Source organism: Triticum urartu, chromosome 5, assembly GCF_003073215.2.
Source record: "Triticum urartu cultivar G1812 chromosome 5, Tu2.1, whole genome shotgun sequence".
NCBI classification, from domain to species: Eukaryota; Viridiplantae; Streptophyta; class Magnoliopsida; order Poales; family Poaceae; genus Triticum; species Triticum urartu.
This window is the reverse complement of record NC_053026.1, coordinates 482,192,773-482,264,861: the sequence shown is the minus strand read 5'-3', so window position 1 is coordinate 482,264,861 and position 72,089 is coordinate 482,192,773.

The window sequence follows — 72,089 nt, the reverse complement described above, 5'->3', positions numbered from 1 at the left end:
ATAGGGATAAGTGTGCTTGCGTATGTAATGCGTTAAAAAATAAAAATAAAATAGAAAACGAAGGAATTATATATCAGTGAAACATGCTATATGCAATGGGTGCCACCTGCTAAGAGCATCTCCAGCCGTTGGTCCCCCAGGCGGCGATTTTACGCGTGTTTTTTTATTTAAAAAAAACTGAATTCGGTAAAGTTCGGCTAAAATTCGGCAAATTTGATATTCATATTCAACATGTTCGGCGTTTTACATAAATTATTTTAAAAAAAATCTACGGGGCGAAGAACTCGATCAGCGCAGCGAAGTCGCCGACGTCGCCGCCGTCCTCCTCGTCGTCATCGGCCTTCTCCTTCCTGATGGCGCGGCCGCCCCTGCTGGACCCCTGCCCGACGTCTCCATGGCGGACAGGCGGTGGCGGCGCGTCATCGTCGTCGTCGCTGTCGTCGAGGACGACAATGCCTCCCTCGTCCCGACCACGGCGACGAGCTTCGAACCACGCGAAGGCGGCGCGCTGGCGCTCCCTCTCCGTCTGCACCTAGTCGTCGCGCGCCCATTTGAGGGCCGCTTCGTCGTCGAGCGCCTCCTCCTTGACGGGCTCCATCTTCACGACGGGGAGCCTCGGCTCCGGCTTGACGTGTGATGCCCGGATAATTAAGCTACAGTAACCCTCCACTAATGATGTCACGTCATCTCAATTACTGTTGCTAATCTCGCGTTACTTCGAAACCCTGTCAAAATTCAAATTTAAAATAAAGTCAAGCGGTAAAAGTTTTCAAATGTAAAAACTAAAATGTTCAATGGGTTGAAAATAATCACTAGCTAATTGTCATGTATGAAGTGACATCTTTTTCAAAATATAAAATGCTCCTGGATATTAAAACAGTGGACCAACAGCGTTAAGTAAGCCCATTTAAATTCAAAACTAATTTGAACTGTTCCAATTGACCCCAAACTTTTTGTTCCATCTCAAGATTTTGTGTTAGAACTATGTGTGAAGCTATGTTCAGAAAAAAACTCATTTGGTACTAAAAGGAAATGCAAAACAATGACTCAAATATTTGACAGAAAAGAAAAAGAGATAAGAGAAAAGGCCTAAAAAGCTATTATGCACTTGGCCTACTCCTACAGTACAAGGCCCAACCCACAACCAGCCATCCCCTACCTTGCTACAGAGAAGAGATCATGGCGGCCATCGGCCAACGATGGCGCCGTGTCCACCATCCCCCGGCTCCCTTGGGTTATAAGACCGACCCCCGTGACCCCGGGACAAACCCTAGCCCTTTTTCCTCCCCTTCCCCGTGCCGTTGCTCTCTCCCCCACACCCACCCGACGCCACCATCGTCGCGTCGATCCCGCGGCCACCAGCCTCCCTTCGTCGCGCCAAGATGTCCAGAAGCATCCTCGTTGTCGTATCCTTCGTCCTCGACCAGTGAATCAAGCCGGGAAGGCCCGTACGCTCGCCATCGAGCTCGTCGTCACTGCGTACATCATCGTCGCCGCCGTCGATTGCCGCCACTTCGACCGTCCCCGGCCCCACCGACCACTCCGTCGTGACCGTTGTGAGCACCCGCATCGAACCCCTCTTGCCTTGTACCCAAATTCGAGCTCGAGCGTGTTCCTCTGCAACCACCGTAGCTTGCCGTCCATCATGTTAATTGAACCCGATGTTGCCGTGCTGCTCAGACCTCGGCAATGATGCGCACGACATCCTGGAGCTCGCAGGAGGCCGTAGCGCTCTTTTTCCCTCCCGCTAGTGCACCGTAGCGCCGCTGCCGCTTGCATCCGAGCGCCGCCGCCGCTCAACTTACTTTCGCCGTGCACCGCACTTGCCCACCGCTACCGGCCGCGGCACTGCTCTCCCGCGCTCCCGGCTCTCTGCATTTGGCCGCGCCCACGCGCACGCCGTGCAGCGCCGCGCCCCGCGTCCATCTTGTGTGCATGCCGCTGCGCTGATGCTTGCTGCTACTGCTGCCCGTTGCCCGCGTGCCTGTCGTTGCATGCTGTCTGCTTGCTGCTTGCTACCGCTGCTCTGCTGCTGCCTAGAGCCGCTGCCGCTATCACCCCCGCATGCCCCGTACTGCTACTGCTTCTTGCTATGCCGGCTGCTGCCTGGCCATGGCCATGTGTGGCGTGTGATGTGTGTGTGAGTGTGTCCAGTGTGTGTGTGTGCGCCGTGTGTGGCCGGCTGTGGCACGGCTGTGTGCCTCTGGCCGGCCCTGTGTAGTGTGTCCGTGCAGTGTGTGTAGTGTGTGCGCGCCCACTGCTGCTGTGCTACAGTAACTGAATGTTACTGTAGCAGTAGCTAGCTTTTCTAATTCTACATTGACTAACCCCCTAGGCAGCCCCTAATCTGCTGCTAAACAAGTGTTAACATGGGTAAGAATAATATGGGCAGTTAGTACACTTGACAAGCTCAAAGTTACCCCATTGGACCTTTTTTTCTTTCTTTTCTTTTTGCACTAGCCTTTCGCTGTGCTTTCCTTCTCGGAGGGTTCTTGTAACGCTTCTTCTGATCAATGAATTTGGCAGCTCTACTGCCAACGCTCAAAAAAAAAATCATGTGAAAATCACAAAATCCTATGTTCGTATATTTTAACAGTTTCTGGAATTAACAACAAGTGGCACTTTTCAAGCAAAGTTTTGATTAAGCAAATGAACTCTAACAGTGATGCAATTGTTACCTTCTTATAGATATCAGGAAGGTGGTCAATATTGATATAAGGCACTAATCTATAGGATGGGCAGATCGATATTTATAGCCTTTGAAAGAGGTAAATACACTAGGAGTCATAAAACTTGCGCGTGACGGTCAGTTTAGTGCACAAACTTGTAAAATACGTGTTTCTGGTCCCCGAACTTGCAAAGAGGTGCAAATACGGTCACATTTTGCGTATGCCGACGTATCTGTTGCCTGTATGGCATGCCAGCGTGTCCGGGGCCCGCGGTCAGCCATTGTGACAGTTCCCGCATCATAGATTTGCAGAAAAGCCCTTGCCTTTTTTCATTCATGTATTGGCCCCCTCAAATATAAAATTTAAAAACAATGGCTTTGGTTAATTTTAGTTTCTGATAATAACCTTTCTTATCCTTTTTAGCAACATCGTGCCAGCTTTACAGTGCGCCCTACATGTGATTGTCAGCCAATGTACTAACCAACATAGTTATAATACTCCCTCCGTTCCTAAATATAGGGTGTACAGTTTTTGGCATGGAAATTAAAGAACGCACATGGAAGGAAAATTTCATAAGTTTTGGGCGAGATTACACCTGATTAATTGGCATGAGAAAATAAAGGAGCTTGCCTAATATAAGGAAATGTAATCAAATTCCTAAAAAATTTATCCATACGAGTGGTGCAACGCAATACACCTTATATTTCGGGTTTTTCTCAAAAATCTATACACCTTATATCAAGAAATGAAGGGTATATACTTACATTTCTAAGTATATAATGATGGCGACGTACTTAATTACGTAAGTATATATACGGGCCCAGTCCACCAGTACGTACTACTACCTCCGTCCTGATTTATTGGTCCTCTTAGTATTTTGTGCTAAAATTTGATTATAAATTAATGAAATGTTAATGCATGTCACAAAAAATAGTATCATTGGAAACTATGTTCAAATATGAATCCAACGATACAATTCATAATGACATGTATTAGCATTTTATCAGTTAAATCTATGGCCAAATTTTGCCACAAAATACAAAAAGACCAATAAACTAGGGCGGAGGTAGTACAATACTATATAGCCAAACATTATTCCTATAGATGTTTAGCATTTTTCAAATACATAATTAATTTTTTTCATATATGTTTTGATGTCTACTTTTACATACACATTCTACATCTTTTGTATACAGCAGAAACAATTTTATTCACCTTTCACATTTCCCAAATACATGATTGACAGTTTTAAAAATATATGTTTTGATGTATTTTTTCATGCACATTATCCGTTTTAGGTATATATCTAAAAACATTTTTATACATGTTTAATATTTTTTAAACATATTATTAACTTTTTTTCAAATACAGGTTAAAAAAGTCCAAATACATGTTAAACATTTTTGGGATGGTAGGAAGTATTTTGTAAACTACACGAGCATTATTTTACATTTTATAAATATTTAAAAAAATTCATGAAAATTGTTTTGAAATGTGTAAACATTTTAAAATTCAATGTATGTTTTTTAACAATGTTTAAATATTATTTTAAATGTCACATGTTTTTTTCTAACACATGAACTTTTTTTTAAATGTCAGAAACACTATTATATAAGTTGTTTTCTTATACATAGAACTACAGAAGTAACAACATAAATAATGTTTATCCCTTTATTAGGAGGTCATAGGTTCGGATTGATTGTTCTTTTCTAAAAAAAAATTGGTCTGTCTTAATAGAATATAAGTTATAGTCATGCTATCTAGTCTTGTTGTATCATTACCTTTCTGGTGGCTGTCCACACCAGAGCCAATGTTGTATCATTACCTTTCTAGTTATTTAGCCGAAGGTCTTGTGTTCGAAACCCATCAGAGCCAATGTGTTTTAATTTTATTTGAGGAGCTCAGTACGTGAATAAAAAGCCCATGCCTTTTGTGCAAATCTACCATGCGAAAACTATCACAGTGGTTGACAGCAGGTCCTGACCAAGCTGACATGCCATGCAGGCAACGGATACATGTGCGTACGTGAAACATGACCATATTTGCACTTTCATGCAAGTTCACGGACTAAAAACACGTATTTTGCAAGTTTATATACCAAACTGACCGCCACGCGCAAGTTATGTGACTTCTAGTGTATTTACCTCCCTTTGAAAAACAGCTAAGTGATGTTTAAAACTGTCGAATTCTCAAACTTAGCAAAATTTCAGAGAATTTCTGAAAATGTTTAAAGCTTTAAAAATTAATATAAAATAATCTATAACTCGGATGAAAATACTTTGTACATGAAAGTTGCTCAGAATTTCGAGGCGAATCCGAATACGCAGTCCGTTCGTTCGCCACGCGTCCCTATCATAGCAAACCTGAAAGTGCGTTATATCGACTAGAGGGGGGGGTGTGAATAGGCGATTTTTATGAAAGTCTTCAGAACATGGGAGTTCTGAAGAAAAACGATAAAATTAAACCTATTACCATGTAGCGGAAGGTAGACTACACTAGGCAAACCATAGTCAAGTATTCAATGAAGTGAAAGCACAAAGACTAATAGCAGCTAGGTAGTAAGGATCAGGTAGGAAGATATTGTGAAGCCAAACAGAACACACAGTCACTCAGTGAAGACAAATGATAGAGCAAATATACAATGACTTCACAAGGAGGAACAGTAAGTAAAGTGAAGTGAAGATGAAACTAGTGACTCGTTGAAGACAATGATTTGTTGAACCAGTTCCAGTTGCTGTGACAACTGTACGTCTGTTTGGAGCGGCTAGGTATTTAAACCTTAGGACACACAGTCCCGGACACCCAGTCCTGAACACGCAGCTCAGGACACCCAGTCCTCACCGTATTCTCCTTGAGCTAAGGTCACATAGACCTTGCCCAATCACTCTGGTAAGTCTTCAAGGTAGACTCCCAAACCTTCACAGACTTCGTTCACCGGCAATCCACAATGTCTCTTGGATGCTCAGAACGCGACGCCTAACCGGCTGGAGGATGCACAGTCCTCAAGTGTAATAAGTCTTCCAGATCACACAGACAAGAAGACTTAAGTGATGCCCAATTCTCTCTGGCTCTGGTGGTTAGGGCTTTATCCTCGCAAGGAATTCTCTCTCAAAGGCTTCGAGGTGGGTTGCTCTCAAACGACAAAAGCCGTACTTTCAATCTGAGCAGCCAACCGTTTATGGTTGTAGGGGGTGGGCTATTTATAGCCACTTGGCAACCCGACCTGATTTGTCCGAAATGACCCTGGGTCACTAAGGAACTGACACGTGTTCCAACGGTTAGATTTCAAACTCACACGGCAACTTTACTTGGGCTACAAGCAAAGCTGACTTGTCCGACTCTGGACAAGATTCGCTCTCATAGTCTTCACTCGAAGACATAGGTTTTTGGTTTAGGCATCACTTCAGTCATTCTGACTGGTTCTCTTGGACCCCACTTAACAGTACGGTGGTTCCTATGACTCAACACAAAAGAAAAAGACCTACGAAAGATCTAAGTCTTCGAGCTCCATAGGCTTCATATCGTGTCTTCTCTTGTCATAGTCTTCAATGTGAATATCTTCATATACCACCTTTGACTTCAATGTCTTCATACATTTTTAGGGGTCATCTCTGGTAGTAAAACCGAATCATGAGGGACTTCTACCTGTGTTATCCTGCAATTCTCACAAACACATTAGTCCCTCAACTAGGTTTGTCGTCAATACTCCAAAACCAACTAGGGGTGGCACTAGATGCACTTACAATCTCCCCCTTTTTGGTGATTGATGACAAACTAGTTGAAGTTTTCAACGGGGAATGTAATTTGTGAAATTGTAAAGGATAAGGAATTGTCTTCATAAGTTGCAAGGGCTCCCCCTAAAGATGTGCATATAAGTTAATTTGCTTTTGGAATGCAAATGCACATGGCAGGTGGTACTTGTGGAGATCCACTTCAACTTATGATGACAATCCACTATGCATGTGAAAGTATATGAAGATAATGCCATGCATAATGGAAAATGGACGTCTGCAGAATGAGCTAAGTGCGGAATTTATCGTCACACATGCGGAATTTATATTCGCAAAACAAGGTGGCAAATAAGTAGCAGACGGCCATCTAGTTTAAGTGTTACAACTCATAAGAACCAAATGTATCAAAAAACGAGAGTTTTAAGCACGAAGCAAAATATAAGGCACCCGCCCATATGGACCCGCTTGAAGACTATCAATCTCATATGCTTCTCCCCCTTTTGTCAGTAATGACCAAAAAGGTTTGAAGACATGGAGCCTCTACTCGTTCCCATGAGGAGTAGGTGAAGTAGCAGGGTTGTTGGTGTTGTTTGGCGGTGCAAAAGAGCTCGGAGGTGCTGAAGGAGGTGGCGGTGAAGTAGCATCGTCTTTCTTCCTCAATAATTCTGGCAGTCACTGTGGCAGCAGAGGAAGAGAACTCAGAGTCTTCAAGGGATGGAGTTCCTAGCAGCACAGCCCTTCGAGGAGGTGTGGAGTCAAACTTGAATCTCTTAGTGAAGCCATCCTCTTGAAGATCAGCTTCAGAAAGCATCATCGTTAGCCCTTTCCATGTGCGGCGACAGGTTTCATGGGCAACGAAAGCATTCTTGGTGGCAAGATTTCGAGTGCGATTAACATCCACCAAGAGGCTTTTCATCTGACGCTTCAGCCAGTTATGATGCCTATCTTGTTTCTGATGTAGAGCCACAAGAAGCTCTTGGTCGTTGAGAACACGAGCGCGCTTCTTGGGTCTTGGAGCAGTGGCACTGTCAGTGGCTTCAGTGGAAGCAGGGTGTGGTGCACGTGTAGTGCCAGCCAAAGGATACACCCGAGAAACTGCTTCAACGCCTTCAACGTTCTGTGTAAAACTCTGATATTATGCATTCTGAAGACTTAGAGGTTGCTTGGCAAGCTCAGAATATATGGCTTCAGTAGACATGTCCACGTCAGGCAAGAAGATCCGATGGTTGCGAGCTGAGGGCTGATAAGAGATGGCGGAGTGTAGCTTGATAAGCCGCATGACCCAAGGGGCGTAGAACTTCAAACCAAACAGATCAATGCCTGATGCAGCAAGTTGGCGTATGAAGAAGTCATGTGCATTGAAGCATTTGCCATGAAGTATATAGAAGACCAAAGTCTTCATTGCACCCTGAAGCTTGGCATTTGGAGAGTACCCTTTGATAGGCCAGAGAGTTCGCCTGATGATGTGATAGATGATTCTGGGAAGGTACTCAAGGTCTTCAACGAAGAACTCTGTGGGATACGCAGCATCTTGGGGCAATGGCTTCATCATGCTGAGCATTTGACTCATATCAGGTTCTGGCCGCTGAAAGATGCTCTCAATAGCTTCAGCATGCAGCTGACAGCCTTGCTCGAAGAGATCGCCAGGAGTGGGCAAGCTAGTGAGCTCAATGATGTCAAATGCATTGGCTTCGTGATGAATGTTGCCAGTCATCCACTCCAGGACCCAAGTCTTCAGATTTCTGATGTACCCTTTGATGTGAAGTGTGGCATAAAATTGTAGCAACAGCTCTTCATTCCAATGCTCTTCATCTGTAACAAACTGCAGCAGACCCACTTGCTTGAAGCAATCCAACGCTTCTTCTAGACAGGGCAGACCAGCTATAGCTTCAACGTCAAGGCGCTTGTGTGGGAAGATGCGACCTTGGTTGTAAAGAATGCAAGAGTAATAGCTTCGCTGAGGATAGCTCCATAACCGATCAGATGATATCCTTTCCCTTGAGTAGGGGTTCCTGGAGCTATTGAAGAACGTGTTGTCTGCCCTGAAGCCATTGATGTTGAAGGAGCCAGGTGCTGATGCAGGACCTGAAAACCTTGGCAGTCTTGGGATTGGCTTCTGGACCTGAGGCCTATGCTCAACATGATAGTTGAATTGGGGACCGGCAGCAGACTCAGGAACAGAAGTGGCGGGATCAGTGGCTGCGCTGTCTTCTGAAGCTTTTGCTGGGGAGGGCTCCACATTAGCTTCGTTGTTGGTTGTGGCAGCCTCAAGATTTTCATCCTCCACTTGACTAGCTGGAGGGTTGGTCACGGGCACGTTCTCCTGGAGAACTGCTTCTTGGTGGAGCAGGGGAGTGGGATCTTGTGGTACTTCTTCTTCTGTGGCTGATGCAGCCGGAATGTCTTCAGCAGAGACTTGAGGCCTTGGACCTTTGCGAAGCCTGCGAAACGCAGACGACGCCTGTGGAGTTGGAGTGGGCTGGGCCTCATAGTCTTCTTCCTCTTGTGGGCGATTCGCCCATGAAGCATCCTGTGCAATTGGCGTCAGTGGATGACCAATTCTGATGAGTTCGCTGTTTTCTAACTGAGGAAGAACTGCATCATCTTCTACATTGTCATGATGACCAATGTCTTCAGCAGCGATGGGATCAGCTGCTGAAATGTCTTCAGCTTCAGGAGCCTCTGTGGAAGCAGGCTCATGAACTGTCAGTTGACGTTCTGCGTCAGGATGAACCATAGAAATTCGTTCAACTATCAAGGGCTCTGTGGGAGCAGCCCGAGCTTTCTTGGTCTTTTGCTTTTTCTTGGTGGGGGCAGTAGGAGAGTCTTCAGAGTGTTTCCTCTTCCTGGCTTCAGACTCAGCAGTTCTTGTCTTCTTGAGCTCTGAAGCTATTGACCGGCTCCTTGGCTTCGAGCCAGTCATTCTTATTGGGAAGACAATCGGAACTGCTTCTTGCCTTGGTGCATCAGATTCAGCCGTAGCAGGCTTCTTCTTCTTCTTTGCGGCCATCCTGGGGTCGATGCCAGGATGCCCAAGTGCCTTGCGCTTCTCAGCCTCATTATAGGCTTGCACACATCTGTCAGCCAGAGTCTTCATGCGCTCACGCGAACCCTGAGCTTCTGCACGCTTCTTCACAAAGGCTTCCTTAAGCTCGTGCATCATTGTCTTGAAGTTCTTCACTTCTTGCACGCTGAGCTTGGCCATATGCTTCTTGAACTGAGCCTTTTCATAGTCAATCTTCTGCTTCAGTTCAACAATGCGCTGGGCAATTGCAAGTTTTGAAGCAATGATGCCTTGGAAGGCGACATTGAGGCCAATGGGTAGCTGCAGATCTTCAAAGCTAATGTTTGGTGTGTCAAACCACTCGTCAATGAAGTTGTGGATGATAGTGACATCAAAGAGAGGCAGATCATTGAAGATTTCTGCTTCTTCTTTGCTCTTGATGAGTTGCTCAAGAGCGTCATCTGCAAGATCTTCATCACTTGACAGATCAATGTCGTCATTGCGCAGAATGGCAGCAGCTGTTAGCTCTTTGCCAGTGTGAGACAGAGGCATCTTGGCCTTCTGGGGCTTGGAGACGCGTGATAAGTCTTCAGACTGCACACTGTCTTCAGGAGGTGCAGTTGCCAATGGCTTCGCCCTTGAGATTTTTGGTGAAGGGGCCGACTTTGAAGCTTTTGGCTTCTTCAACTGCTTTGGCTTCGGCACTGCAGGCGCGTCATCAGACTCAGTGTCAGCTGCAGGCTCATTCACTGCAGTCCCTTGAACCAAGATGTAGGTGATGAGGCCTTCAAGGTTGGCGAAAGGACCGATGACATTGGGTTCTGCATGTCGTGTGCCATCTGCCCTTGGAGATGAGGGACCAGGGTTGAAGTCTAACCCAAAAGTCTTCTTGTTCTGCTTCGCTGAGTTCTGAGCAAACTGGAAGTTGCGCTTGAACAGATTGTCGTCACGACACCATAGCAGTGACGACGAGTGTGCATCAGCAGCCTGTGGTCCACGGACCATGCATGGATAGAAGCCTTGAGCAATGGCTTCATCTCTGGACCTGGGTAGAAGATTCTTGAATAGGATGTCTCCCACGGTCTCTTGATGGCGTTTTTCTCAGCATACTCCTGGGTCACAAATCTGTATTTGAACCATTGTTCTGCCCAATATCTTCGAATCCATTGGATTCGGGTCTTGCGCTGACTGTAATCCTCTTCAGGATCTGTCTTGTACATTTCTGAGAGTTCATCTGGCAGATCTCTGGAGGTCTCACCACGACGCTTTCTGCCACCCTTCCTTGCTGCTTTCTCTGAAGCCATAAACTTTAACTTGAAAGGCTTCAAGACGTTCAAAGGCTTCAAAGGTTTTCGTTTGCTGGACCAACAGGAACTGGTTTCGGAAGAATTTATGTGATGCTGTAAGAATTCTGCAAATGAATGCAGACTATGAGAACCAAAGGATTCTCCCACGGACATGTACCTGTGACAGCATTAAGGTGCGAGGGAAGGGGAAGAGGTCATATGCATTCTCAGAAGATTTTGAAGATAAATCAGTTTAGAAGACATTGACCTCATCGTGCGAAGACATTCACTCATAGATAATAAGTTGGTTCCAGATTTGTACGAATCCACAGATCAGTACAAGTGAGGAATCTAACTACTTTGTGAAGCACAAGTGAATATACTAGGCATGTTATGAGATGCAGTATGAGAGAGATCTAGCTTGTGTGAACAGAAACTGCTTCTGATAGAAAGTGACAGATCAATAGGATCAACGGTGTTGTAAAAAGGGAGTTTTATTTACCACACTGAGAACTGCTAGATGGAGTGGGAGATGAGGCCGAGCAGTTCACTCTTCCGTGCCCTAACTTGGCGACGAAGGACACCTACGGCGACGGCGGAGAGGACGATGTCCGCGGTCGGCGTGAAGACGGCGTGGGAGAGGTTGCAGCAGCAAAGCGCTTCGTCGTCGGCGTCGTCGAGAGCTAGCGGTGGTGCTAGGGTTCGTGCGAGGGTGGAAGAAGAGATAATGACCGCTGTGAGTGTGTATTTATAGGTACAGAGGCGGCACTGTGCTATTACACAGGTGCCCCTGGCGATTCGCATCTGAGGAACACGTGGCCATTATGCGGAATTTTGCGGTTTGTTCCACGTCCCACGCACACCTGGATTGTTGGGTGGTCGTTCCTACTTCTCCGGATTTCATGTGGAGGAATGAGCATTGAAAACGGACTTAATGGTTGTCTCTGTATCTTCTGCTGACAAGGACGCAGAGAAGACATTCGACAGTTTCAATAGAATGCATATGACTTGGAGAGATAGAGTTTGAGATAGAAAGCATAGAGAGATTAGGGTCCGATCACATTCACTTAGTTCAAAAGATTCAACACGAAGACATAGCTATAAGTGAATGCTGTAGAGGACAGAACACTAGTATATATATATATATATATCTATAATCAACATAGTGAAGATAATCATGAAAATATGTTGAGATTGAAGCCAAACCAAATGTGCAGACATTGCAAGGTAACGCCGTGAGTGAAACACTTCAAAATAGAATGTTTGGTGGTGGCGTTACCCACCATATAGGAAGTATTAGACCCAGACACGGCGCACAATTATCGTGGCGCTCCGAAGTCAAATTCCACATTAATGTATTCACACTTAGAATGTATGTCTTCATTGATTGAAGATATACTTTATTTCGTGTGTTGCACATCTAAGTCATCAATATGCATAAGGGTTAGGATGTGTGCCTGATCACAGGACATTTGAGGATTCCAGGATATTTAGCTCACACCGTAACTTGCAAAACCTCTTCTCATCCAAGGGCTTGGTGAAGATATCTGCCAATTGCTCTTCAGTGTTGACGTGTATGATATCAATGTCTTTCTTCACAACATGATCTCTGAGAAAGTGATGACGAATTTCAATGTGCTTTGTCTTCGAGTGTTGAACTGGGTTGTTCGCAATCTTGATGGCGCTTTCATTGTTGCAGTAAAGTGGCACTTGCTTCAGATGAATGCCATAGTCCTTGAGTGTTTGCTTCATCCACAGAAGCTGAGCGCAGCAAGATCCAGCAGCAATGTATTCAGATTCAGCAGTGGAGAGAGATACACAGTTCTGCTTCTTTGAAGACCAACATACAAGTGATCGTCCCAGAAAGTGACATGTGCCTGATGTAGACTTGCGATCAACTTTGTCACCAGCATAATCAGCATCCGAGAATCCAACCAGATCAAACTCTGAGCCCTTTGGATACCATAATCCTAGAGTTGGGGTGTGAGCCAAATATCGAAGAATTCGCTTCACAGCTAAGTGATGCGACTCCTTTGGTGCCGCTTGAAATCGAGCACACATGCAAATACTAAGCATAATATCTGGCCTAGATGCACATAGATAAAGTAAAGAACCAATCATGGAGCGGTATACCTTTTGATCGAACTCTTTACCATTGTCGTCAGGACCCAGATGATGTTTTGCTGGCATTGGTGTTGTGAAGCCTTTGCAGTCTTGCATACCGAACTTCTTCAGGCAATCTTTGAGATACTTCTCTTGAGATATGAAGATGCCATTGCGTTGTTGTCGTATTTGAAGACCAAGGAAGAACTTCAGCTCCCCCATCATGGACATCTGATATTGCTCTTGCATCATATATCCAAACTCTTCACTGTACTTCTCATTGGTGCAGCCGAAGATAATGTCATCCACATATATTTGGCACACAAACAGTTCACCATCATATGTCTTCGTGAACAGAGTGGGATCTAGGGAACCAGGTATGAAGCCTTTGCTCTTCAGGAAGTATTTGAGTGTGTCATACCAGGCCCGAGGGGCTTGTTTGAGGCCATACAGTGCCTTGTTGAGCTTGTATACCATGTCAGGATGTTTTGGATTTTCAAAGCCAGGTGGTTGTGCAACATACACTTCTTCTTCAATCTTGCCATTGAGAAAGGCACTCTTCACATCCATTTGATATAGAAGTATGTTATGATGATTTGCATAGGCCAGCAGTATGCGTATGGCTTCAAGTCTAGTCACAGGAGCAAATGTTTCATCGAAGTCAATGCCTTCCACTTGAGTATATCCTTGAGCAACGAGACGAGCTTTGTTTCTGACAACTTGACCATGCTCATCTTGCTTGTTGCGGTATATCCATTTGGTGCCTATTATATTGTGCTTTCGTGGATCAGGACGCTTAACCAGTTCCCATACATTATTCAGCTCAAACTGTTGAAGCTCTTCTTGCATAACTTGAATCCATTCAGGTTCCATGAAGACTTCTTCAACTTTCTTGGGTTCTGCTATTGAGACGAATGCGAAGTGCCCATAGAAATTTGCTAGCTGAGTTGCCCTTGAACGAGTGAGTGGACCAGGTGCATTGATGCTATCAATTATTCTTTCAATCTGCACTTCATTGGCAATGCGAGGATGTACAGGGCGAAGACTTTGCTTTTGCTGTTCATTGTCGTTGTTCGAAGGAATGTCTTCAGGATGAGCATTGTCTTCATGTTGATCAGGTGCTGAAATGATAAGTTCTTTTTCAGGATGAGCTTCAGAAGGTATAATTTCTCCAGTTCCCATTAGCTTGATTGATTCACTGGATGGAACTTCATCTAGCACATTTGGCAGCTGCTCTCTTTGTGAACCGTTGGTCTCATCGAACCGCACATCCACTGTTTCAACCACTTTGTAATGAAAGAGATTGAAGACTCTGTAGGAGTGCGAATCCTTTCCATATCCGAGCATAAAACCCTCATGTGCTTTTGGTGCAAATTTTGAGGTGTGATGTGGGTCCTTGATCCAGCACCTTGCGCCAAATACTCTGAAGTAACTGACATTTGGCTTCTTGCCAGTAAGGAGCTCATAAGATGTCTTGTTCAGTAGCTTGTGAAGATAAACACGATTGATTGTATGGCATGCAGTATCAATGGCTTCGGGCCAGAATTTTCTTGGGGTTTTGTATTCATCTAGCATCGTTCTGGCCATCTCAATTAGTGTTCTGTTCTTGCGTTCGACGACGCCATTCTGCTGTGGCGTGTACGGGGCTGAGAATTCATGTGTGATGCCCAAGGTATCAAGATATGTATCAAGGCCAGTGTTCTTGAATTCAGTGCCATTGTCACTTCTGATGTGCTTTATCTTGGCGCCAAAATTGTTCATAGCTCGATTGATGAAGCGCCTGAAGACATCCTGCACTTCAGTCTTGTAAAGGATTATGTGCACCCAAGTATATCTAGAATAATCATCAACAATAACGAAGCCATAGAGGCAAGCAGTAGTAGTTAGAGTTGAGTAATGAGTGGGACCGAAAAGATCCATGTGAAGCAGTTCGAAGGGTCGAGTAGTGGTCATGATTGTCTTCGAGGGATGTTTGGCCCTCGTCATCTTCCCTGCTTCATAGGCACCGCATAAGTGGTCTTTCTTGAACTTGGCACCCTCGATGCCTATGACATGCTTCTTCTTCGCAAGGGTGTGGAGGTTTCTCATGCCAGCATGTCCAAGCCTCCGATGCCAGAGCCAGCATTCTGAAGCCTTTGCTAGAAGACATACTGCAAGCTGTGGCCCTGCTGAGAAATCTACCACGTACAAATCATCTTTTCGATACCCTTCAAACACTAGAGACTTGTCAGATTCCATTAGTACAAGGCAACGATATTTTCCAAACATTACGATCATGTTCAAACCGCAAAGCATTGAGACAAACATTAAGTTGAAGCCAAGGGATTCAACAAGCATGACTTTATCCATGTGTTGATCCCTTGAGATTGCAACTCTACCTAGACCCAATACCTTACTTTACCAGTGTCAGCAAATGTGATGTGGCTCTTGTCGGATGGACGTAAGGTTGACTCCATAAGAAGACTTCTTTTGCCACTCATGTGATTTGTACACCCACTGTCAATAATCCATTCTGAAGACGCTGGTGTCGTACCCTTGGCACCGCGTGCCATGAAGCAGTAGGTAGAAGCGGAGTAGTCCTTGTCATTTGCATCAGTGTCGGTGATGAAGTCATTGTCTTCAGTGTTGAAGATGGACTTGGCAACGTATGCTGTAGCCAGACTTGCGACGCCTGAGTCGGATTCCTCCTCAGACTCCACCTCCGCCTCCTCAGAAGCAGACTCCTCCTCTGAATCCATTTCCTTGCCAACCGACGCACGTGCCTTGCCAGATGAACTCTTCTTGTGTGATGAAGACTTTGAGGAAGACTTGGAAGAAGACTTTGAGTATTTCTTCTTCTTTTTCTTGTTGTCAGAGTCATATTCCTTACTCTTCTTCTTCTTTTTGTTCTCATTGTCCCACTGTGGACACTCAGAGATGAAGTGGCCAAGTTTCTTGCACTTGTGACATGTTTTCCTCTTGTAGTCATGAGCAGGAGCTTCATCATTCCTTAAACTTGATCGGGAAGACTTTCTGAAGCCTTTCTTCTTGGTGAATTTTTGGAACTTCTTGACAAGCATAGCAAGTTCCCTTCCAATGTCTTCAGGATCATTAGAACTGCTGTCTGATTCTTCTTCAGATGAGGAGACGGCTTTTTCCTTCAAGGCACGAGTTCGCCCATAGTTTGGACCGTAGATATCTCTTTTCTCCGAAAGCTGAAACTCATGTGTGTTAAGCCTCTCAAGTATGTCATACGGATCGAGTGTCTTGAAATCAGGACGTTCTTGAATCATCAGGGCCAGGATGTCAAACGAACTATCAAGTGATCTCAGCAGCGTCTTGACGACTTCGTGTTTGGTAATCTCAGTGGCGCCGAGGGCTTGAAGCTCATTTGTGATGTCAGTGAGTCGGTCAAATGTGTGCTGGACATTCTCATTGTCATTTCGCTTGAAGCGATTGAAGAGGTTGCGAAGGACACTGATTCTCTGATCTCTCTGGGTTGAGATGCCTTCATTGACCTTGGAGAGCCAGTCCCAGACCAGCTTGGATGTCTTCAAAGCACTCACACGGTCATACTGTCCTTTGGTCAGATGACCACAGATGATATTCTTGGCAGTAGAGTCCAGTTGAACGAATTTCTTGACATCAGCAGCAGTGACACCTTCTCCAGCCTTGGGAACGCCGTTCTCGACGACATACCATAGGTCGACGTCAATGGCTTCAAGATGCATGCGCATCTTATTCTTCCAGTAGGGATATTCAGTTCCATCGAAGACGGGGCACGCAGCGGAGACTTTAATTATCCCTGCAGTCGACATAGCTAAAACTTCAGGTGGTTAAACCGAATCACATAGAACAAGGGAGCACCTTGCTCTGATACCAATTGAAAGTGCATTATATCGACTAGAGGGGGGTGAATAGGCGATTTTTATGAAAGTCTTCAGAACATGGGAGTTTTGAAGACAAACGATAAAATTAAACCTATTACCATGCAGCGGAAGGTAGACTACACTAGGCAAACCATAGTCAAGTATTCAATGAAGTGAAAGCATAAAGACTAATAGCAGCTAGGTAGTAAGGATCAGGTAGGAAGATATTGTGAAGCCAAACAGAACACGCAGTCACTCAGTGAAGACAAATGATAGAGCAAGCATACAATGACTTCACAAGGAGGAACGGTAAGTAAAGTGAAGTGAAGATGAAACCAGTGACTCGTTGAAGACAATGATTTGTTGAACCAGTTCCAGTTGCTGTGACAACTGTACGTCTGGTTGGAGCGGCTAGGTATTTAAACCTTAGGACACACAGTCCCGGACACCCAGTCCTGAACACGCAGCTCAGGACACCCAGTCCTCACCATATTGTTCTTGAGCTAAGGTCACATAGACCTTGCCCAATCACTCTGGTAAGTCTTCAAGGTAGACTCTCAAACCTTCACAGACTTCGTTCACCGGCAATCCACAATGTCTCTTGGATGCTCAGAACGCGACGCCTAACCGGCTGGAGGATGCACAGTCCTCAAGTGTAATAAGTCTTCCAGATCACACAGACAAGAAGACTTAAGTGATGCCCAATTCTCTCTGGCTCTGGTGGTTAGGGCTTTATCCTCGCAAGGAATTCTCTCTCAAAGGCTTCGAGGTGGGTTGCTCTCAAACGACAAAAGCCGTACTTTCAATCTGAGCAGCCAACCATTTATGGTTGTAGGGGGTGGGCTATTTATAGCCACTTGGCAACCCGACCTGATTTGTCCGAAATGACCCTGGGTCACTAAGGAACTGACACGTGTTTCCAACGTCAGATTTCAAACTCACACGGCAACTTTACTTGGGCTACAAGCAAAGCTGACTTGTCCGACTCTAGGACAAGATTCGCTCTCATAGTCTTCACTCGAAGACATAGGTTTTTGGTTTAGGCATCACTTCAGTCATTCTGACTGGTTCTCTTGGACCCCACTTAACAGTACGGTGGTTCCTATGACTCAACACAAAAGAAAAAAGAACTACGAAAGATCTAAGTCTTCGAGCTCCATAGGCTTCGTATCGTGTCTTCTCTTGTCATAGTCTTCAATGTGAATATCTTCATATACCACCTTTGACTTCAATGTCTTCATACATTTTTAGGGGTCATCTCTGGTAGTAAAACCGATCATGAGGGACTTCTACCTGTGTTATCCTGCAATTCTCACAACACATTAGTCCCTCAACTAGGTTTGTCGTCAATACTCCAAAACCAACTAGGGGTGGCACTAGATGCACTTACAAAACCTGCAACCTTCCCCCCTCCGGTCCGTATGTCCGAAAACGCGAAACACCGGGAATACTTTCCCGGATATTTCCCCTTCACCGGTATCACCTATACCTACGTTAGGTCACCCCTAGCACAACATATTCCCACGTCTTACTTTGTGTTACATTTGATTGCTCTATTATTTATTGTGTTCCCCCTCCGTTACTTCTTTCCGGTAAACCCCGAGACCGACCGCTGTCGACAAGGTTGTCAGAATCGCGATTCTGTTATAAGATTCTATGACTTTACGATCCAAACTAACCACTATGATTCTACGATTTTAGTTCTTATAATCTACGTTTCTATGATTCTGATAGTGAAGATTCTACGATTTGCGATCCTACCATCGAAGGTCCGATTCGATTCAAAATCGCGATTCTGACAACCTTGGTTGTCGGTACCCTTGTGATCGACTACATCGACGACGAACCCTTCTTGCCAGAGCAACCAGGCAAGCCCCCCCCCCCTTGATCACCAGATATCACCTATTCTTCTCCTTACTGCTTGCATTAGAGTAGTGTAGCATGTTACTGCTTACCGTTAATCCTATTCTGTTGCATAGCATGTCATTGTTGCTACAGTTGTTGATACCTTACCTGCATCCTAAATGCTTAGCATAGGATGCTAGTTTATCATAAGTGGCCCTACATTCTTGTCAGTCTGCCATGCTATACTATCGGGTCGTGATCACGTCGGGTGTTGATCATGGGTATATACTATACATATTACACATGATACATGTGGTGACTAAAGTCGGGTCGGCTCGTGGAGTACCCGCGAGTGATTCACGGATTGGGGGCTCAAAGGACCTTTGTCCCGACGGCCCTCTGGGTGGATTTTTGTGGCGGAGCGACAGGGCAGGTTGAGACCACCCAGGAGAGAGGTGGGCCTGGCCCTGGTCGGCGTTCGTGGTTACTTCAAAATAACACGCTTAACGAGATCTTGGTATTTGATCTGAGTCTGGCCACTGGCCTATACGCACTAACCAACTACGCGGGAACAATTATGGGCACTTGACGTCGTGGTATCAGCCGAAGCCTTCGTGACGTCAGCGACTGAGCGGCGCGCGCTGGGTTGGACTGGAATGCCTGCTCTTGTATAAGGGAGGCTAGGTCTGCTCGCCGGCCGCGTACGCAACGTGCAGGTGTGCAATGGGCGATGGCTCCAGACCCCTGCACCATAGGATTTAGATTGGCGTGCTGACCTCTCTATTGTGCCTAGGTGGGGCTGTGACGTGTTGATCTTCCTAGGTCGGGCATGACCCAGGAAAGTGTGTCCGGACAAAGGGGATCGAGCGTGTTGAGAAATGTGGTGCACCCTTGTAGGGAAGTTGACCTATTTGAATAGTCGTGTCCCTCGGTAAAAGGACGACCCAAAGTTGTACCTTGACCTTATGACAACTAGAACCGGATACTTAATAAAACACACCCTTCCAAGTGCCAGATACAACTGGTGGTCGCTCTCTCACAGGGCGACGAGGGGAGGATCACCGTGTAGGGTTATGCTATGCGATGTTACTTGGTGAACTTATCATCTACTCTCTTCTACATGCTGCAAGATGGATGTGGCCAAAAGCGTAGTCTTCGATAGGACTAGCTATCCCCCTCTTATTCTGGCATTCTGCAGTTCAGTCCACATATGCTACCCTTTTCCATTTGATACCAATGCATACGTATGTAGTGTAGCTCCTTGCTTGCGAGTACTTTGGATGAGTACTCATGGTTGCTTTGCTCCCACTTTTCCCCCTTTCTATATCCGGTTGTCGCAACCAGACGTTGGAGTCCAGGAGCCAGACGCCACTGTCGACGATGACTCCTACTACTCGGGAGGTGCCTACTACTACGTGCAGGCCGCTGACGACGACCAGGAGTAGTTTAGGAGGATCCCAGGCAGGAGGCATGCGCCTCTTTCGATCTGCATCCCAGTTTGTGCTAGCCTTCTTAAGGCAAACTTGTTTAACTCATGTTTGTACTCAGATATTGTTGCTTCCGCTGACTCGTCTATGATCGAGCTCTTGAATCGAGCCTTTGAGGCCCCTGGCTTGTAATATGATGCTTGTATGACTTATTTTTTTGTAGAGTTGTGTTGTGATATCTTCCCGTGAGTCCCTGATCTTGATCGTATACGTTTGCTTGTATGATTAGTATACGATTGAATCGGGTGTGTCACAAGTTGGTATCAGAGCCGACTGCCTGTAGGAATCCCCTTTCCACACTCCTTGGCCGAAGTTGAGTCTAGTCGATGAAAATTGTTTTACTAACATGGCTGTGCGGCCCATGGGCCCACGTCGCCATTGGGTGGTATTAGGATCTTTTATTCCTCGAACTATACTCTGGCACTCTGATCTCTCTTCTATTCGGGTTAAAATGAATTTACTAACTCTGACTCTAGGTTCTCGTAACTACTTTCTCTCGGGGAGCCCCTTATCACAGATGATCGCCTACTGCACCATAAGATTTTAAAGATACTCTCTGGTGTTATATCGAGACTTTGTGACCACTGCTTTTGCTATTCTCGACCACCGATAAACCCTTAAGGATAACTACTTACGCTTGTCACTTGTACCTTCGTACCCAGTTGCTCTTGTTATTACAAGATACCCCGAAATACATGTTGTTGTTCCGAGAATCCTTGTGCCTACTGCCTTGCAGTTCCTTGTCACCTAAATACACCTACAAATTAATCCTCACACACACCGAGGATTTGTTTCTCCCCAGTTGTTCATGTGTTTCACCAAAGTCTTCGAAATACTATTTGATCTTCCAAAAATCCTCAGCAGCTTACTGCTCTTGAAATTCTTGCTTGCTTGCATTATGGTTAATCCCATAAGTATAGTATAATCTTATTTGCATTCTTTGCCACTATCATTTTGATCCCATTGATTCAATAAGTGCGAATGCTCGCAATCCACAACCAGATGCTAGAATTCATCCTTCCGACTCAGACACCATTGTAAACATGAGCTGGATCTCGACCAACTAAATTGCCATCGATTGTACCTCTAAGGCTATTCAACTTATCCGTTCCTAATCAGAGCATTGCTTCTGATCCTTTGTCTTGGAATTCATAATTCCTTTGCCTTTGAGCTTGGAGTTAGTCAGTTGTTTCTATAATCTGATCTCCTTGCATTCTTTCTTCCTCTGGTTGAGTACCAATGCTCACATCAGATCCCTTATGGACCACCAGATCCTTTGTTGGATTTTGTCCGACACCGTCCTTCATATTCATTAAACTTGTGAGCCTCTCCTTGGATATATAATGCCTTTGGTAAATTGTATCCTCTGCTTTGTAAACCATGCTCTAGTTTCGAACTTGTACTATCTACTCCGAAGTTTGTAGTATATGTTCCTAAGATGCCCTGATGGGTTGAACCTACGCCTTCCCTAATCCGTGTGAACACGAAAGATTTCACGGGTCATACTTATCTTGTATTGCACCAGGTAAAAACTTTCAACAACTAATATCATCTTCGAAATACGAGAGGTGAATGGAAGGTTATACATTGAAGAAGTGGGAGTCGACCTTGAACTTTGTGTTCATGCCCATGGACATGATGTATATCCTATCATGGAAGCTTCTTGTAATAATAACCATTACCTTGATATAATATCATTTGGTATCTGTGAATTGATCCTTTGCAATCGTGGTTCCGATCATATTTTCTCCCTTGTTTTCATTTCTCAGACAAGTAAAAGCCTCTGTCTTTTCCAGATCAATACATCACCACAACCTCTATTTCTGATCTTCCTCGGGTATTACCCTCCGGTATCTCGAGAATATCAAAGAGCTGTGTTGCTTCCTATGAGTCTTCATCTAGTATTGCCTCTCACCGATTTCAGATTTCCCCCGAGTTCCGAGTTATTAGTCACTTGAGAACACCGATAAGTGAATGAGTTAAGCTTACGTTTTGTTGCTTACGAGTTTAATAATCTGATACATCTCTAATATCTATAATTTTTGATTGCTCCATGCTATATTATCTACTGTTTTGGACATTATTGAGATTTATTATCCACTTTTATATTATTTTTGGGACTAACCTATTAACCGGAGGCCCAACCTAGAATTGTTGTTTTTTTGCCTATTTTAGGGTTTCGAAGAAAAGGAATATCAAACGGAGTCCAAACGGAATGAAACCTTCGGGAACGTGATTTTCTCAATGAACAAGACTCAGGAGACTTGGACCCTACGTCAAGGCACAAGAGAGGAGGCCACGAGGTAGGGGGGCGCGCCCACCTACCCCAGGCGCGCCCTCCACCCTCGTGGGCCCCCTGTTGCTCCACCGACATACTCCTTCCTCCTATATATACCTACATACCCCCAAACAATCAGATACGGAGCCAAAACCCTAATTCCACCGCCGCAACTTTCTGTATCCACGAGATCCCATCTTGGGGCCTGTTCCGGAGCTCCGCCGGAGGGGGCATCGATCACGAAGGGCTTCTACATCAACACCATAGCCCCTCCGATGAAGTGTGAGTAGTTTACCTCAGACCTACGGGTCCATAGTTAGTAGCTAGATGGCTTCTTCTCTCTTTTTGGATTTCAATACAATGTTCTCCCCCGCTCTTGTGGAGAACTATTTGATGTAATCTTCTTTTTACGGTGTGTTTGTTGAGACCGATGAATTGTGAGTTTATGATCAAGTCTATCTATGAATAATATTTGAATCTTCTCTGAATTCTTTTATGTATGATTGGTTATCTTTGCAAGTCTCTTCGAATTATCAGTTTGGTTTGGCCTACTAGATTGATCTTTCTTGCAATGGGAGAAGTGCTTAGCTTTGGGTTCAATCTTGCGGTGTCCTTTCTCGGTGACAGTAAGGGCAGCAAGGCATGTATTGTATTGTTGTCATCGAGGATAACAAGATGGGGTTTTCTTCATATTGCATGAGTCTATCCCTCTACATCATGTCATCTTGCTTAAGGCGTTACTCTGTTTTTAACTTAATACTCTAGATGCATGCTGGATAGCGGTCGATGAGTGGAGTAATAGTAGTAGATGCAGGCAAGAGTCGGTCTACTTGTCTCAGACGTGATGCCTATATACATGATCATACCTAGATATTCTCATAACTATGCTCAATTCTGTCAATTGCTCAACAGTAATTTGTTCACCTACCGTATAATACTTATGCTCTTGAGAGAAGCCACTAGTGAAACCTATGGCCCCCGGGTCTATCTTCGTCATATTAAATCTCCTACTACTTAGTTATTTCCTTTGATATTTACTTTGCCTTTATTTTACTTTGCATCTTTATCATAAAAATACCAAAAATATTATCTTATCATATCTATCAGATCTCACTCTCATAAGTGGCCTTATAGGGATTGACAACCCCTATTTTGTGTTGGTTGCGAGGATTTATTTGTTTTGTGCAGGTACGAGGGACTCACGCGTAGCCTCCTACTGGATTGATACCTTGGTTCTCAAAAACCGAGGGAAATACTTACGCTACTTTGCTGCATCATCCCTTCCTCTTCGGGGAAAACCAACGCAGTGCTCAAGAGGTAGCATAATCCTACAAGTCATTCCTAGCCTGAGCGGCTATATCATTATCATGCAAACTTTTAATTGTGCTACATGGTCCTTCTTCCCGGAGCACAATTTTTGACAATGAGTTAAGCTTACATCGATTTTCCTCATCATATCATTTCGCCTTGAACAACAAGCTTGATTTCGAGTTTGTGACATAACCATGGTCACAATAACCTTTCGCTTCATAATTCCTTTGACCTGATGTCGTCGCTGGTTGATTACATCTTCATGAAATCTCTCGACAAATGTGTCATTGATCATCATCAACCTTATGATCTCTTCCAAGATATCAATCAAATTCATGATGAGAAATACCATCCTTGCCCTCGATGATTTGTGTTATCATTGGCCACTTTATTGCCTTTCCTCCAACACAAACTTGATAGTGTTTTGAGTTATACCTTGAGAACCTTGCTACCCAGCTGTTGTTCTTCTTTACCTTGGAAGTATTACCAACTTTTATGTCAAGAAAATCGTGAGAATTTCACCACCTCTTAAGAGATCTTGATACAGGTGATACCTCTTGCCATATCCGTTCATTCCTTGGTCCCCGTGTTGTTTCGAACCGGCAAACCGACAATTGAACTATGATGTGCGACTTCAAAACTTCTAGCAACCCTATTGCTTTGAAGTTAATGGTTGATATTTCATTCTTACACCATTGGTTATCGAATCACCATTCTAACATTGAGTATGCTACCTAAGCCCATATTTCGGGTGCACCTTTCAATCAATGATTAACTGTGTATGTTTTCCTCGAGCATACCTCATTATATCTTTTGATCTGACAAATGTTATCTCCTTGTTCGAATACTGGTGGGAATCCATCTTTTGGAAATATCGACTCATTGTCGCTGAGTTCATCAGCCACCTCCTCATCCTCTCCTTGGGTTAATGATGAACTCATGATTCGGAACTTGCTTCCATAGTTCATTCCCTGAGAATCTTACAATGTCATCTCGTCAATGTGAGTTGCACCTTTTCTTCTTACGCATCCTGAGTCTGGGGTATCCTGACACCAATTGGATCTGAATCTCAGTCAGATACGATGGTTGGAACATATTCCCAAGAGTTATAACATTGGTCTTTAACCCAATAAGGCGATGTCATCCTAACACAGTTGCTCGGAGGGCCTATTGTTATAATTTCCTTTTTAGCAAGGTTAGCGATTCTTCCATGAGGAAATTGTAAGACTTATTCTGTAAGTTATTCTTGATGGATCCTTTGTGTATCCAAAGTCTGATCTCTACCCAGTGACCATGTCAATACTATCTCGAAGCACGTTTGTGGTACTCCAATTTTCAACAAAGAACATTTGTAGCCCAATGCTAAATGTTTCTTGCTCAATTATCCAAACACCATTGTATGGGTAATGTCATGAAATTTCTCTCACCTTACCTAAAGAGTTTTCTACATTATATCCTGTCATGGATATCGTGCTCTGCTTATCCTTGAGAAGGATATACCCCTAGAATATGTGTTTTAACACATTTTTCTTTCCATTGTTTTGTTTAATCTAATAATCAAATTTTCCTTTCCATTGTTTGCTTTAACCTTTCTTGTGATCTACATGATCTAAGGAGTAATATTCTCCTGCTTATGTAAACACCTCGTTGTACAATTCTGTCAGCAAGACCCTGCTACTATTGTCGATGACATTCCGGCAGCCACCGATGGACGAGAACTTTGCCTATTGGTCCGCCTCATTCAACGAGCAGGAAAATGGTTCTCTTCGTTCCTCGCCCTTGGTACTGATGTTGTTGCCGACATAACTGATAGGCTATCCTCTGACATACCTTGCTTACATGATCGTGCAAGACGTCATCGCTCTTCCTACTTTTAACCCACATGGTGGGCCCGTAACCCATAGATCCCAGGATTGAATCGGGGGCGTCACATGACGGCGGCGAGCCCCGGCTCCGTCTTCGGCTTGACGAAATGTAGAGGAGCCGAGGAGGTGGCACGCCGGCCGCCCTCATTGATGACGATGTCGGTGCTGCGGGTGCGCCAGCCGAGCGGCGTCTCCGCGGTGGGCTCTGCCTTGACGCCGAAGAGCGCCGGCAAGCCGGAAGAGTGGGAGGAGGAGTGGGAGGAGGAGCGGGAGGAGTAGGCGGCGAACCTCCTGGGCACCCACGGCCCGGCGCTCCAGCGAGGGGCCGGCGCGGCCACCGCGGCGGGGTACGCCAGCGGCAGGTTGTTGCCGCCCTCGAGGTGTGCGATCACCTCATGCAGGGTGCGGCCGGGGACCCCCTACCAGACGCGGCGGCCGTCGCTGTTCTTTGTGCCTCCGACCACCGTCGCCCCGTTTCGTGGACGCTAGCCTCTGCGCCCGCCGTCGCTGAAAATATTCAGTCCAGGCCGCGTGGTTGTCAGCGGCGTACTAGGGGAGGGCGCGCTACTCCTCCGATAGGGACGACCGCACGCGGTCGACCTCGGCGGCGAAGAGGCCGAGGCGTGCGTCGACGTCGGACACAGGGGGATGGGAACGCCGTCGTTGCTGAGCTTCCACCACGTCGGCCCGGCGCGCATATCCGGCGGCGCCGGGATGTTTGCCTTGAAGAGAAGCCACGACTCGCACTCCTGGAGCGAGCGGCGGCCGAAGCCATTGGCCGCCGCGGCGTCGCTGGGGAAGCGTTCGGCCATGGAGAGAGATGGGGAAGGAAGGGGAGAGCGGCAGAGCTCGGCGGCGGAAGGGAGGGACAGCGACTGGTTTGGGCTCGGCAACGGGAGGGACGGACGGCGGCTGGTGTGGCCAGCGGTGAGGGAGGCCTCTGTTTATATAGCCCCAGGCCGTGTGAACGCGTCGCCCGTGATGAGGAATCAATGGCAAGGCTGACCGGCGACAGCCTTGCCATTGATTCCCCACGGGAAACCGAGGCGTTTCGGGGAGGACGAGGCGTGTGTTGTTGACTCGGCGGGCCCGCCGAGTTTTCGTGCCAAAACCCCTTGCCTCGGCGCCCCCAAGCGCCCCTAGCGCGCCGGGTTCGGTCTGAGTCCGCCGGCAACAATTTTAGCCCGAGCCGGCGAAAAAAAGGCCTTTGGAGACGCGATTGGGCCGATTTTTTGACGTCGACGGCCGAGAAATCGTCTGAGAACCTTGTTGGGGGCGTGGCTGGATATGCTCTAATATTCACGTCTTCCCGTGTCAAAAATCAGAACGATCCGCCGGCCGTAGCTAGTGGCCAGGACCCTTAGAGCTGGGCCCCGCCGGCAGCCTCCCCAAGAGCATATCCACCGCATCCCTCGCCTTCTCAGCCGCCACCACCGCCGCCGGGTACACCGCGGAGTACGCCGTGCCGTCTCCACTCCTCCCTGCTGGCGCCGGCCGCGCCGCGCCTGCAGGACCGGCTCCGGCTACCAGCAAGACGCCCATGAGGAAGACGAGAGCCACTGCCCGCCGCCCCGACAAAGATGCCATCACACAGAAGACAGAACTACCGACGATCAAAGGTGATGCTGGTGTAGTCTGCGCCTGAACGAACTCTGAGTAAACGGGTGAGTCTGCAGGGTTGTTTGGTTGGTGTAGTTCGTCGTGTGTGCGAGTGTGGTTATAGAGGTTGGCGTGTTTGCCGAGCTCGCAGAACGGCCATGGAAAAAGACATGTAGATGTGCTGACCGACCAATGAGCTGAGAATTCTTGCCTATTCTTGGTCTGCAACTTTAAGCTAAGAACCCCTTGGCATCTACTTCTTTCATTTCAAAATAGATGACTCAACTTTATACTAATTTTATAGAAAGTACTAGTTTCCAGCTAATGGTCTCGCAGCTGGGCGTATGCGGATTTGATATCGCTGATGAAAGAAAACGGAAGGTCGGAATGGAGGGCTCAAATTCTGTTGCGGTGTGCTGTCCACGAGGAAGAGGAAAGTTCATGCGCACCGTGCACGTACGTGCGTGTGAATGTAATCAACCGGCCTCGCTGCTCTGGCTTTGCAGAGGCTTCCTTTGCCCAGGCCCTGACTGTAAACTGTAAAGCAATTCGGGAGACCAACGAGTCGTTGGTATCAGACAACCTCGACTTTCTCAGTTTAGTACTGAAAGTTCCAGGCGCCCCCCTGCTGCCAGCCTGCGGATCATGCTTCGTCACTCTGGCTCAGGTTGCCTTCACTTTTCACGTCTTCCCATCGTTAAACGTTGAAACGCGCTAGCCAGCTACAGGGTTTTCGTTGACTTGCCGGCTATGTTGTACTCCCTCCATTCCATGATGTGCGTCCGTGCTTATCGAAATAACGAATTCCAGTGATATAATTTTTGCTCCCTCCGCAGTCGGTTTCGTTAGTTAAATTTATGATCAAACTTAGATCTCGGTAAACGTGAACGCACTACATTATGGAATGGAGGGAGTAGTGGCCGCATTCATGGCTTGTTGTATACACTTCTTTCCTCTTTCGATCATACAACTACTCTTCACGTCAACAAATTTATTTCCACATAAAGCCTCCTCCAAACCCTGCGTCGCCCGGGAGAACCCTAAGTCCCGCCGCCGCCAACCTCCTTCCCCCCTCCTCGTCTCGCCGCCGGCTAAGCCCGCGCTGCCCAAAGGAAGGTGGCGGCATGGTGGCTCGCGAGTGTGCGTGCATGTCAGGGCCTGGAGCTTGCTGTCGACGCTGCAACTACGGCCTCGCGGTGAGGTGGCGTTTGCTGGCAGCACGGCGGTTGTGGCTTCATGATGAAGTGGCGGCGCTCAGGTCTATGCTAGTGCGCTGGGGCGGCGGCCCCGGGTCGCGGTGGTGTCGCCCTCTTCTTCTTGGGGCGGAGGTGCGGCCAGGTGGCTGGTCCAGGCATCGCGACTGGATCCGTTGGCTCGGGCCGCCAGTGTGCTTCTACGTCTCGGCGGCTGCGCTGGATACCCTGGCCGTGGTGACGTCGGGGTTGAGGCATATGGTCGACCCGCCTGTTACGGAGGCGTGTGGTGGAGGGTTGCTACCTCTTGAGCACTTGCGTTGGTTTTCCCTTGAAGAGGAAAGGATACTGCAGCAAAGTAGCGTAAGTATTTCCCTCAGTTTTTGAGAACCAAGGTATCAATCCAGTAGGAGGCTACGCGCGAGTCCCTCGCACCTATACAAAACAAATAAATCCTCGCAACAAACGCGATAAGGGGTTGACAATCCCTACACGGTCACTTACGAGAGTGAGATCTGATAGATATGATAAGATAATATTTTTGGTATTTTTATGATAAAGATGCAGAGTAAAATAAAAGCAATGAAAATAACTAAGTATTGGAAGATTAATATGATGAAGATAGACCCGAGGGCCATAGGTTTCACTAGTGGCTTCTCTCAAGAGCATAAGTATTTTACGGTGGGTGAACAAATTACTGTTGAGCAATTGACAGAATTGAGCATAGTTATGAGAATATCTAGGTACGATCATGTATATAGGCATCACGTCCAAGACAAGTAGACCAACTCCTGCCTGCATCTACTACTATTACTCCACACATCGACCGCTATCCAGCATGCATCTAGAGTATTAAGTTCATAAGAACAGAGTAACGCCTTAAGCAAGATGACATGATGTAGAGGGATAAACTCATGCAATATGATGAAAACCCCATCTTGTTATCCTCGATGGCAACAATACAATACGTGCCTTGCTGCTCCTACTATCACTGGGAAAGGACACCGCAAGATTGAACCCAAAGCTAAGCACTTCTCCCATTGCAAGAAAGATCAATCTAGTAGGCCAAACCAAACTGATAATTCGAAGAGACTTGCAAAGATAACCAATCATACATAAAAGAATTCAGAGAAGATTCAAATATTGTTCATAGATAAACTTGATCATAAACCCAGAATTCATCGGCCTCAACAAACACACCGCAAAAGAAGATTACATCGAATAGATCTCCACAAGAGAGGGGGAGAACATTGTATTGAGATCCAAAAAGAGAGAAGAAGCCATCTAGCTAATAACTATGGACCCGAAGGTCTGAGGTAAACTACTCACACTTCATCGGAGAGGCTATGGTGTTGATGTAGAAGCCCTCCGTGATCGATGCCCCCTCCGACGGAGCTCCGAAACAGGCCCCAAGATGGGATCTCGTGGATATAGAAAGTTACGGCGGTGGAATTAGGGTTTTGGCTCCGTATCTGATCGTTTGGGGGTACGTAGGTATATATAGGAGGAAGAAGTACATCGGTGGAGCAACAGGGGGCCCACGAGGGTGGAGGGCGCGCCTGGGGGGTAGGCGCGCCCCTACCTCGTGGCCTCCCTATTGGTTGCTTGACGTAGGGTCCAAGTCTCCTGGGTCTTGTTCGTTCCAAAAATCACGTTCCCTAAGGTTTCATTCCATTTGGACTCCGTTTGATATTCCTTTTCTTCGAAACCCTAAAATAGGCAAAAAAACAACAATTCTGGGTTGGGCCTCCGGTTAATACGTTAGTCCCAAAAATAATATAAAAGGGGATAATAAAGCCCAATAATGTCCAAAACAGAAGATAATATAGCATAGAGCAATCAAAAATTATAGATACGTTGGAGACGTATCAAGCATCCCCAAGCTTAATTCCTGCTCGTCCTCGAGTAGGTAAATGATAAAAACAGAATTTTTGATGTGGAATGCTACTTGGCATAATTTCAATGTAATTCTTCTTAATTGTGGTATGAATATTCAGATCCGAAAGATTCAAGACAAAAGTTTAATATTGACATAGAAATAATAATACTTCAAGCATACTAACTAAGCAATTATGTCTCTTCAAAATAACATGGCCAAAGAAAGTTATCCCTACAAAATCATATAGTCTGGCTATGCTCTATCTTCATCACATAAAGTATTTAAATCATGCACAACCCCGATGACAAGCCAAGAAATTGTTTCATACTTTTGACATTTTCAAACTTTTTCAATCTTCACGCAATACATGAGCGTGAGCCATCGACATAGCACTTTAGGTGGAATAGAATGGTGGTTGTGGAGGAGACAAAAATGAGAAGATGGTCTCACATCAACTAGGCATATCAACGGGCTATGGAGATGCCCATCAACAGATATCAATGTGAGTGAGTAGGGATTTCCATGCAACGGATGCACTAGAGCTATAAGTATATGAAAGCTCAAAAAGGTACTAAGTGGGTGTGCATCCAACTTGCTTGCTCACGAAGACTTAGGGCATTTTGAGAAAGCCCATCATTGGAATATGCAAGGCAAGTTCTATAATGAAATTCCCACTAGTATATGAAAGTGATAACAAAGGAGTCTCTCTAATATGAAGATTATGGTGCTACTTTGAAGCACAAGTGTGGTAAAAGGATAGTAGCATTGTCCCTTCTCTCTTTTTCTCTCATTTTTTATTTGGGCCTTCTCTTTTTTATGGCCTCTTTATTTTATTTTATTTTTCGTCCGGAGTCTCATCCCGACTTGTGGGGGAATCATAGTCTCCATCATCCTTTCCTCACTGGGACAATGCTCTAATAATGATGATCATCACACTTTTATTTTCTTACAACTCAAGAATTACAACTCGATACTTAGAACAAAATATGACTCTATGTGAATGCCTCCGGCGGTGTACCGAGATATCCAATGACTCATGAGCGACATGTATGAAAGAATTATGAACATTGGCTTTGCCACAAATACAATGTCAACTACATGATCATCCAAAGCAATATGACAATGATGGAGTGTGTCATAGTAAACGAAGCGGTGGAAAGTTGCATGGCAATATATCTCGGAATGGCTATGCAAATGTCATGATAGGTAGGTATGGTGGCTGTTTTGAGTAAGGTATATGGTGGGTGTATGATACCGGCGAAAGGTGCGCGGTATTAGAAAGGGTAGCAACGGTGGAAGGGTGAGAATGCGTATGATCCATGGACTCAACATTAGTCATAAAGAACTCATATACTTATTGCAAAAATCTACAAGTTATCAAAGCAAAGATTACGCGCATGCTCCTAGGGGATAGATTGGTAGGAAAAGCCATCGCTCGTCCCCGACCGCCACTCATAAGGAAGACAATCAATAAATAAATCATGCTCCGACTTCATCACATAACGGTTCACCATACGTGCATGCTACGGGAATCACAAACTTTAACACAAGTATTTCTCAAATTCAAAACTACTCAACTAGCATGACTCTAATATCACCATCTCCATATCTCAAAACAATTATCAAGTATCCAATTTCTCATAGTATTCAACACACTCATAAGAGAATTTTATTATTAATCTTGTATACCTAGCATATTAGGATTCTTTAAGCAAATTACCATGCTATTTAAGACTCTCAATATAATCTAAGTGAAGCATGAGAGATCAATAGTTTCTATAAAACAAATCCACCACCGTGCTCTACAAGATATAAGTGAAGTACTAGAGCAAAACTATATAACTCAAAAGATATAAGTGAAGCACATAGAGTATTCTAATAATTTCTGAATCATGTGTGTCTCTCTCAAAAGGTGTGTACAGAAAACATGATTGTGGTAAACTAAAAAGCAAAGACTCAAATCATACAAGACGCTCCAAACAAAACACATATCATGTGGTGAATAAAACTATAGCTCCAAGTAAAGTTACCGATAGAAGTAGACGAAAGAGGGGATGCCTTCCGGGGCATCCCAAAGCTTTGGCTTTTAGGTGTCCTTAGATTATCTTGGGGTGCCACGAGCATCCCCAAGCTTAGGCTCTTGCCACTCCTTGTTCCATAATCCATCAAATCCTTACCGAAAACTTGAAAACTTCACAACACAAAACTCAAAGTATAAAATCTCCCGAGCTCCGTTAGCGAAAGAAAACAAAAGACCACTTCAAGGTACTGTAATGAACTCATTATTTATTTATATTTGTGTTAAACCTACCGTATTCCAACTTCTCTATGGTTTATAAACTATTTTACTAGCCATAGATTCATCAAAATAAGCAAACAACACACGAAAAACAGAATCTGTCAAAAACAGAACAGTCTATAGTAATATATAGCTAGCGCAAGATCTAGAACCCCAAAAATTCTAAAATAAATTGCTGGACGTGAGGAATTTATCTATTAATCATCTGCAAAACGAATTAACTAAATATCACCTTCTAGATAAAAATGGCAGCAGTTCTCGTGAGCGCTAAAGTTTCTGTTTTTTACAGCAAGATTAACAAGACTTTCCCCAACTCTTCCCAACGGTTCTACTTGGCACAAACAATAATTAAACACAAAAACACAACCAAAACATAGGATAGATAAATTATTTATTACTAAACAGGAGCAAAAAGTAAGGGATAAATATAAAATTGGGTTGCCTCCCAACAAGCGCTATCGTTTAATGCCCCTAGCTAGGCATAAAAAGTAAGGATAGATCTAGGTATTGCCATCTTTGGTAGGCAATCCATAAGTGGCTCTCTTAATAGATTCATAAGGTAATTTAATTTTATTTCTAGGAAAGTGTTCCATGCCTTTCCTTAACGGAAATTGAAATCTAATATTTCCTTCCTTCATATCAATAATTGCACCAATCGTTCTAAGGAAAGGTCTACCAAGAATAATAGGACGTGAAGGATTGCAATCTATATCAAGGACGATAAAATCTATGGGCACATAATTCCTATTTGCAACAATAAGAACATCATTAATTCTTCACATAGGTTTCTTAATAGTGGAATCCGCAAGGTGCAAGTTTAAAGAGCAATCATCAAAATCACGGAAACCTAACAAATCACACAAAGTCTTTGGAATCGTGGAAACACTAGCACCCAAATCACACAAAGCATAGCATTCATGATATTTAATTTTAATTTTAATAGTTGGTTCCCACTCATCATAAAGTTTTCTAGGGATAGAAACTTCCAACTCAAGTTTTTCTTCATAAGATTGCATCAAAGCATCAACGATATGGTTGGTAAAAGCTTTATTTTGACTATAAGCATGAGGAGAATTTAGCATGGATTGCAACAAGGAAATACAATCTATAAAAGAGCAATTATCATAATTAATTTCCTTGAAAAATCCAAAATAGTAGGTTCATTAACATCAAGAGTTTTGATCTCTTCAATCCCACTTTTATCAAATTTAGCATCAAGGTCTAAAAACTCTGAATTTTTGGAACACCTTCTAGGTAAAGGTGGATCATATTCAGTCCCATCATTATCAAGATTCATATTGTAAAACAAATATTTAATAGGGGACACATCAATAACTTTTAGATCTTCATCTTTATTATCATGGTCTTCCGGTTTAGCGGCCATCTTATTAACTAAGGTAGCCTGCTTATCTAAAACTTCAGCTATTAACTTCTCAAGGCAAGCAATTTGGGATCTCAAACCATCAAATTCTTTAGACATATCATCGAGCTCTTGATTCATATAACTCATAAAGCTTTTTTGTTCTTTAAGCTCGTTTCTAAAGAAACTATTATGCTCAAATTGCAAGACCATAAAACTCCTAACGTTGCTTTCAATTTCTTCTAACCTTTTAAGGTGAAGATCACCAAATCGGGGAAGAGCCATCGAGACAAGCAAGCAATCCAACACACAAGCAAACGAGGAACGGGCGAAAAGAGGCAAATAGAGAAAGAGAGGGAGGATAGAGAGAGAGGGCGAATAAAACGGCAAGGGTGAAGTGGGGGAGAGGAAAACGAGAGGAAAATGGCAAATAATGTAATGCGAGAGATAAGGGTTTGTGATGGGTACTTGGTATGTTGACTTTTACGTAGACCTCCCCGGCAACGGCGCCAGAAATCCTTCTTGCTACCTCTTGAGCACTTGCATTGGTTTTCCCTTGAAGAGGAAAGGGTGCTGCAGCAAAATAGCGTAAGTATTTCCCTCGGTTTTTGAGAACCAAGGTATCAATCAAGTAGGAGGCTACGCGCGAGTCCCTCACACCTACACAAAACAAATAAATCCTCGCAACCAATGCGATAAGCGGTGTCAATCCCTACGCGGTCACTTACGAGAGTGAGAAATGATAGATATGATAAGATAATATTTTTGGTATTTTTATGATAAAGATGCAAAGTAAAATAAAAGAAATGGAAATAACTAAGTATTGGAAGATTAATATGATGAAGATAGACCCAGGGGCCATAAGTTTCACTAGTGGCTTCTCTCAAGAGCATAAGTATTTTACGGTGGGTGAACAAATTACTGTTGAGCAATTGACAGAATTGAGCATAGTTATGAGAATATCTAGGTATGATCATGTATATAGGCATCACGTCCAAGACAAGTAGACCGACTCCTGCCTGCATCTACTACTATTACTCCACACATCGACCGTTATCCAGCATGCATCTAGAGTATTAAGTTCATAAGAACAGAGTAACGCCTTAAGCAAGATGACATGATGTAGAGGGATAAACTCATGAAATATGATGAAAACCCCATCTTGTTATCCTCGATGGCAACAATACAATATGTGCCTTGCTGCCCCTACTGTCACTAGGAAAGGACACCGCAAGATTGAACCCAAAGCTAAGCACTTCTCCCATTGCAAGAAAGATCAATCTAGTAGGCCAAACCAAACTGATAATTCGAAGAGACTTGCAAAGATAATCAATCATACATAAAAGAATTCAGAGAAGATTTAAATATTGTTCATAGATAAACTTGATCATAAACCAACAATTCATCGGTCTCAACAAACACACCGCAAAAGAAGATTACATCGAATAGATCTCCACAAGAGAGGGGGAGAACTTTGTATTGAGATCCAAAAAGAGAGAAGAAGCCATCTAGCTAATAACTATGGACCCGAAGGTCTGAGGTAAACTACTCACACTTCATCAGAGAGGCTATGGTGTTGATGTAGAAGCCCTCCGTGATCGATGCCCCCTCCAGCGGAGCTTCGGAACAGGCCCCAAGATGGGATCTCGTGGATACAGAAAGTTACGGCGGTGGAATTAGGGTTTTGGCTCCGTATCTGATCGTTTGGGGGTACGTAGATATATATAGGAGGAAGAAGTACGTCGGTGGAGCAACAGGGGGCCCACGAGGGTGGAGGGCGCGCCTGGGGGGGGTGTAGGCGCGCCCCCTACCTCGTGGCCTCCCTGTTGGTTGCTTGACGTAGGGTACAAGTCTCTTGGGTCTTGTTCGTTCCAAAAATCACGTTCCCGAATGTTTCATTCCGTTTGGACTCCGTTTGATATTCCTTTTCTTCGAAACCCTAAAATAGGCAAAACACAACAATTCTGGGCTAGGCCTCCGGTTAATATGTTAGTCCCAAAAAAAAATATAAAAGTGGATAATAAAGCCCAATAATATCCAAAACAGAAGATAATATAGCATGGAGCAATCAAAAATTATAGATATGTTGGAGACGTGTCAAGGGTATGTTGTGTGGTCTCCTGCTCGGGTGGTGGCCATGGGCTGTGTTGGACGCGTTAGTTCTGGCGGTATGGTGGTGCGTGGGCGACGGGGCAGCGGCATACGACTTCCCCTCTCCATGGTGATGGCCCAAGGTGATAACTTTGCCCCCCTCCCCCCCCAAAAAAAATTTGTTGCACTTCGAACACATTTCAGACAAGGTCGAGAAGAAACCCGTGCACTATTGTGGTTGCGGGCAATGGCGACGCCTGTGGGCGTCATCTCCTCCCTGCAGGTGTTGCCATGGCCTTGTCCATCCCCTATTCTTCACCGGGGAAACCTTGGCTCGGTTCGCCGAGCCAGGCTGCGACGACATCATGACGTTGCCCCCTTCATGGAGGGATTGCCTGGGTGGTCGAGGTGTCTTCTGGAGGAGTAGCTGGTGTGGGTTGCCTTGTTCGCCTCGGCGATGTGGCTTGGGGTGCCGAGTTATCTTGTGTTTGTTGTTGCTATGGGCACGAGCATCCAGGGCGCTACGCACTCCATCATCGATGCCTCATCTGCAACGCCTTCCTTGAGCCAGGCTAGCTCATGTTGTCCACTTGTTGATCTCCTAGACGCCATGAATGGAGAGTGCGTTGATCTAGTTTGCTTTGGTGTTTTTGTCGTGCTATGATGTGTTCGGTTTAGTTGGGACGCGGCTTGTGTGCTCTGTGTCCGTCCTCTTCGCAATGGTTTGGCTTGAGTTTGGGCAAGGCGAGTCATTGTGGCGGTGTTATTATGGTGGATGTGGTTGCTAACCTCCCGATGTAGCACTTTTTCGGAAGGAATTGTAGTGCTCATCTTGGCTACTTCTATGAATATATGATACATTGTTTGTGCGTGTTTAAAAAAACTACCTACAAGTGCTCAAGTCCAGAGAACTGAGCATAGGTAAGGTAGTAAGTCCTTTTATGGTGAAACCAGTCCACCAGAATTTAAGTTCTAGACTTGATATTGATGCTCGCATTTTTTTAATTTATTTTATACTTTTCGGTAATGTTCGTCCAATGGAAGAAAATGTTTCCATCAACTACGACGGTGTCTTCATCAGTCTCAAGATATTGTGTCGGCTAGGTATTTCGATGATGCTCATAGGAATAAAGTGTGCGTGCGTGCATGCATTCAAAAAGGTGCAAGAGCAAAGCCAGATAATTTCAACAATGGGTTCAAACATTGACTCATCACGAGCAGTGGCATCACTAGGAATAAAATAAAGTGCGCAATTTAACACGCCATGACCTACCTGTCCGCTACGTCAAAAATCTACCACTAATAATAAGGGCGATGATACACGCCGGTGCGCCGGCCCAAACATTCGGCTGGTCTGCTGCTAGCCACCCAATCTAGAAAACACAAAACGTCATATCTCAGAGTCGTCTTCTTCCCTTTTCCTGTCTTCCTTCTCAGTCTCGCACACATGGGCGAACCGGAAAAAACAAAAGGGGATCCACACGCTCCCCCACACGCACACCACCACCCCCTCCTCCTCGTCGATGTGGCCGTGCCGGACGAGCTCCGGCGAGCGCCCGCCCCCCTCCCCCCCCCCCTCCAGGATTGCATCACAACCACCATTGATTTTAGGCGAGATTCAGTACCATGGGTGCAGCTCTAAAAAATGGGTCGGATCTAGCGCCCGGGCGCCATGATTGCAACATCCCCAGTGTTACCCCGCCTCCGGCTCATCGTGGTCGTCGCCTTACACCATTGTGTCCAGCGAAAAAAGATCTAAAAAAGCAACAAATGCTCAATGGTCGGTTGAAGCAAAATCATTATAAGGTTCCAGCAAAAAGAGACATCGTTTCTAGCAAAATCAAGCTCAACACAGGGAACTTCGGTGATTGATTGGTAGCAAAAAAATGCTAGTTCCAGCAAAAATAAACACTACTTCTAGCAAAATAACTTAGCAGGGATACTCCCATCGGTTTCGATTGTAGCAAAAAGAAAAAGTAGTTCCAGCAAAATTACACTGGTTCAAGCAAAAACACACGTCGTCGGCGAGGGCGCGTCTGGTTCCAGCAAATCGCATGGCCGGTGACAGCAAAAACGGATGTCGGTTCCAGGAAATAGATGACCGGTTGCAGCAAAAAAGGGTCGTCCGCAGCCCGCCGTCCGTCTCTACGGCGTGAAGACCTTTTGTCGGTTGAAGCAGCGGGAGGCGCCGGTTCCAACTCTGGGATGCCCGGTTGCAACAAAAAGGCATCGTTAGCTGTGCGGGTATCCAGCACTTGTCACCGCCGTCCCCAGCAACTGCAGGGTGCTGATTGCAGCACTTGTCGCCGTCGACAGAAACAAGTGCGGAGGTGGTGGATGGTGGCGCTCCCATGGTCGGAGACCTGCGGCGGCCGCCGCTACGCAGCCCCGTGTGTCGATTGCTGTTGTGCCGTGTGGAGGAAGAAGCAGAGATGAGCATAGGTGGTGAAGCGCACGGCGAGCATAGGATGGGGATGGATGAGGCGAGAGGTGAGAGAGATGTGATATGTGGTAAGGAAACCGAAGGGGATGGATAAGGCAGTGATGCGCCTGATGAAACGGTGTGTGGGCCCATAAGCAGTGCGCTTGTGTGGGAGCCGACCGGCGAAAGCTTTGGCCGGTCCGCCGGCTTGAAAAGTTTACCTATAATAATAAAGCAAATATTGCTTCTGATCCTGCGTTTAAAAATTACCCTTGAAGTTGCTATATATTACCCTCTATATCACCCATAAGTGAAAACGCTTCGGGTTGTTTTCTTTCAAAGTTGCCTCATGCTCAGATCTTTTAAAGGTATGATATCCTATATACGTACATTGGAATTACTAGTGACGTGGTGGCTACAGACTACTCCCCCCACCCACAACTCCACGGTTCGATCCCCAGGTTCCATTGTTTTTCTCTCACGCACTTCCTCCACCCACGTACGTGTTCATGGCCCGGGGCGTGGCGCCCTTAATTTTTTCCATTCTGTTTTTGTCTTGTCTTTTCTTATTTCTTTTTTATTTCTTCTTTAAATTAACTCGAGATTTACAAATTTCAAAAAGTTGCGACTTTAAAAAAATATTTGAGAAAGCATAAATGTTTATGAATTTAAAAAATGTTTGAAAATATTAAAGTTTTTGTGGTTTCAAAATATGTTGGTGATTCAAAAAAATGTTGGCAGATTATAAAAAAACCACAATTTGGAAAAACAATGTCGGGAAATAAAACCATGTTCTCGATTTTGAAAAAATGATCGTGTATTCAAAACATATTCATGAATCTAATAAAATATCCATGAAATTTTAGAAAATACTCAAAAAATTCAACTTTTTGTGAATTTCAATTGTTTGCCACAATTAAAAAAAATTGATTCAAAAAAATCATGAATTCGAAAATAATTCATGTATTCAATAAATGTTTGTCTAAACAAAACAAATGTTTGTGAATTTCAAAAATGCCCAATTTTTTGAAAAATTGTTTGTAAATTCAAAAAATTGTTCGCCGTTTCCAAAGTCTTTTATGTCTAGGTTTTGATTAGTTTTTGAGAAGTCTTGATATGTCTATGCGTTAGGAGTAGTTCATGGTAGATGAGATTTATTTTTAAAGTTTTAAACATTTCCTTGCGCTATACAATGATAAGTGTGTCGTGCGGTGGCAAGCTCATTGTTTTTCTCTCACGCACTTCCTCCACCCACGTACGTGTTCATGGCCCGGGGCGTGGCGCCCTTAATTTTTTCCATTCTGTTTTTGTCTTGTCTTTTCTTATTTCTTTTTTATTTCTTCTTTAAATTAACTCGAGATTTACAAATTTCAAAAAGTTGCGACTTTAAAAAAATATTTGAGAAATCATAAATGTTTATTATGAATTTAAAAAATGTTTGAAAATATTAAAGTTTTTGTGGTTTCAAAATATGTTGGTGATTCAAAAAAATGTTGGCAGATTATAAAAAACCACAATTTGGAAAAACAATGTCGGGAAATAAAACCATGTTCTCGATTTTGAAAAAATGATCGTGTATTCAAAACATATTCATGAATCTAATAAAATATCCATGAAATTTTAGAAAATACTCAAAAAATTCAACTTTTTGTGAATTTCAATTGTTTTCCACAATTAAAAAAAATTGATTCAAAAAAATCATGAATTCGAAAATAATTCATGTATTCAATAAATGTTTGTCTAAACAAAACAAATGTTTGTGAATTTAAAAAATTCCCAATTTTTTGAAAAATTGTTTGTAAATTCAAAAAAAATTTCGCCGTTTCCAAAGTCTTTTATGTCTAGGTTTTGATTAGTTTTTGAGAAGTCTTGATATGTCTATGCGTTAGGAGTAGTTCATGGTAGATGAGATTTATTTTTAAAGTTTTAAACATTTCCTTGCGCTATACAATGACAAGTGTGTCGTGCGGTGGCAAGCTCATTGCCTTAGGATTTACCATGTCAAATGCATTGCGATCATGTGGACACCACGTCCATCATCAGTGAGGGTCGAAAGAAAGATAAGTGGCAAAATGATGAGTCACCGTGTTAAAATAGAGACACTCATATGTCGAGGTGTTGAGTCATACTTATTTGGCAAGCGTACAATTTTTTTTCTACCGTTGCAACGCACATGCATGTTTGCTATTATGAATTAATTAAGGGTGCAGCCAATTTAATACTATCTATCTTAGTATGTAACAAAAGTAAATCAAAGACGACACAACGAATAGGAATATGATACCACATATCACATATAGCTGTTATATATTAAAAAACTAAAGAGTGCAAGGTATACCCGGTTGAACGAACTTAAAGAATCACTTGTTTACATACTCCAAAGTATAGTACCACCAAACTAACTTCCTAGCTTCAGGTGTAGCTTTTTATCTTCCTTGAAACATGGAAAAAATGACAAGTTACTTTGACTAGTTTATAATAAGTATTGGGGTCATCAAGCGAAAGAGGCATATAAATCAGAGTGTCTCCTTTTGATTTTTCATCATCTTAAAAAGATCAAACAAACCATGTAAGGCTTCAGAAATTATTTGTAACAACATCATTTGATTTGCCTACATCTAACGGATGACCTTGAAGTGTCTGCGTCATTATTTGAATCAAATGATCAATTATTTTTGAGAAATGTCTTTTCATAGCTTAGATCAATCTAAATTTATGAAAAAGGCAATTAGAAAATTAGGGCAAAGGTTATTATCGTGATAGCTAGACTATAATGTAAGCAGGACATGCACAAGAAGGGGAGGGGACTAGTATAGTATCTCACATTAGGTGAGATCAATGAGATCAATTTTTGGTGAAAATACAAAACATTCTCAAAATATATTGCAGACACATATCAATGTTTGATGTACAATCTCAACAAGTTTCATCTTCTACTTCGACCTAGAGTAATAGTAGAAACAAAAAAGATGTAGAATATGAATAGTGTCAAAATACTATTCACCCAAAGCTGCCACTATTCACATTCCAATTTGTCTTTTTTGAGTCTCTAAATGTACATGAAGTTTTGAGCTAATTTTTTCCAGAGTTATAGACACACCCCGCAAGTATGTTGTCAAATAATTTCAAAAAAAAATCGGAATTTCTAAATATGAAATTTTGTGATTGATCTCATTGATATCACCTAATATGAGATCATATACTAGTCTCCCTGATAAAAGGGTGGGGATCCGATCTCACTCCCTTCAATTTGAAGGGCAACCGCCGACCTGTGTTGGCGATCAGACGTTGCCGGTGGGCGAATAGAGAGGCCAGAGAAGTGAAAAGCGTGCAGCCTGTAGTGTAGGAAACTTGGAACCAAGTGATCATGCCCGCTGTGCTGGGAGCTCCTATATGTCACATTTTGCGACAAATTGTCACTGATTCGCACAGGGGTGCCCCGAATGGGCCGGCCCAATAGCAGCAAGTGAGAGCGAGTGCAGCGAGGAATCGAAGGGGTCGAACTCGGGAGCTCCTATACGGCGCTTTCAGCGCCGCTTGGCGCTCCTGGCGCTCGCGCGCTCCACCTGGCGGGCCGGCCCAGCAATCTCAACAGAGAGCGAAAAAATAATTTGATTCTAGAAAGATATACGGGAGAGGTGGAAATCGAAACAACGTGCCACCGTCTCAGGGACTCAGCCCGATGACCACAAGAGCCCGACGCCTTATATGTTTACTATGAGACAACAATGCATTTAAGACTTCCTTATTGACAACGCTAACACATGTTTTGTAACCATATAAATCAATTGAAAAAGAAATCATATATTTGTAATAAAATGTTCAACAGCATGGGAAAAAGTTTCAGGAATTAAAAAAATATCATTGGTTTTGAAAAAGGTTCATTTTTTAAAAAAATATCATGAATTTGAATAAAAGTTCATTAATTTTGAATACAGGTTCATAGATTTCGAATAAAAGTTCATAGATTTTGAATAATTGTTCACAAATCTAAAAAAAGTTCATTAATTTTCAAAAACAGTTCATCGATTTAAAATAAAAGTACATCGATTTTGAAGAAAAGTTCACAAATCAGAAAAAAGTTCATTGATTTTGAAGAAAATTTCACAAATTTGAAATAAGTTCATTAATTTTCAAAAAAAGTTCATCGATTTTGAAGAAAAGTTCACAAATCTGGAAAAAGTTCATTGATTTTCAAAAAAAGTTCATCGATTTTTAATAAAGTTCAACAATTTTGAAGAATCGTTCATAAACATTTTGTGAACGTTTTTAAAAGTTCATCGATTTTAAAAAAGTTCATCAATTTGATGCTTGATTTGAAAAAAAGTTCATAAATTAGAAAAAAACTTCATTGATTTGGAAAAACAATCTTCGAATTAGAAAAAGTCTTTGCATTTTGAATAAATAAAAATATATGAAAAGTGGGTAAAAGAAAAGAAAAGAAATAAAGAATAAAGGAAAGACAGAACAAAAGAGAGAAATGATGGAAGCAGTCACATCGTGTACGTTGTCCCGATTGGCTAGTGTGGCATGAATGGATAGCTTAGGTTGCAGGTTCGACTCACCGCACGCCCCTCTTTTTTTGCAGGATTTTAGAAATTAAAAATAAGGAAATGGGCTGGCCCGGCACGGAGGGACGGGTGTGCGCCCGTTTGCGGGTATCGAAGGAATGGGCGCCTTAAGCGCCGTTTAGGAAATGCTGTCGAACTCGCGACCTGAGGACTCTGGATTCCTATGATTGCCAGCCGAGCTAATGAGAATTCGTATTAGATAAACACCACGATTAAGAAGAAGAGGAGACAAAGAACCTCTTGCGTGAAGGTCGTGAGTTTTGCTTAGTACATGTAAAGCGTAGTCTGAATGCTGCTGCTCACTTGATGGCTCAGCTAGGTTGCTACCTGGCTAGGCTCAGGACCAGTTGATTTGTGTAATCTCTGTCAAAACGAGTGTAAGACTGTTGCTTAATTAATATATACACTTGTTGACCCGTAAAAGAAGAAGAAGAAGAGGTTGTAGTAGCGAACCGGCGAACTAGGCCGGGTACATGTAATGATTTGTTCTCATCACGGACGTCCAACTTGAAGGTGGTAGAAGAACATATCCAGATTTTTGAATCTTGAGAGCATGAGTGGCTGCGCGAGCGAGCCGTTGGAGGCGACCCTGGGCGCGATGGGCGGCGCGCCACCCTCGGCCCCTGTCCTTGATGCAGTGGGCGTGTGGACGCAGGTCCGGCGTGGCCCAAGTGGCTCCCCGGCGCTGACGTCTCTCTCCACGGCCGGTGGTGCCCCGTGGGGTGCGGGCGGCAACCGTTTCTGGGCCCTGGCCGGTGAGGAGTCGAAGGGGGAGGACGTTGTTCCTCACCTCTGTCCACCCGAGCCTCGGACGGGAGCGTCGCTCGGCGACTTCATGGTGCTGGCGGTGGCCGGTGGCAATGGTCAGGGAGGCCGCCGTCGCCGTTTTGCGCCGGGAGGCGGAGGCTCGCGGGCGACGGCTTTGCGAATCTGGCGGCCGTCGCCCCCTCCCTCGGACGGCGCTGCTGCGGGTTCGGGGTACTCGGCGTCTTCCTCCTCGACGGGCGGGCTGGCCCCTGCGGTGGATGCTGTCGAGGAATGGTCGGCGCTCCCAGCGCGGGCTTAACCGGTGAGGCTGGCGGCGGCGGTGTCGGAGGCGGCGGAGCGAGAGCTAGGGCTGGTCAGGGTGACTACGCCTCCCTCCCCGCAGTGCCTGCCGGGCCTGGTCCTGGCGGTTGGGCCTGGCTTGGGTGCGTGTGTGCCTGGTTCGAGGCCCGAGGCGGTTGGTGATGCTGGGCAGGCGGATGCGTCTGGGCCCACGCACCCTCCCCGGCCTGGCCCGACTCCTCAACCCGCTAAGGGGCCCGGTGTGAGCCGCTATATATGGCTGCGCCGTGGCCCCCGTGACCCTGCATTAGGGTTTCCTGCCTCCTCTAGCGAGGTGCGGCGATTTGGCAGATCTACTCGCTCTCTCCACCCCTCCCCTCCCCCTCCACCCCTCTCCCTCTCCTTCACGGCGGTGACGGCCATGGGTGACCGCCGCGCCGACAAGAGGCCCATGGAGCCCCCGATCCCGGAGGCGGAGCGGCGCCAGGAGCGCGAGCTCCGCGAGAAGCCTAAGCGCGACCAGCGGGCTCGGTCGGCTGGCCGCGGCGATGGCAGCGGCTACGACCCGGGAGGTGGCGTCGGGCAGTCAAGCCGTGGTGACGGCAGTGGTTATGCGCAGGATGCTGGAGCGCTCGGGCGGGAGGCGGATTGGGGTTTGCCTCCGCCTTGGTGGCTGCAACAGCAGGAGCGAAAGAAGAAGAGAAAGCAGAGCCAGCGGCGCCACCATCTTGAGCGGAAATCTCCCGAGCACCCTCTGTGCGGTGGTCACAGTGACCCGCTGGCCAAGAAGCAGCGTGTGGCGTCGGGGGCGTTGGCGCTGGCGCTGCCGGCCGATCCCACTGGATCCGCGGCGGCGCCCATTCCCGTGGAGGATGGGAACGGATCTGAGTGCTTCAAGTGCGGCAGGATTGGCCACTTCCAAGCCCAGTGCAAGTTTCTACCCCTCTGCGTGCTTTGCAAGCAGGAAGGGCATGCCTATGCCCACTGTCCTTCGCGCGGCAAGCGCCTCCACCTCCAGATCATGGGCAGCGCGATCCCGGGCGAGGAATTCTTCTACCTCAAGTTCGAAGAGGAGGAGGAGACGGGCTCTGACAAGAAGGTTAGCAATGGTGCGGTCCTGTCGGCGGAGCCGGGCAAGCTCAACATCTGTACACTCAAGAAGGAGCTGAAGCACATCGTGGCCAGTGACTGGGACTGGCAAATCTCCCAAGTGGGCGATGACGACTTTTCTGTTGTCTTCCCCTCGGTGGATCTGCTTCACATGGCCAAGTCCAGCGGCAAACTCTTCCTGCCCCCGCACGGACATTACGGTTAGCGTGCGTGATTCCATCTTCGAGGAGGTGGTTCCCATGACCATGCCTGAAGTGTGGGTCTGCCTCCATGGCATCCCCAAGAAGCACCGTCGGGCTGAGCGGCTGATGGAGGGTTTGAAGATGCTAGGCCGACCAATCATGGTCGATGAGTTCTCCCTCATTCGGATGGGACCAGTGAGGATGAAGCTTGGTTGCAAAGCGCCGGAGAAATTGAATGGATTTGTGCAAGCTTGGTTCAATCATGAAGGTTTCGACATCAAGGTGGAAGTGGAGCGCATGCCAAAGCGCCCGGGGGACGGGCCGACAGCTCCTGGTCCAAACGACGCCCCACCGCGGCCCTCTGACAAGCGCGGTCCCCTCCCCCTGGAGGCGCGGCTAGTTCAGGGCCTGGTGGGCGCCCGGGACCTAGCAATGAGGCCAACGGTGGCCAGGGAGGCCAGGCCGGAGGGCAGCATCAAGATGTGGGGATGACCTGTCAAGACGATGAGCATGAGGAAAGCATGCCGGATACTTCCATAGACACAGCGACCTAGGATATGCTGGGAGCAAAGGAGGATGAGATGCCGGTGGACATGGTGCCATGCCGGATGTGGGGCTGGTTGCGGCTTCGGAGGCAGCTGATGCTGAGCATGTTGGCAGCCCTCTCACCGCTCATTCCTTGGAGAAAGTTTTTGACCAATATGGTTCCAACCTCAAGGCCCTCCCTGCCCCCCTGCCTCTGATGGTTTGCCTCTGCCTCTGGCCCCCTCGGCTTCGGCCTCGCCCGGGATGCGGGGCTATGACTCAGGCTGTGTGCTCAATGAGCCCCCAATCTGCTCACCTCAGTCGGGTCGTCGCTCCTCCGGTGGGTCAGGGCGTGCCCCAAGAAGACGGCGGGTCGTAAGCCTACGTCCAAACCCGCGGTGATGGCGCTCCCATCTCCGGCGGGTCCAACATCGGGCTCGCTGCAGGCGACTCTTGGTGCGGTGGGTGGCATAGCCAAGGCGCGGCGTTCCAAGGCGACTCCAGTTCCTCTTTGGGCTCCCAGTGCGCGATCCAAGGCGGCGATGGGCGATCTCTCATTGCTAGAAAGTGCTCAACTGCGGCTCACCGACAAGAATCTAGAATCCTCAGGTAACACCCCACCCTCCTTCAAAATTCTTACTGCTTTCTCGGATCCTCAGCTTGCGACGATTCTTTCCGATAGCGGGATAGAGGTTGGTCCGGAGGGGGGGTTTCTTTGATTCATGCGTGTGAGGAAGCTCAAGCAGCTCTGGCTACGGCTGTGGCGTTGGCCAAGGCTAATACCGTGGTTTCGGGGGTTGATCAGTCTCAGGAGGTAGTGGGGGCTGCCACCGGAGGCAATGATCCTCTGACGATCGAGGGGACGGTGGAAGCCAGGGAGGTTGACGCTGCACCTTCCACCAGTCGTGCCCCGGCCAGGAAAAGAGTGACAAAAGCGGTAACCTCTCGGGGCGTCCGCGTTAGAAACCATATCATCTAGTGTGGTACTTGTTCTGGAACATCAGGGGATGTGGGCACGCTGGTCGGCGCTCCCAACTTCGGGAGTACATGGCACGTGAAAGAATTAACATTGTAGCGCTCCAGGAAACGGTTAAATCCGATTTTACCTTTCGAGACCTCGCGGCCTACGATCCTTTTCAGCGCTTTTTTGGAACTGGGTGTGTCGGTGTCAAAGCCGGCGGATCTCGGGTAGGGGGTCCCGAACTGTGCGTCTAGGCCGGATGGTAACAGGAGGCAGGGGACACGATGTTTTACCCAGGTTCGGGCCCTCTTGATGGAGGTAAAATCCTACGTCCTGCTTGATTAATATTGATGATATGGGTAGTACAAGAGTAGATCTACCACAAGATCAGAGAGGCTAAACCCTAGAAGCTAGCCTATGGTATGATTGTATGTTGTGATTGTATGTCCTAAGGACTAAAACCCTTCGGTTTATATAGACACCGAAGAGGGTTAGGGTTACACAAGGTTGGTTACAAAGGAGGAGATATCCATATTCGTATTGCCTAGCTTGCCTTCCACGCCAAGTAGAGTCCCATCCGGACACGAGACGAAGTCTTCAATCTTGTATCTTCATAGTATAACAGTCCGGCCAATGGAGATAGTCCAGCTGTCCGGAGACCCCCTAATCCAGGACTCCCTCAGGGTGCCTTCGTCCGGCCACTCTGGTGGCTTACTTTTGGGTTGTAATAATGATATCTGTGATGTTGTTTCATGGGAGCTTGGCTTGTTTTTCATTTCTGTTACGATTCAGCAGTGCATCTCATTAGCTATGTGGGCCATCGCTTGTGTCTACGGCCCAGCAGATCACTCCAGGTCGGCGGATTTCTTGGGGGAAATCCAAGCTTTGGTGGGGGGCAAGCAAGCCGCCAACATTCCCATCATTCTAGGGGGGTGACTTCAACCTCATTCGGTCACTAGCGGACAAGAACAACAGTAATATCGACTGGAACCGGGTGACGTTGTTCAATAATGTTGTTGTCGCTATGGCACTTAGGGAAGTGGCCAGGACCGCGCCAGGTTTAGCTGGACTAATAAGCAGCTTTCTCTGGTTCGTAGTGTGCTAGATAGGGTGTTTATCACGGCGGATTGGGAAGCTCTCTTCCCGCTGTGCACCTTGACGGCCGAAACACGCATAGGCTCCGATCACGTCCCGCTCTTCCTAGCCTCCGGGGAGGACAGGATCAAATGTAGCCCCCGTTTCTTCTTCGAGACTGGCTGGCTAGAGGTCGAGGGTTTTATCCCGTTAGTTACCGATCGTTGGGAGTTGGCGATTTCTTCGGCTAGTAGGCAACGTGGCCCTATGGACTGTTGGATCTCAGCGGTTAGTTCGCTGCGCTCCTTCCTTCGTGGATGGTGTGCCAATCACGGGAGCGAGGCCAAAAGAGCTAGGGAAGCTCTGTTAGAGGAAATCAAACAGTTGGATATCCTGGCCGACGTGGGTGCGTTCTCGAAAGCGATTGGGCCAACCGCTACGCCCTCGAAAACCAGGTGGTCTCTATTCTCGGGGAAGAAGAAGAGTACTGGCGCCGTAGGAGAGTGGGTCACGAAGGGCGACATGAATACGGGCTACTTTCACGCTCATGCTAATGGCCGTAAACGCAAGTGCATGATCCTTAGGCTCCAATCTGAGCAAGGGGTGCTAATCCGCCAAGACGATATCTCCGCCCACATCTACGACTTCTTCCTCGGCCTGTTGGGAACAGCTGAGGAGAAACCGTTACGCCTCCGACCTGACTTGTGGGGGCAGGAAGGTCGCGTCTCGCAGGCCGATAACGATGTACTGGCCCTTTCCTTCTCCACGGAGGAAATTGACCAGGCCCTCGACTCTATGAAGTCGGATACGGCTCCTGGCCCAGATGGATGCTCGGTGCCGTTTTTCAAGAGGTTTTGGCCTCTCTTGAAAGGGTTGTTTTATCACATTGTCAGCGGATTTGTGCTAGGCTCCGTAGACATTTCACGGCTGAACTTCAGTGTCATTCGTTTGATTCCCAAGGTCAAAGGGGCCGACTCAATTAAGCAATACCGTCCGATTACCCTGATCAACGTGCCCTTCAAAATATGCGCTAAGGCTTGCTCTTCTAGGCTTGCCCCCGTAGCTCGGCGCATGATTAGCAGAAGCCAAACGACCTTCCTCAAAGGGCGCAACATCCTAGAGGGTCCGATCGTCTTGCAAGAAATTATCCATGAGCTCTAGCGTACTAAACTACATGTCATGATCCTCAAACTCGACTTTGAGAAGGCTTTTGATCGAGTGAACTGGGAGTTCATTCGAGGTCCTGGTTCGAAAGGGATTTGAATCAGGTTTCATCCACTGCATCATGCAACTGGTCTCGGGGGGCAGACGACGGTGTCCATAAACGGAGAAGTAGGAAACTTCTTCTACAACAAGCGTGGCTTAAGACAAGGTGACCCCATTTCTCCCTTGATCTTTAACCTGGCTGCGGACGCCCTTTCAGCCATGATCGACAAGGCCAAGCATATTCGCGGGGTAATTAGCCACCTTATCCCCGGTGGTGTTTCGCACCTTCAATATGCGGACGACACATTATTGCTCTTTGAGCCCGATGACCATAGTATTGCGTCCATTAAGCTCATTCTCCTCGCCTTTGAAGTAATATCGGGCCTCAAAATTAATTTCCTCAAAAGCGAGGTTATAGCCATTGGGATGGCTGACCCGGAGGCTACCCGTGTGGCCAACCTCCTTAATTGCAAGCTTGGGAGCTTTCCAATTAAGTATTTGGGCCTCCCGATCTCGGACAAGCACATTTCCATCCACAATTGGGAGCCCCTTCACGGGAAGGTAGCGAATAGGGTCAGCCCGTGGCACGGCAGATTCATGTCCTCCGCTGCCAGGCTGATTCTAACGAACACCAGCCTCTCCTCCCTGCCCCTGTTTACAATGGGCATGTTTCTCCTTGTTGACGAAGTGCATGCCAAGCTAGACACTCCTAGGTCAAAGTTCTTTTGGGAAGGAACCTGGACCAAAAATAAATACCACTTAGTGAAATGGGCGGCAATTTGTAGGCCTAAAAAGTTTGGGGGATTGGGAATCCTTAACTCCAAACTAATGAATGTGGCCCTCTTAACTAAGTGGGTGTGGAAGCTGGCAAATAACGAGCAGGGGCTCTAGGCAGAGATCCTCAGGGCAAAATACTTTCCCGACGAGAGTTATCTCACTGCCAACGCCAAGGGCTCGACTTTCTGGAATGGGATCCAGGCAGTTAAGCCAGCTTTCACTGTGGGCGCCCGGTTTTGGGTAAACAATGGGCGGTCCACTCGGTTTTGGCTCGACTCGTGGTGCGGGACCGCCTTGTTATGGCAAACCTTCCAGCCGTTATACCGCCTAGCTGCGCACCCCGAATCCCTAGTGGCGGACGTGCTTCGATCATCCCCGCCTGCGATCACTTTTATCCGTCCCCTTTTAGCTGATGAGCGCGCGTCCTGGGAGGAGCTGTGCGTTAAGCTAGCAGATGTCACCCTAAACCCTGAGCCGGACGATGTTTCTTGGTCCCTAACCAGATCCGGGAAATTTACGGTTAAGTCCCTATAGGATAAACTTTCGGAGGGACCAACACTTGACATTGTTGGGGAACGTAGTAATTTCAAAAAATTTCCTACGCACACGCAAGATCATGGTGATGCATAGCAACGAGAGGGGAGAGTGTTGTCTACGTACCCTCGTAGACCGAAAGCGGAAGCGTTAGCACAACGCGGTTGATGTAGTCGTACGTCTTCACGATCCGACCGATCAAGTACCGAACGTACGACACCTCCGAGTTCAGCACACGTTCAGCCCGATGACGTCCCTCGAACTCCGATCCAGCCGAGTGTTGAGGGAGAGTTTCGTCAGCACAACAGAGTGGTGACGATGTTGATGTTCTACTGACGCAGGGCTTCGCCTAAGCACCGCTACAGTATTATCGAGGTGGACTATGGTGGAGGGGGGCACCGCACACGGCTAAAAGATCAAACATATCAATTGTTGTGTCTATGGGGTGCCCCCTGCCCCCGTATATAAAGGAGAAAGGGGGGTGCCGCCCGTCAGGAAGAGGGCGCGCCAGGAGGAGTCCTACTCCCACTGGGAGTAGGACTCCCCCCTTTCCTAGTTGGAATAGGATTCGGGAGAAGGAAAGAGAGAGGAGAAGAAGGAAAGAGGGGGCCGGCCCCCTTTGCCCTAAACCAATTCGGTTTGGGCCTTGGGGGGCGCGCCCCACACTCCCCTTGCTTCCCTCTATTTCCACTAAGGCCCATATAGGCCCATTAAGCTACCGGGGGGTTCCGGTAACCTCCCGGTACTCCGGTAAAATCCCGATTTCACTCGGAACACTTCCGACATCCAAACATAGGCTTCCAATATATCAATCTTCATGTCTTGACCATTTTGAGACTCCTCGTCATGTCCTTGATCACACCCAAGACTCCAAACAACCTTCGGTACATCAAAACATACAAACTCATAATATATCCGTCATCGTAACGTTAAGCGTGTGGACCCTACGGGTTCGAAAACTATGTAGACATGACCGAGACATGTCTCCGGTCAATAACCAATAGCGGAACCTGGATGCTCATATTGGCTCCCACATATTCTACGAAGATCTTTATCGGTCAAACCGCACAACAACATACGTTGTTCCCTTTGTCATCGGTATGTTACTTGCCCGAGATTCGATCGTCAGTATCTCAATACCTAGTTCAATCTCGTTACTGGCAAGTCTCTTTACTCGTTCCGTAATACATCATCCCGCAACTAACTCATTAGTTGCAATGCTTGCAAGGCTTAAGTGATGTGCATTACCGAGAGGGCCCAGAGATACCTCTCCGACAATCGGAGTGACAAATCCTAATCTGGAAATACGCCAACCCAACAAGTACCTTTGGAGACACCTGTAGAGCACCTTTATAATCACCCAGTTACGTTGTGGCGTTTGGTAGCACACAAAGTGTTCCTCCGGTAAACGGGAGTTGCATAATCTCATAGTCATAGGAACATGTATAAGTCATGAAGAAAGCAATAGCAGAATACTAAACGATCGTGTGCTAAGCTAACGGAGTAGGTCATGTCAATCACATCATTCTCCTAATGATGTGACCACGCTAATCAAATCACAACGCATGTCTATGGTTAGGAAACATAACCATCTTTGATCAACAAGCTAGTCAAGTAGAGGCATACTAGTGACAATCTGTTTGTCTATGTATTCACACATGTATTATGTTTCCGGCTAATACAATTCTAGCATGAATAATAAACATTTATCATGATATAAGGAAATAAATAATAACTTTATTATTGCCTCTAGGGCATATTTCCTTCAGTCTCCCACTTGCACTAGAGTCAATAATCTAGATTACACACTAATGATTCTAACACCCATGGAGCCTTGGTGCTGATCATGTTTTGCTCGTGGAAGAGGCTTAGTCAACGGGTCTGCAACATTCAGATCCATGTGTATCTTGCAAATTTCGATGTCTCCCACATGGACTAAATCCCGGATGGAATTGAAGCGTCTCTTGATGTGTTTGGTTCTCTTGTGAAATCTGGATTCCTTCGCCAAGGCAATTGCACTAGTATTGTCACAAAATATTTTCATTGGACCCGATGCACTAGGTATGACACCTAGATCGGATATGAACTCCTTCATCCAGACTCCATCATTTGCTGCTTCCGAAGCAGCTATGTACTTCGCTTCACATGTAGATCCCGCCACAACGCTTTGTTTAGAACTGCACCAACTGACAGCTCCACCGTTTAATGTAAACACGTATCCACTTTGCAATTTAGAATCGTCCGGATCAGTGTCAAAGCTTGCATAAACGTAACCGTTTACGATGAGCTCTTTGTCACCTCCATAAACGAGAAACATATCCTTAGTCCTTTTCAGGTATTTCAGGATGTTCTTGACCGCTGTCCAGTGATCCACTCCTGGATTACTTTGTACCTCCCTGCTAGACTTATAGCAAGGCACACATTAGGTCTGGTACACAGCATTGCATACATGATAGAGCCTATGGCTGAAGCATAGGGAACATCTTTCATTTTTTCTCTATCTTCTGCAGTGGTCGGGCATTGAGTCTTACTCAACTTCACACCTTGTAACACAGGCAAGAACCCTTTCTTTGCCTGATCCATTTTGAACTTCTTCAAAACTTTGTCAAGGTATGTGCTTTATGAAAGTCCAATTAAGCGTCTTGATCTATCTCTTTAGATCTTGATGCCCAATATGTAAGCAGCTTCACCGAGGTCTTTCATTGAAAAATTCTTATTCAAGTATCCCTTTATGCTATCCAGAAATTCTATATCATTCCCAATTAGCAATATGTCATCCGCATATAATATCAGAAATGCTACAGAGCTCCCACTCACTTTCTTGTAAATACAGGCTTCTCCAAAAGTCTGTATAAAACCAAATGCTTTGATCACACTATCAAAGCATTTATTCCAACTCCGAGAGGCTTGCACCAGTCCATAAATGGATCGCTGGAGCTTGCACACTTTGTTAGCTCCCTTTGGATCGACAAAACCTTCTGGTTGCATCATATACAACTCTTCTTCCAGAAATCCATTCAGGAATGCAGTTTTTACATCCATTTGCAAAATTTCATAATCATAAAATGCGGCAATTGCTAACATGATTCGGACAGACTTAAGCATTGCTACGGGTGAGAAGGTCTCATCGTAGTCAATCCATTGAACTTGTCAAAAACCTTTTGCAACAAGTCGAGCTTTATAGACAGTAACATTACCGTCAGCGTCAGTCTTCTTCTTGGAGATCCATTTATTCTCAATTGCTTGCCAATCATCGGGCAAGTCAACCAAAGTCCATACTTTGTTCTCATACATGGATCCCATCTCAGATTTCATGGCCTCAAGCCATTTTGCGGAATCTGGGCTCACCATCGCTTCTTCATAGTTCGTAGGTTCATCATGATCTAGTAGCATGACTTCCAGAACAGGATTACCGTACCACTCTGGTGCGGATCTTACTCTGGTTGATCTACGAGGTTCAGTAGTAACTTGATCTGAAGTTCCATGATCATCATCATTAACTTCCTCACTAATTGGTGTAAGCGTCACAGAAACCTGTTTCTGTGATGAACTACTTTCCAATAGAGGAGCAGGTATAGTTACCTCATCAAGTTCCACTTTCCTCCCACTCTCTAGAAAGGATCCATTCTTAGCAACGAATGTCTTGCCTTCGGATCTGTGATAGAAGGTATACCCGACAGTCTCCTTTGGGTATCCTATGAAGACACATTTCTCCGATTTGGGTTCAAGCTTATCAGGTTGAAGCTTTTTCACATAAGCATCGCAGCCCCAAACTTTCAGAAACGACAACTTTGGTTTCTTGCCAAACCACAGTTCATAAGGCGTCGTCTCAATGGATTTCGATGGTGCCCTATTTAACGTGAATGCGGCCGTCTCTAAAGCATAACCCCAAAATGATAGCGGTAAATCTATAAGAGACATCATAGATCACATCATATCTAGTAAAGTACGATTATGACGTTCGGACACACCATTACGTTGTGGTGTTCCGGGTGGCGTGAGTTGCGAAACTATTCCGCATTGTTTCAAATGTAGACCAAACTCGTAACTCAAATATTCTCCACCACGATCAGATCATAGAAACTTTATTTTCTTGTTACGATGATTTTCAACTTCACTCTGAAATTCTTTGAACTTTTCAAATGTTTCAGACTTATGCTTCATTAAGTAGATATACCCATATCTGCTTAAATCATCTGTGAAGGTGAGAAAATAACGATATCCGCCACGAGCCTCAACATTCATCGGACCACATACATCTGTATGTATGATTCCAACAAATCTGTTGCTCTCTCCATAGTACTGGAGAACGGTGTTTTAGTCATCTTGCCCATGAGGCACGGTTCGCAAGTACCAAGTGATTCATAATCAAGTGGTTCCAAAAGTCCATCAGTATGGAGTTTCTTTATGCGCTTTATACCGATATGACCTAAAGGGCAGTACCACAAATAAGTTGCACTATCATTATCAACTCTGCATCTTTTGGCTTCAACATTATGAATATGTGTATCACTACTATCGAGATTCATCAAAAATAGACCACTCTTCAAGGGTGCATGACCATAAAAGATATTACTCATATAAATAGAACAATCATTATTCTTTGATTTAAATGAATAACCGTCTCGCATAAAACAAGATCCAGATATAATGTTCATGCTCAACGCTGGCACCAAATAACAATTATTTAGGTCTAATACTAATCCCGAAGGTAGATGTAGAGGTAGCGTGCCGACTGCGATCACATCGACTTTGGAACCATTTCCCACGCGCATCGTCACCTCGTCCTTTGCCAGTGTTCGCTTAATCCGTAGTCCCTGTTTCGAGTTGCAAATATTAGCAACAAAACCAGTATCAAATACCCAGGTGCTACTGCGAGCTCTAGTAAGGTACACATCAATAACATGTATATCACATATACCTTTGTTCACCTTGCCATCCTTCTTATCCGCCAAATACTTGGGGCAGTTCCGCTTCCAGTGACCAGTCTACTTGCAGTAAAAGCATTCAGTCTCAGGCTTAGGTCCAGACTTGGGTTTCTTCTCCTGAGCAGCAACTTGCTTATTGTTCTTCTTGAAGTTCCCCTTCTTCTTCCCTTTACCCTTTTTCTTGAAACTTGTGGTCTTATTGACCATCAACACTTGATGCTCCTTGATTTCTACCTCCGCAGCTTTTAGCATTGTGAAGAGCTCGGGAATTGTCTTATTCATCCCTTGCATATTATAGTTCATCACGAAGCTTTTGTAGCTTGGTGGCAGTGATTGAAGAACTCTGTCAATGACACTATCAACCAGAAGATTAACTCCTAGCTGAGTCAAGTGATTATGGTACCCAGACATTCTGAGTATATGCTCACTGACAGAACTATTCTCCTCCATCTTGCAGCTGTAGAACTTATTGGAGACTTCATATATCTCAGTCCGGGCATTTGCTTGAAATATTAACTTCAACTCCTGGAACATCTCATATGCTCCATGACGTTCAAAGCGTCGTTGAAGTCCCGGTTCTAAGCCATAAAGCATGGCACACTGAACTATCGAGTAGTCATCAGCTTTGCTCTGCCAGGCGTTCTTAACGTCTGCAGTTGCATCAGCAGTAGGCCTGGCACTCAGCGGTGCTTCCAGGACTTAATTCTTCTGAGCAGCAATGAGGATAATCCTCAAGTTACGGAACCAGTCCGTGTAATTGCTACCATCATCTTTCAACTTTGCTTTCTCAAGGAACGCATTAAAATTCAACGGAACAACAGCACGGGCCATCTATCTACAACCAAACATAGACAAGCAAGATACTATCAGGTACTAAGTTCATGATAAATTTAAGTTCAATTAATCATATTACTTAAGAACTCCCACTTAGAAAGACATCCCTCTAATCTTCTTAAGTGATCACGTGATCCAAATCAACTAAACCATAACCGATCATCACGTGAAATGGAGTAGTTTTCAATGGTGAACATCACTATGTTGATCATATCTACTATATGATTCATGTTCGACCTTTCGGTCTCAGTGTTCCGAGGCCATATCTGCATATGCTAGGCTCATCAAGTTTAACCTGAGTATTCTGCGTGTGCAAAACTGGCTTGCACCCGTTGTAGATGGACGTAGAGCTTATCACACCCAATCATCACGTGGTGTCTGGGCACGACGAACTTTGGCAACGATGCATACTCAGGGAGAACACTTTTATCTTGAAATTTAGTGAGAGATCATCTTATAATGCTACCGTCGATCAAAGCAAGATAAGATGCATAAAAGATAAACATCACATGCAATCAATATAAGTGATATGATATGGCCATCATCATCTTGTGCTTGTGATCTCCATCTCCGAAGCACCGTCATGATCACCATCGTCACCGGTGCGACACCTTGATCTCCATCGTAGCATCGTTGTCGTCTCGCCAATCTTATGCTTCCACGACTATCGCTACCGCTTAGTGATAAAGTAAAGCATTACAGGGCGATTGCATTGCAACAATAAAGCGACAACCATATGGCTCCTGCCAGTTGCCGATAACTCGGTTACAAAACATGATCATCTCATACAATAAAATTTAGCATCATGTCTTGACCATATCACATCACAACATGCCCTGCAAAAACAAGTTAGACGTCCTCTACTTTGTTGTTGCAAGTTTTACGTGGCTGCTACTGGCTTAGCAAGAACCGTTCTTACCTACGCATCAAAACCACAATGATAGTTTGTCAAGTTGGTGTTGTTTTAACCTTCGCAAGGACTGGGCGTAGTCACACTCGGTTCAACTAAAGTTGGAGAAACTGACACCCGCCAGCCACCTGTGTGCAAAGCACATCGGTAGAATCAGTCTCGCGTAAGCGTACGCGTAATGTCGGTCCGGGCCGCTTCATCCAACAATACCGCCGAACCAAAGTATGACATGTTGGTAAGCAGTATGACTTATATCACCGACAACTCACTTGTGTTCTACTCGTGCATATGACATATACGCATAAAACCAGGCTCGAATGCCACTGTTGGGGAACATAGTAATTTCAAAAAAATTCCTACGCACACGCAAGATCATGGTGATGCATAGCAACGAGAGGGGAGAGTGTTGTCTACGTACCGTCGTAGACCAAAAGCGGAAGCATTAGCACAACGCGGTTGATGTAGTCGTGCATCTTCACGATCCGACCGATCAAGTACCGAATGTACGGCACCTCCGAGTTCAGCACACGTTGAACCCGATGACGTCCCTCGAACTCCGATCCAGACGAGTGTTGAGGGACAGTTTCGTCAGCACGACGGCGTGGTGACGATGTTGATGTTCTACTGACGCAGGGCTTCGCCTAAGCACCGCTACAGTATTATCGAGGTGGACTATGGTGAAGGGGGGCACCGCACACGGCTAAAAGATCAAACAGATCAATTGTTGTGTCTATGGGGTGCCCCCTACCCCCGTATATAAAGGAGCAAGGGGGGTGCGGCCAGCCAGGGAGAGGGCGCGCCAGGAGGAGTCCTACTCTCATCGGGAGTAGGACTCCCCCCTTTCCTAGTTGGAATAGGATTCGGGAGAAGGAAAGAGAGAGGAGAAGAAGGAAAGAGGGGGCCGGCCCCCTTTGCCCTAAACCAATTCGGTTTGGGCCTTGGGGGCGCTCCCCACACTCCCCTTGCTTCCCTCTATTTCCACTAAGGCCCATATAGGTCCATTAAGCTCCCGGGGGGTTCTGGTAACCTCCCGGTACTCCAGTAAAATCCCGATTTCACCCGGAACACTTCCGACATCCAAACATAGGCTTTCAATATATCAATCTTCATGTCTCGACCATTTCAAGACTCCTCGTCATGTCCTTGATCACATCCGGGACTCCGAACAACCTTCGGTACATGAAAACGTACAAACTCATAATATATCCGTCATCGTAACGTTAAGCGTGCGGACCCTACGGGTTCGAAAACTATGTAGACATGACCGAGACACGTCTCCAGTCAATAACCAATAGCGGAACCTGGATGCTCATATTGGCTCCCACATATTCTACGAAGATCTTTATCGGTCAAACCGCACAACAACATACGTTGTTCCCTTTGTCATCGGTATGTTACTTGCCCGAGATTCGATCGTCAGTATCTCAATACCTAGTTCAATCTCGTTACTGGCAAGTCTCTTTACTCGTTCCGTAATACATCATCCCACAACTAACTCATTAGTTGCAATGCTTGCAAGGCTTAAGTGATGTGCATTACCGAGAGGGCCCAGAGATACCTCTCCGACAATCGGAGTGACAAATCCTAATCTGGAAATACGCCAACCCAACAAGTACCTTTGGAGACACCTGTAGAGCACCTTTATAATCACCCAGTTACGTTGTGACGTTTGGTAACACACAAAGTGTTCTACCGGTAAATGGGAGTTGCATAATCTCATAGTCATAGGAACATGTATAAGTCATGAAGAAAGCAATAGCAGAATACTAAACGATCGTGTGCTAAGCTAACGGAATGGGTCATGTCAATCACATCATTCTCCTAGTGATGTGACCCCGTTAATCAAATGACAACTCATGTCTATGGTTAGGAAACATAACCATCTTTGATCAACGAGCTAGTCAAGTAGAGGCATACTAGTGACAAGCTGTTTGTCTATGTATTCACACATGTATTATGTTTCCGGTTAATACAATTCTAGCATGAATAATAAACATTTATCATGATATAAGGAAATAAATAATAACATTATTATTGCCTCTAGGGCATATTTCCTTCAGACATAGCCCGGGGGCTATGGAAGGTGGCGATGCCCCTTAAAATTAAGGTGTTCCTTTGGCAAATGTTTCGGGATAGGCTCCCTTTGTCCAACAATGTGGCTAAACGAAACGGACCGTCAGACGGCTCATGTGCGATATGTGGTGCGCACGAAGACGCGAACCACATCTTTTTTAACTGCCACCTCGCCCGGTTTGCTTGGAGCGCCGTTAGGGAAGCTCTCGGCCAAAACCGGAACCCTTGCTCTAGTGGGGAGCTGCGGGCCATCCTTCGTTCTCATAGGGGTGGCTATGCTAGAGTTCTTTGGCGTTGCGTTGGGCGCTGTTGTGGTCGCTTTGGACTACCCGTAATAAGATTACTATTGAACACAAGTTCCCATCTCACCCCGCTGACATTATTTTCCAATGCCACTTGTTCCTCCAGACCTGGATGTCGTTGGGGAAACGGCGGGACACTAAGAGGATGGAGGAAGCCATGGAGAGGATCCGCGCTATCCAGACTACTACACGTCAATGATCCCCATGATGGTTTTGCGGGAGGTTGCCTCCTTCGTTTGGCCGTTGTCGGACTTTTAAATTTATCTCAGGCCTCGGCCGGTTGCATGTTGTAAGACTATGGGCCTCGCCCGAAGTTTGTTGTCTCTAAGTTATGTATCTGAATGTTGCCTGTTTGGTGGGCTTTATGAATTTAAATCCGGACTCCCCTTGCGTCTCCGTTCTAAAAAAACTAGGCCGGCTACTGCTGCGACTGCACCTTGTACCGTAGTGAAACAGACAAGGTATTGTGGCAATTCTTTTTAGAACTCCAGAATCTTTTTCTTAAAATAGAAATATTTTTTGAAAAGTATGGACAAATTTAGAAAAAATCAAACAATTTTCGCAACCAGAAAATTTTGAAAATACCAACATTTTTCGAAAAGCACGAACAAATATTGGAAATTTAAACAATTTTCCAAAACAAAAAATGAATAACCATTAATATCTTGTCAAAACAGAACATAAATTTTTAAAAATGGGAACACGAACAATCTTTGAAATGTGAACATGTTTCCAAATCCTGAACAATTTTTTGAAACTGAGAACATTTCATGAAATTCCAAGCAAATTTTGAAACCACGAATAGTTTTTAAATTTCTCAACAAATTTTGAAAAACAAGAACACTTATAAAAGTTCCGAATAAAATTTGAAACCACTAACATTTTAGAAATTCATAAAAAATTTAAAAATATGAACATATTTTTAAATCTTGAAGATTCTTTGAATTTGTAAACAAATTTTGAGAAACATGAATTTTTTTAAATTACGAATAAAATTTTGAAACCAAAAGTATTATTGGAAATTCTTGAACAATTTTAAAATTGTGAACAAATTTTGCAGATACATGAACATTTTTTGAAATTCAAATCTTTTTGAAAAAAGAGATTTTTTAAGAAATTTCTTGAAGTTTTTGAATAGTTTCTGAAAAATAAAAAACTTGAAAAGGGAAAAGGTAAAAATAAAATGAAAATGAAAATAAAAAAGGAAAGAAAAGAAGAAACGAAAGAAACTAGCCAAAAAAGAAAAGGAAAATAGAAAACCAAGAAGAGGTGTACTGGAGTTTCCAATGTTGAAGCAAAAAAAGAAAACCTGCATGAGTTTTTCAAACTATAACGGATATGTGAAGCCAAGATGTTTTCTCCCAAGCTTGAGAGCACAAGGGTCAGGTGATGTTGGGGTCTAAGAGCAACTCTAGCAGACCCCGCAAAACGTCCGGCCCGCAAAAATTCCGGCGAGTATGCGGGCTCGGGCTAATTTTGCGGCCAGAACAGACCCCGCATACTCGCCCGGCCCGCAAAAACTTTTGCCGTAGCTCGTAAACCGCCCCCCAGGAGTGCTATAAGTGCGGTTCCGTGACCCTTTTGCGGGTCCAAACCCTATCCCCCCGCCGCCGCGAGCCACCCGATTCCCCTTTCTCCTATCCCAATTTCTCGCCGCCGGCGACCCTCCGCCCCGCCTTCAGCCGCCATGTGGAGCTCCGGACGTGGCTCTGGCAGCAGATCCGGCCGGGAGAGGGACCCGGAGCGCGAGCGACGCGTCCGGTCCGACGGCGCGAGGAAGCGCGACGCGCGGAAGTGGACCAACCGCGGGCTTTCGCCGCCGACAAGCTTCGACCACCGCGAGACGGTGGAGTACGACCGCCGGCGCGCGTCGTTCTCCTTCGCGCGTTCTTCGTACGCCGGATCCTCCTCCTCCTCCTCCGCGGGCTTCTTCCCCGTGAAGAGGGAGTAGTCGGACGAGGAGGAGGAGCCGCCGGCGCCGTTCCCCTTCGTGCCGGTGAAGGAGGAGCCCGAGGAGCCCGCTCCGCTCGGCCGCCACGGAGTCGTCGGGCCCGAGGACTACGTCGTGGAGTTCGACGCCGTCGCCGCCGCCATCGCTGAGCGGAGCGTGCGCGAGGAGGAGGAGCGCCGCCGCCACACCGAGGAGCTCGAAGCCCTCGAGTGGCGGCAGGCGGTCGCCGCCAACCTCGCCGCCAAGGAGAAGGCCGGGGAGTGGCGCCGCATCCGCGCAGAGCAGGCGGAGAAGTTCGTCGATCTCTGCAGCTCCGGCGAGGAGGAGTGAGCGTCAGGCGAGCTTCACGGCGTCGTCCAGTTGCCGCGACCTCGCCGCCGTTTAGATCCGACCCCCTAGTACTAGCTTAACGTAGTATGTATGTTTGTAGTGTGATGAACTATGTAGTATGTGATGAGCTGTGTTTGTGCAATTTCTCCCGCGAAAGAAGTTTTTCAAATTATGCAGGTTTAGATACGGGTTCTGCTCGAACGCGTATGTTTTTAACCTGCAAAAGCGATTTTCATGAACCCGCAAACATATTTTGCGGGTTGTATTTTTACAGGGTCTGCTAGAATTGCTCTAAACCATCTCCCGACCGTCGGTCGAGGCAGCTGTCCCGTCGTGGACTACAAGGACTGGTGAAAGAAGCTGGAGTGGGTCGGTCCGGAGGCTGGCCACGACCCTTCCCACTTCCAGCCCCGCCACTCAGCCTATTACAAGAAGCTCCTGCCTAGAGGCTCGGTTTTCCGTTGATCTAAGCAGGCACTATTCACGTACTCGCTCATGTGTTCTCTCTTATTTTGGATCTTGTTGTATGCATCTGTCATACTATATGCATGGTGCACACAGCAGGGGCCTTGGGTGATTAAATGATCTGCTACATCGCGTACACACTATGTACATCACCATTATCCGTGATATTTAGGTTTAGGTTAGTTTTCTGCAAGAGGAAGGCGACGTGTTGATGTTGTTGCTGCAGCATTTCAGGCGTTTGCTTGCCAGGATTGTGTTGGTGTGTTTCCCCAAGAATAAATTGGTCCATGTTCGATGTTGCATGTGTGTGCATTTGCTTAATTATTTTCCGGTTACTGTGTGTGGTTTGGTTTGCTGTCATGACTACGCTTGTAATAATAAGAAGGGTTTGATGTGGCTGTGGGTGTGGTGTGTCTACCACGGTCACCCAACCCCATTGGTGTGATGAGTGTTGCTTACCAAGGACAGCGAAACAAAGTTAATTTGTGTTGATTGATTCGACTTCAGCGGCATGCATTTCTCTTGATGTGATCATGCAAGAATTTTTCTGGTTCCATTATTGACTGTACTATAAATTGCGTTGGGAGGCTATTAATTTCTACAGCTGCAAGCTGTTGGCATCCATTTGCATATATAACCAGGGCTTCCTCCCTCTGCTGAACTTCTATGTCTTGGTTTAGTCTGGGATTCTGTGGCTTACATGCCTTTCAACTTAATTAGCTCTTCAAGTTCAAACATATTGGGTATTAAAAAAATATTACCCGACTGCTAACTCTCTGCACGTATATTATTAATTCATAAATTAATAATCTCCTGAACTAGATTGTTTTGTGCAACTGACGAGACTAGCTCCAGTTCGATGAAGACCCTTTTGTTGAAAAAATACATTAGCTCATAGTCATAGTTTGTCTTGTCATCAGTAATTTACTTCAAAACTGTGACGCTATCTGCCTGTATTCAAAGATCGATGTAGTCCTTACATGCATGAAATCTAGCGATACTAATTATTTGAAGACGCAGTCCTTATTTCAGGTACTCTACTACGTGCAAGATCGAGCAGAACCCTGTGGAGCTACATGTGTCCATGAGATAGCTAACAAATTTCGGCCATATTGACATCTTCAAACAAATAAATGATCACCATCTCTACATATCTAACCTCACGGATGAAAGCTGCAGAAACAAATGCCTAATGGCCTTAGACTTTGTCATCCTTGTAGCTAGGATCAATCTGCTGATGGAAACCATGATTGAAAATGATTTGGAGATGCATGCACCATCTGAAAATGACACTGCCTAATCTGTTAGATGCATTTGGCTCGCCGGCAACTTTGGATGGCACCCCTAACATAGTTGTCGACATCAACTACTGTTAAGTACTCCCTCCGTAGCATAATACAAGACCTTTTTTTTTGACATTGTCATAGTGTAAAAAAATGTCTCATATTAAGTTACAGAGGTAGTATACGGTATGACGTACCTTTGTTTTTCCTTCGGATGAAGAACCGGTATGATCAAGGCCCGATTTCATAATGGACTTAGGTTAAATTAAACGAGACAGGGTTGAAATTTTTATATGGGTGATGTGCCGTGTATGGCTGTCAGGCCCTACCCGGTCTTATGGTGCCTCCAGCTCTCCAAAATGGCAAAATTAGACAGTACGAGAGTAACAATCAAAGCAAAATATGTTGAGGTCGGAATCATAGGCCTTTTGGACCTGGGCTGCTCCAATAAGTTGGATTAAGGTTAGAAAGCGGGTCCCACAAAGAGGTGGAAGGAGGAGAAGGAGAGGCGAGAAGAGGCGACCACCAAGATGACAAAGAGGACCGAGGACAACTTGTCGAAGAAGGAGGAGGCATATGACAAGCGTTATTACGTGAAGAAGTAAGATAAGTTTAACATCTTGATGGCAACGCCCGAGGAGAAGAACAACCTCGAAGAGAAGAAGATCAAGCTCAAAGGGAGGAAGGTTGTGTTCGCGGCCGCTTCGGTGGATACCAAAATGTTGACCATAAAGATGGACGAATTGGATCCCTGTGCGGCGATGATCGTGTGCGCCATCTGTGTCAGGATGTTGAAGTGTTTGGCAGCCGAGTTGGAGATGGCAGAGAAGGAGGCGGTTGGTGAGGAGGAGCCGGCGACAGAGTGAGTTAAGAGGCTTGGACAGCCGGTCTAAGGGGGGAAACTGCTTTTTTTATTGCATGGACTGCCGGACTAAAACTTCTATGATAAAGTGCATGTAAAAACTATTAACATCTGCTTGTTTTTGGTTCTGGTCGTGCGTTATAAACACCACACTTTAATTTGTTGCTATGAATTATGCTATTTTCTATAATTATTTTGAGTGTCATGGACTTAAAATAGGGACAAACATGTATAGGTCAGGATTGATGGCCGACTCCCGTGCCAGTGTCCGTGGAAGAGTCATGGACCTGTCCATGGACAGATATTATGTCCCTTTTTAGGAGTCCACGCTAGAAATGCCTAATATTATATACCTTCTCTGTTCCATAATATTAATATAGATTTTTTTTCAAGAGTCAAACCTCACAAATTTTAACCAATTTTATGGAGAAAAATATTTACATCTAGAATGCCAGACATATATCAGTAGATTCATCATAAGATCACCCAAAAAAAGATTCGTCATAAGATGTAGTTTCATATTTCATATTTTTGGTGTTGTAGATATAAATAGTTTTCTCTATAAACTTCATCAAAGTTTGCAAAGCTTAACTTGAGAAAAAAAACTAGAAAGCTCATAACTGGCGAACGCTCGTCAGAGAGGGTGGTACACGCGAACGTTTTAGGTTGCATTTTTTTGTTCTGAGGGGGTGGCAGTTTCTTCGGAGCGACATGGAAGTTTTCTTTAGAAAATACGTTTTTCGTTTAAAAACCGACGTCATTTATTTTTTCTTCACAACTAAAACTGCCATCAAACGGTGTTCACTTGACATCCCTCTTCCAGCGAAATTCAGCTCGGTAAGGGCATCTCCAACGCCGACCATCAAACCGCATGTATACTTTCGTACTGCAAAAGCCATCCAACGCGGTCCTATATCAGTCCGCTCAGCATACTGGACGCACTTTTATGACTCTAACTCTTTGTGCATTTGCATTCCAAAGCAAATTTTAAATATGCACAAATTTAGGGGGAGCTCTTACTTATCACATACTTCTCAAAGCGACGATATATTTCATGCTTATTATCATTTGTCGAAGCTTTGATCTATATGTTGTCATCAATTACCAAAAAGGGGGAGATCTGAAAGTGCAACTATCCCTATGTGGTTTTGGTAATTCATAACAACATATAGCTCACTGAGCTAATGCTATTCCAAGATGATTATTTCAGGAAAGCTCAATGATTGGCATGGCATGGATGTGAAAGTGGAACCCTCAAAATGCTAAGGACAAAGGATTGGCTCAAGCTCAAAAGCTCAAGACTCTTCATTTTATATTTTAGTGATCCAAGATCACATTGAGTCTTTAGGAAAAGCCAATACTATCAAGGAGGGATGAGGTGTTGCTTAATGAGCCTCTTGCTTCATGTGCTTAGTGATATGCTCCAAAAACCCTCAACTACTTTCCCTATCCACATTTGACCTAAACCCTAAGCCAAACTCGGTCCTACCGATTCTTCCTATCCGGCGCCACCGAGTTTCACTTGTCATTAGCCACTGCCAAACCCTAGCAATTCGTTCCTACCGATAAGGATCTCGGTCTCACCGAGATGGGGATGCAAACTCTTTGTTTCCCTTTCGTAACTTTTCGGTCTCACCGAAAGAGCGAATCGGTCCCACCGAGATTGCAATGTAAACTCAGTGTTTCCCCTTTGTAACTTTTCGGTCTCACCGAGTTCCACTCGGTCTCACCGAAAGAGCAAATCGGTCCCACCGAGTTTGCCTGACCAACTCTCTGGTTAGCTAATTACCAAATTCGGTCTCACCGAGTTTGTGTAATCGGTCTCACCGAGATTACGTTATGCCCAAATCCTAACCATATCGGTCCTACCGAGTTGCATGTCAGTCCCACCGAAAATCTCTAACGGTCACTAGGTTTACATTTTCGGTCCAACCGAGTTTATTGATTCGGTCCCACCGAGATTGGAAAACTGTGTAACGGTTGGATTTTGTGTGGAGGCTATATATACCCCTCCACCTCCTTCTCATTCGATGAGAGAGCCATCAGAACACACACACCATTCCAACTCATATGTTCTGAGAGAGAACCACCTACTCATGTGTTGAGACCAAGATATTCCATTCCTACCATATGAATCTTGATCTCTAGCCTTCCCAAGTTGCTTTCCACTCAAATATTCTTTCCACCAAATCCAAATCCTATGAGAGAGAGTTGAGTGTTGGGGAGACTATCATTTGAAGCACAAGAGCAAGGAGTTCATTACCCACACACCATTTGTTACTTCTTGGAGAGTGGTGTCTCCTAGATTGACTAGGTGTTACTTGGGAGCCTCCGACAAGATTGTGGAGTTGAACCAAGGAGTTTGTAAGGGCAAGGAGATCGCCTACTTCATGAAGATCTACCGCTAGTGAGGCAAGTCCTGTGTGGGCGATGGCCATGGTGGGATAGACAAGGTTGCTTCTTCGTGGACCCTTTGTGGGTGGTTGCTTCTTCGTGGACCCTTCGTGGGTGGAGGCCTGTGTGGACTCGCGCAACCGTTACCCTTGGGTGGAGCCCTGTGTGGACTCGCGCAACCGTTACCCTTCGTGGGTTGAAGTCTCCATCAACTTGGATGTAGGATAGCACCACCTATCCGAACCACGGGAAAAACATCCGTGTCTCCAATTGCGTTTGAATTCTCCAAACTCTTCCCTTTACATTCTTGCAAGTTGCATGCTTTACTTTCCGCTGCCTATATACTCTTTGCATGCTTGCTTGAATTATGTGATGATTGCTTGACTTGTCCTAAATTAGCTAAAATCTGCCAAGAACTAAAATTGGGAAAAGGTTAAGTTTTATTTGGTCAAGTAGTCTAATCACCCCCCTCTAGACATACTTTCGATCCTACAAGTGGTATCAGAGCTTTGGTCTCCATTTGCTTTGATCTCCATAGCTTTTGGTGGTCATAGCCTTGGTTTCACAACCTAGGAGAGTATGGCGTCTAGCGAGGGAAATTATCACCGTAGAGGTCCTTACTTTGATGGTACTAATTTTCCTAGTTGGAAGCATAAAATGAAAATGCATATTCTTGGACATAACCCCGCCGTTTGGGCTATAGTGTGTGTTGGTTTGCAAGGTGACTTCTTTGATGGGAGAGAACCAAACCGTGAAGGTACCGCGGATGAGTTGAAGATGTTGCAATACAATGCTCTAGCTTGTGATATTCTCTTCAATGGATTGTGCCCCGAAGAATTCAACAAAATCAGCCGTCTTGAGAATGCAAAGGAAATTTGGGACACTTTGATTGATATGCACGAAGGTACCGACTCCGTCAAGGAATCCAAGTTGGATGTGCTTCAAAGCCAACTTGACAAGTTCAAGATGAAGGATGGTGAAGGTGTCGCTGAAATGTACTCTAGGCTTGCTCTCATCACAAATGAGATTGCCGGCTTAGGAAGTGAAGAGATGACCGATAGATTCATCATCAAGAAGATTCTAAGAGCCTTGGATGGAAAATATGATACCGTGTGCACATTGATCCAAATGATGCCCAATTACAAAGATCTCAAGCCAACGGAGGTGATTGGAAGAATTGTTGCTCATGAGATGTCACTTAAGGATAAAGAGGAACTTCACAACAAATCAAGTGGTGCCTATAAAGCCTCATGTGAAGCCCCTACATCATCAAGTGAGAAACAAGACTTCAATGAAGAATTGAGCTTAATGGTGAAGAACTTCAACAAGTTCTACAAGAGTAGAAGCAAAGATAGAAGCTTCAAGTCAAGGTCCTACAATGACAAAAGATCTTCTAGTCGAGAGCGAAACTGCTACAATTGTGGAAGACCCGGACACTATTCCAATGAGTGTACGGCTCCCTACAAGAGAAGAGAAGATTCTCCAAAAAGAAGAAGCAAAGGATCACCACCAAGAGAGAGAAGGAGTAGAGATGATCGTTATGAACGAAGATACTCATGGAGAAGCAAGGATTCGGAAAGGAAGGAAAAATCATCAAGGAGCTACACAAGACGAAGACATCAAGCTCATGTTGGTGAATGGGTATCCGGCTCCGACTCCGACAGCCACTCCGAGAGAAGTTATCACTCTGACTCCGAAGATACTCAAGATGAAGGTGTTGCCGGTCTAGCACTTGTGTCAACCAACTCCTACGACATATTTGACTCACCAAATGAAGGAATTGGAAGATGCTTCATGGCCAAAGGTCCTAAGGTAACACACCCCGAGTATGTTGATTTCAATAGTGATGAAGATGACTTGTTAGGTGATGATTTGCTTGTTGACAACTCTAGTGATGAATACTATGATGAAACGTCAATTAAACAAGATAAAACAAATGACAATGATAAGGAGAAGATTGAGGCTCTAACTAAAGAACTAACACTCTTAAGTTAGCTCATGAAATTATCTTCGAAGATCATCGAGAACTTTTAAGAGCTCATGAGAAATTACGCTTTGAGAATCTCAATCTTGAGCAAGAGCATGAGTTCTTAAAAGCAATCAATGATGATCTCCGCAAGAAAAGCTCTTCTTACATTGCCAAGCGTTTACTCTTATCCACTTACATGCCTCAAGTCAAGTCTAGTAACAAGAACAAGAAAGATTCTTCCTCTAGCAGTAACAATGATCATGCTAAATCCAATATTGTTGCTTCTAGTAGTTCTCTTGATTCCACTAATGATTCTCTTAGCCAAGTTACACTTGAGCAATAAAATAGTTTATTGAAGGGAATTATAGAGAAAGGAGTGTACAAAAGCCTTGCCGGGAGTAAGCAATTCGAGGAAATTGTGCGCAAGCAAGGAATGCACCGGAAGAATCAAGGTGTTGGTTTTGAACGAAAGTTCAATGCCAATGGAGTTGAGTGGGAAGAAGATCAATACCCCAAGACAAAGTTTGTCCCTCGACAACAGAAGTATACTTCTTTCAAGGGGACACAAGCTCAAGATGATCTTCCACCACAAGACTACAAGCAAAAAGGCAAGGACAAGCTTCAAGAGGAAATTGATGCATTTGAAGAAGCTCCAAAGACCTTAGTCAAGTGGATTCCCAAGACTACTTCAAGTTCCACTTCATCAAGTACGACTACAACTCCAAGGATTCCCATCAAGATGATGTGGATCCAAAAGAAGAAGAACTAGAGAGCTCTTGAGGGTGACTCCGCCAACATACTTCACTCTCATCATTTTGGCAAGAACAAGTGCAATCAACTTCCACATCGTGCACTAGTTCAAGGAGTCACAAACCCTCTTGTTGGTAAGACAAGGGACAAGGTAACCTAAAAGTTTTCATGGACATCATCTTTTGTGTGCATCACTCTATGTCTATGGATATCCTTGTTTGTTCCTTGTGGGACTAACCCATGTAGGTGTTGAAAGTGCAATTCACTCAAATGGATAGCTCCGAGTGATCTACATCAACATTGAGCATCCACATCGTCAACATCTACATGAAGTCATCATCGACAAAACCCAAGGTTAGTTCATCCCTCTTAGGGGGGATATCACATCTAGGGGGAGCTTTACTCTAAGACTTGAGCTAAAGCAACTCTAAAGATGTGAACAAAACAATGCTTTATGTAAAAGTGGTAACCCCACTTGAGCTTAAACGATGAGTATGACCTATGATCAAGTACTCTCACTTGACTCCTAAGTCAATATACTCATATATAGATGACCTAGTCATCGCAAATTGCTTGATAGATGCTAGAATTGGTTGTGCATGCCTTGTCACATATTTCATTTGCCATCTTATTGTGTGAGCATGCTGGTTTCATATTTTACTCATTCAAGGACATCCACTTGTTGTTTTGATTGTTCGGCTTTATTTCTTTTTGCCAAGTGGATGGACAAGAATGCCTAAGAACCTCCTCTAGCTATCTATGCTTTTCTCGTCTCAAACTCTATTCATGCTGCATCACAAAATTTGATCAAGTCAGATTTGAACCACTCTGTGTGAGGAGCGCTCGGAGTCCCCGATTCGTCATAGGCTTAAACTTCCAAAACCTCTTTATGATTCTCGGTCTGACTGATACTTCACTTTCGGTCCTACCGAGATCATTAAGTTGATCTAGGTTTTCGATCTCGGTGCAACCGATTTGAACCTTTCGGTCACACCGAGTTTCAGTAACTGCTTGCAGTTATGAATCTCGGTGCCACCGAGTTGTTCCACTCGGTCACACCGACAGGGTCGGGCTATATATAGTCACGGGAAATTTTTTGGAAATTTCTCCGAACCCCTTCGCCCGCGATAGCCTGCTCTGCCAATGTGGTCTCCGGATCGTCTTCTCGCCGCCAGCCGCCTCCAGTCCCTGGTCTCCATCGCCGTCAACGGGAATTCTGCCCCGCCGTTGCCGCCGTAGCAAGTCCCCGCCGAACTAGGGTATGGACTTGATCTTTGTGCTATTCTCCAATCTGATTCCTAGCACATTGTGTTTCTCATGATTCTTGCCACGATTGAAACACTCCTATCCAATCAAAACGCCCGTAGATTAGCTTTGATTCGAAAATTTTAGGGTTAGGTTTCCGCCGAAACCATCTCGGACCCACCGAGTTGAAAAACTCGGTCCCACCGATTTGGCTTATGCCATTGCACAAGTGAGACTCGGTCTGACCGAGAATTACTTATCAGTGTGACCGATTTTGGAACTCTGTGAAACCCTAGCAGTCTCGGTGCCACCGAACTGTGACTCGGTCCTACCGAGTTCACTAGTTTAGGTTCCAAAACTGCTTCGGTATCACCGAGTTTGAAAATCGGTAGATCCGAGATGATTTCAGTGGGAAACTAAAACTAAGTTTTTGGATCATTCTTTTGCAAAAATCTCTGCATTTTGTGATGCTTATCCACTCTATCTCTTCTATAAACTATTCACAGGGTCAGCAGTCAGTTTGCAGCATGTCTGATCAAAGTGATAGCCAAAATATGTCAGAGCAGCAGGTGCACATGAGTGAGGGCACTAGTCCCTCCAGCTCTTCTGATGAAGGCAGCAGGAGCACTCATAGCAATTTACCAAAGGCTGCCACGAGACAGAGGAAGAAGAGGACTTCAGATTCCGAAGATGAGGACTATGTGGCAGAGGAAGAGGCCACTTCCAAGAGAGTTGAGCCAGCTCAAGGCACTAAGCCAGGCCTGAAAATCAAAAGGCCAGCAGGCAGGCAGCCAATGTCAAAGGCCAGAATGTCAACTGAGAAGCCCATAGAGCCAGTTGCAGCCGAGGGCAAGAAAAGAAAGGAAAGGGTGAAGAAGACTGTGGCTAGAGTGCTTGGCAAAGCTTCCATCATGGAAGAGGAAGAGGAAGAAGAGGTAGCTGCACCAGCACCCAAGGCACCCAAGCTGATGGGTGATGCTATCAAATCAGGGGCTATTGCATCTAAGCCCAAGGCTGCATCAAAGGTCAAGACAGCACCTAAGAGAAATACAAGGAGCATCCCAGCTGCTGAAAAGAACAAGGCCCCAGTGCCTGAAGCTGCAGAAGAAGAGGAAGAGAATGTCCTGAGAAAGCTAAAGCCCAAGATCCCAGACCACAACAATGCTCATCCTGTGGCTGAGGATATGAAGCTCAAGAGAGATTCAGGGCTGAGGAAGTGGAGAGAAGCAGACCCGTATGCTTCAAGGAGAAGGACAGCAGTTGACTACAGGTTTCACACCAAGGAGCAGCAGGATTTTTATGAGACAGTGCTGCTAGATAAGAAGCCCATTGTCTGTGATATGCGATGGGTTGATTGGCAATACATTAAGGACAATGAGGAGCACTATCCTGGAGTGCAAGACAGCTTCATAGCTTGTGGAGTAGCTGACTTTGTTGGGCAGAAGCTCACAAAGTGGAACGAGGAGCTTATCATACAGTTCTACTCCACGGCACACTTCTACCTAGATGGGAGGATCACATGGATGTCTGAGGGTA